The sequence below is a fragment of the Malania oleifera genome, chromosome 1 (genome assembly GCF_029873635.1).
Source record: "Malania oleifera isolate guangnan ecotype guangnan chromosome 1, ASM2987363v1, whole genome shotgun sequence".
Classification (NCBI taxonomy): Eukaryota; Viridiplantae; Streptophyta; class Magnoliopsida; order Santalales; family Ximeniaceae; genus Malania; species Malania oleifera.
Genome location: NC_080417.1, coordinates 151,472,525 through 151,544,613, shown reverse-complemented (window position 1 = coordinate 151,544,613; position 72,089 = coordinate 151,472,525). Strand labels below are relative to the sequence as shown.

At 37.2% G+C, this 72,089-nt stretch overlaps 3 protein-coding genes across 5 annotated transcripts; 1 reads left to right on the top strand and 2 right to left on the bottom strand.

Moving 5' to 3' along the window:
• The first annotated feature begins 36,585 nt into the window (after positions 1–36,585).
• On the top strand, positions 36,586–40,325 carry LOC131162825 (small ribosomal subunit protein eS8). The gene is made up of 5 exons (XM_058119422.1): positions 36,586–36,714; positions 36,837–36,909; positions 37,602–37,935; positions 38,985–39,166; positions 40,023–40,325. Exons 1-5 carry the CDS (start codon positions 36,711–36,713, stop codon positions 40,102–40,104), a joined length of 675 nt encoding a protein of 224 aa, XP_057975405.1. The 5' UTR covers positions 36,586–36,710; the 3' UTR covers positions 40,105–40,325.
• A 2,601-nt stretch (positions 40,326–42,926) lies between these two features.
• On the bottom strand, positions 42,927–52,435 carry LOC131162808 (putative MO25-like protein At5g47540). Of its 3 annotated transcripts, none has more exons than XM_058119408.1 (11): positions 51,972–52,435; positions 50,931–51,092; positions 50,692–50,810; positions 49,564–49,638; positions 47,212–47,305; positions 46,214–46,273; positions 44,944–45,012; positions 43,910–44,008; positions 43,406–43,450; positions 43,220–43,322; positions 42,927–43,115 (listed from the first exon to the last, which is right to left on the bottom strand). In XM_058119408.1, the coding sequence occupies exons 1-11, from the start codon at positions 52,080–52,082 to the stop codon at positions 43,039–43,041; spliced, it is 1,014 nt and encodes a 337-aa protein (XP_057975391.1). In that variant the 5' UTR covers positions 52,083–52,435; the 3' UTR covers positions 42,927–43,038. The 3 variants fall into 3 exon arrangements, with proteins under 3 accessions (XP_057975391.1, XP_057975402.1, XP_057975395.1); XM_058119419.1 differs by having other exon boundaries at positions 43,220–43,263; positions 51,972–52,427; XM_058119412.1 differs by having other exon boundaries at positions 50,692–50,771; positions 51,972–52,427.
• Positions 52,436–60,610: 8,175 nt separating this feature from the next.
• On the bottom strand, positions 60,611–63,839 carry LOC131165612 (beta-1,2-xylosyltransferase). Its single transcript, XM_058123559.1, has 3 exons — positions 62,965–63,839; positions 62,656–62,805; positions 60,611–61,968 (listed from the first exon to the last, which is right to left on the bottom strand). Exons 1-3 carry the CDS (start codon positions 63,670–63,672, stop codon positions 61,243–61,245), a joined length of 1,584 nt encoding a protein of 527 aa, XP_057979542.1. The 5' UTR covers positions 63,673–63,839; the 3' UTR covers positions 60,611–61,242.
• Between the last annotated feature and the right edge of the window lie 8,250 nt (positions 63,840–72,089).

Here is a 72,089-nt window from a genome sequence, read left to right as displayed (position 1 = left end):
TGAGAGGAGAGAGAATGAGAGGAGAGAGAGAGAGAGAGTGTCTGCAACAGAAGAAGAAGAAGAAAAGAACAAAAGGAAAACCAAAGTAAAAAATGAATCTCCTAAAGCTTCTATCTTTAGGAGACTAATAATAATAATAATCTATTTAATTAATATTAATAATAATATATTTAAATAATATTAATAATAATATATTTTATTAATAAAAATAAAAATAAATTTTATTTATTTTTTAAAATCTGATTAATTAATTAATTAATTAAATTTTATTTTTTTTTTGAATCACTCTACTAATCTTCTATAACCCTTTTTTGGGGTTATTACAGGTCCCAAATACTCCAATTTAATAATAAAACCAATATTTAACACCATATAACAGATGATCAAGGAGTTACAAAGCAAACATTAAAAGATGAAGTCGGTGGCATCATCTACTTTTTAAAATATATATATATAAAGGACGCAGTAGAACTCTTTATGAAATATTTTTATTGTTTAACCCTACTAAAATGAAGCCATGCCTTTGGACAATGAATTGGGAAAAAATTTCAAGATATATTTTTATTGTTTGCTGAAGGATTTTATTTGAAAAAAAAAAGGAAAATAAAATAGACATATATTTTCATCATATTTTATCTCTACATTAAACAGTATTAAAGATAAAGATGCATTCCAACATGATTAAGAATTAAAAAATAAATAAATGTTAATCATGTATCAAATTAAAATTTTATTCATGATTTATTATATATCTTTTTCCTTCTCAATTTCTTCCATAACCAAATATGAAAAAGTAAATTAAATTTAAAAACCATACTTGACTTAGGAGAGCGCAGCCGAGGTTGGGAGGCAGAGGACTCGACGACGTCCTAAGTGGGTAGCGGTGGCTGCGGCTTCGGCTCCGAGGGCAAGGAGACAAGCGCAGGAGCGGGAAGAAGGAAGGTGTAGGCGGTGAAGAAGGACGGAGGGAAAGGAGGAAAGAAGGGAGGAGGGAAAGGAGGGGGATCGGGGAGGGAGGTTCGGGAGAGCAGGGAGACAAGCACAGAGCGAGGAGTAGGAAAAGATCAGGAAAGGAGGGAAGAGAATGAAGATTGGGGCAAAAGTTATAAAAGAAGTATTAGTAACGAATCCAAATCCGTCATTGATAGAGGGCTAATAGTGACAAATTTTAAGATTCGTCACTAATACTCTGAACTAATTTTTTTTTAATTTTTTTAAATAAAGGAAGTATTAGTGACGATTCCCAAATCCATCACTAATAAAGGGCTACTAGTGATGAATTTTAAATTCGTCACTAATACTTTGAACTAAATTTTTTTTTTTTTTTTAAATAAAGGAAGTATTAGTGACGGAAGTATTAGTGACGAATCCAAATCCGTCACTAATGAAGGGCTAATAGTGACGAATCTTCAAATTTGTCACTAATACTCAAAACTAAATTTTTATTTTTTTTAAAATAAAAAAAGCATTAGTAACGGTTCCCAAATCTATCACTAATAAAAGGCTAATAGTGACGAATTTCAAGATCTATCACTAATACTCTCAACTAATTTTTTTTTTATTTTTTTAAATAAAGGAAGTATTTATAACGGTTCCTAAATCAGTTACTAATAAAGGGCTAATAGTGACGAATCTTCAAATTCATCACTAATACTCTGAACTAAATTTTTTTTATTTTTTTTTAAATAAAAGAAATATTAATGATAGTTTCCAAATTCGTCACTAATACAAGGCTAATAGTGACGAATCTTCAAATTCATCACTAATATTCTGAACTATTTTTTTTTTATTTTTAAATAAAGGAAGCATTAATGACGGTTCCCAAATCTGTCACTAATAATAGGCTAATAGTGATGATTCTCCAAATTCATAACTAATATTCTCAACTAATTTTTTCTTACTTTTTATAAATAAAGGAAGCATTAGTGAAGGTTCCCAAATCTGTCACTAATAAAGAGCTAATAGTGACGAATCCTTAAATTCGTCAGTAATACTTTGAACTATTTTTTTTTTTATTTTTTTAAATAATATTAGTGACGATTATTTAACCATCACTAATAAGTTTCTTTTAGTGACGAATTTAATTCATCACTAATGCCACACAAATCGTCACTAATATTTTTCGAGGATAAATTTTGCGGGAAAAATGTTTTCCCGCTATATTTTTTGATTTTTAATGACGAAACTATTAGTGACGATTTCATATCTGTCACTAATAGTGTTGTATTAGTGAAGGTTGTTGAAACCGTCACTAATACCACACTTTTAGTGACGAAATTGAATCCGTCACTAAGAATTTCGTTACTAAAAACTAGTTTTTTTGTAGTGCCGGGTGACCGAACACTTGAGTTCGATTAACCGAACTTAGCTTCGGGCACCCGAACCGCAGACATAAAGTTTCTGACTTTTGTTCAGCCAATCGAGCTTGAACTCGGGCACCCATACATTTTAAAATGGCTTTTCGAGCTGAGTCTTTTCGGGCTACCGAACTAAAGTTCAGCCACCTGAAGCCTCTCAGATTGCAAATTATTTATCGAGGTTAAAATGTTTTAAAAAGGATTAATTTTTCTAATGTGTTTTAAAACATTCCTAATAATACCCTACATATCCTAAACAGTTATATTTTGGCCTTTGTCTATATATAGGGCCTCATTTGGGTAGATTAGTAATAAGATTAACAAAATCATTAGGGCAAAATCCTCTCTATTGCCAAAAGTTCATATTGCCCATTTTACTTCAAAACACTCTCAAATCTTTATTCCCTTGATACATCTTAGCTTTGTGAGAGTTCTTTATTGGGTTATTAATTAGTATAGATTGATCATACTCCCATTTGCTTGGCTTAATTGTTTGATATTATTTTGGGGAGTTTAGCAAAGTTTATCCCACAAATTTGAATATAGTAAATCTTGTGTTGGGATAAACTCATAGGCTTGAGGATCTTGCATTGTCATTGCAAGATTCCTATAGCTTTATTTTTGTTGTGCAAATATTCTTTTTAGATATAACATTTTCAAACTAGTCTTGTGCTTATTTCATTGAAGGAAAATATTTTAAGTTACTTTGAATATTTGATTAGCATCTTTGAAACTCTAATTTGTTATTGAGATTTGATATAACTTGTTTCAAAGATATAACTTGATTAGAACACTCTTGAGCATATTTGTGATTATACCTTACTGAGTGTTGCTTGCACAAAAATTACATCACAGAGCTTACAATTTCCTATATTATTGATGTGCATTGACTGATTTGTATTGGTACATATCTGCTTATCGGAGAAGCATTATATTGTACACAGTTTGTATTATAATTTGATTGTATTCAAGGCTTAGCCTGAGAGGGTTTGATCTAACCTGGAAGAATCAGGTTGGGGTCAGCCTTGTGAATTTGACCTAGGGGCTTCTCCGCCTCGTAAGGAGAATTTGTAAAGGTTGAGGTTAGCCCTGTGTTAATTTGACCTAGTTGTAATTGGTGTCACTCCACCCGTTAAGTGAGCATTAGTGGAATCCTCGAACTTGCGAGCTAGAGGCAGGGACATAAGCAGTATTGGCCAAACCCCAATAACATATCTTGTGTTAGCTCTTTCTTTCCCTATACTCTTTATATTTTTGCAATTTAGTTTATGCACGTGTATGTTTATATTTGAATTGTTATATGAATATTGTGCATGTTTTAAATTTGTGAATGATTGGGAAATACTGATTCTGCTACATCTATTTTATATATCTACTCAGCATTATTTTGTTAGGGTATTGGTATGTGCTTAGACAAACCCTAGGTTGGGAATTACAAACTGTGGAATCTGGTTTAACCTATGAAGAAATTTTAAATACCCAATTCACCCCCCCTCTTGGGAATACTCCAAAGCTAACAGGTTGAAATGAGTTAAGGATAGGAATGAGTAGGTTAGGTCGGGTTTTGGTCTGGAAGCTTGGAGTCAAAGATCCTTGACGGTTTTCTATGCTTTTCCTAGAATGATGATTTTAGGAAAATCATGGTAAATCCATCAATGGTTTTGATTTGAGGTTGAGGGACTGGAACTTGGAACTTAAGCAGGAGCATTAGGTTAGTTAAGTATGTGTGAAATGTTGGGGTTGTGATTAGAGGTCGACACTTGGAAATGACTTAGTATATATAAATGAGGGTAGTATGGTTTGCAGGAGACAAACCGTCGACGGTTTTTCTGGGCGAAGCATAAAATTGTCGACTATTTTGGGGCAGGACATCTGGCGCGGGACTGCCATGAGATGTTAAGCTACACTCCTGCACAACCTTAGTATCGAGGAGGTAACCAGGCACCCTAAGGTGGTCACCAGAGGGGCACCTCTCAGGTGTGGATATACTCGCTTACGCTGGAAGATGCAGAGAACGCCAGCAATGTGGTGATAGGTACTATTTTCATTTTATCAAATAGTGCAGTGGTATTGTTTGATTCAGGTGCTACGCACTCTTTTGTGTCTCGGGGATTCATTAGATTGTGTGGGGTAGAGACTCAGTTGTTAGAGGCCAAGTTAGCAGTAGTCACGCCGATGAGGTCAGTTGTTGTATGTAGTAGGGTGATCAAAAACTACCCAATAGAGATTCAAGAAAGAAAGTTGCCTGCGAGTTTAATCATTTTTTACATGCATGGTTTCGACGTCATTTTGGAGATGGATTGGCTAGCATCTAGCTACACGAGCATTGATTGTCACAAGAAGGAGGTAGTGTTCAAACCTCCTAAGGAGGAGGAGTTTAAATTCATTGGGTCATGTGTGTGTTTTGCACCACAGATTCTTTCGGCGATTCAAACTAGGAGACTACTTCTGGAATGTTGCTAGGGGTACCTGGCATTTTTGGAAGAAGCACCGAAGGAGGGACTTAAGGATATCCCAGCGATAAGGGAGTTTTCATATGTTTTTCCAGAGGACTTACCGGGATTACCTCTTGATTATGGGATAGAGTTTGCTATCAACCTATCTCTTGGAACAGTGCCAATTTCTAAAATGTCATACAGAAGGGCACCGATGGAGTTAGAAGAGTTGGAAGAACGGTTACAGGAATTGTTAGATAAGAGGTTTATCAAGCCCAGCATGTCACCTTAGGGAGCATCAGTATTGTTTGTGAAAAAGAAAGATGGATTGATGAGAATGCGTATCGACTACATATTTTCATATTTCCATAAATCGGTCAAAAAAATGGGAACAGTTTAGTCCAAAAATTAATATGCCCATAAGAATTTAAGATACTAAGTAGGCAACAATTGGACTCTTATGTTTTATGGAAATTCTTTATTCCCTAGGGAATGATGTTATCACCATAACCTGGAAACAAACATGAGAATAAGATGTCATGGGCATCCCAGTGCTAAGTATTCCGAAGGATCCTATAAACCAAATAACACCTAATAGAATCATCCTTAGCAACCCACCTAGAAAAAATATCATAATGGTACTCAAATATTTAACAACCTGCTATCTGGAAGGAAAACCATACATGCTAGGACTAGGAACTTTATCTTTTCACTCTATTCTGTGTGAATCCTACTTGGCAATGGGACACCAATTTAACTGCTTAGGCATTGGCTTGGTTGGGATTTGATTTGTATACATACTAATGTGAAATTTTCAATTGTTGTCTGCAATCAATTGTGGCTTTTGAAACATCTTTAGAATCCAATCTTTCTACCATTAGCAACTCTCTAGTACAAATAAATATCACCCTTCCCTTCTTAGTCCATTTCACACAAGATTTATGCTGCCAAATAATGTCCAATCATTGATCATAACTAAACAACTTCATTAGTATTTTATTTTGTACAAGAAACCAAGACACGTGTTTATTGATATTTGTTCAGCCACTGGAGCAAGATCAAGGTTGACTTGAGTCAATATAGTAGGACTTAGACTTGCCATAATTGCAGTCCATGTTTTCTTTGAGGATTTTTTTCGATTGTGCTTTGATATTCAACGTTTGCCAACATAGGTTAGAAGTGAAATCTTAAAACTGTCGGAAGTAAGAAAAATCTTGAAACCCATTTGGTAAGAAAATGATACCTTACCTTGATTTAAAAGTGTAAGCATGTGCATTAGTTTAGCATTGAAAAGAAATTGAGTGATTAGAATTTCAGAGAATGTTTAGAAGCTTATATATTTTTTATTCAAATGAATTACAAAGTTATAATGAGAGTTTGAAGTGCCTTTTATACATTTGATCTGATAGGCTAATGATTACACATTATGGTGTGAGATGTCTCAGCGGGCATGGTCCTTGATGAGTATGAATCATCATTGCAGGTTCTCTATTTAAAGATGAGGCTAACCTGTGATACCCCATGGAAGAATGACTTAAAAAGGATTAGATGTTACTACATATCAATAAGGTTCACCTTTCTTTTCGGCAGCCTTCTCATAAAAACTCTATAATTAAGAGTGTTTGACTTGGAGTAATCTTGGGATGAGTGACCTTCTGGGAAGTTTTCTCAGAAAGTGTGTGAGTGAGTACAAATATATTGAAAAGGACACGTATTGGTTTGTGGGGCCAGTCATTAGTCTGATAAAGCCCACCCTCTGTTGTCTGGTCCAGGTGGAGAAGGAGAGACGCAGTGCTCCTTGGCAAACCTAGGTTGAAGCATTACAAAATGGTATCAGAGCCATTACCCAGCTGAAAGTGTGATGAGATTCACATTACCTGGGTTTGGAAATGTGGGTTCGCAACAAGGACGTTGCGTTCTGTAAGTGGGGGAGAATGTGATACCTCGTGGAAGAATGGCTTAAAAAGGATTAGATGTTACTACCCATCTAAACAAGGAGCAACTTTCTTTTTGGGAGCCTTCCAATAAGAACTCCATGGTTAAGCGTGCTTAACTTGGAGTAATCTTGGGATGGGTGACATTTTAGAAAATTTTCTTAGAAAGTGTGTGAGTGAGGACAAAACACATTGAAAAGGACACGTGTTAGTTTGTTGGGTTAGTCATTAGTACGATAAGGCTTTTCCCCTGTTGTCTGGCCCAGGTGGAGGAGGAGAGACGCAGTGCTCCCTGGTAGACCCAAGTTGGGGCGTACAAAATGGTATCAAGGTGCCCCTTCCTTTTCGGGAGCCTTCCCATAAGAACTCAATGATTAAGCATGCTCGACTTGGAGTTATCTTGGGATGGGTGAATTTCTGAGAATTTTTCTCAAAAAGTGTGTGAGTGAGTACAAAATACACTGAAAAGGATACGTGTTGGTTTGTGGGGCCAGTCATTAGTCTGATATGGCCCGACCCCCTGTTGTCTGGTCCAGGTGGAGGAGAAGAGACGTAGTGCTTCCTGACAAACCCAGGTTAGGGCGTTACATAACCATTGGTGGGGATCTATGTAATGGGTAAAAGATGTTGAGGGTTGAGGCTATGAGCTAGGATTGATTTTAAAAGAGTCTTCAATGGGAAATGATTTTCCAATTGACTTATTAGCATGGATATTGTGGATTGTGATGTAATCCTATAAATGGAGTGGTTATCTATTTATCATACACCTAGTTGATCATTTTTAAAAGGAAATAGTACTCAAAGATCCAAATGGAGTGAGGATTTTCTTTCTAACTAACGAGCTCTTACACTTGACATCTTAAGTGCTTAGGAAAGGATAGAATTTGGGCACATGTCTGGGGTTTGTAGGAGCAATGACAAAAATATACGAGTTAATGAATCCAAACTTCTTTACCCATAGGTGATGAATATTTAGATATTCTTTCCAGATGATTTATTAGGGCTATCTCCAAGAGGAGATTGAATTTAATATTAATTTGGTGCTAGGAACAGAGCCTATGTCAACTGCTTCATATAGAATGACACTAATTGAACAAAGGCAACCTAGGGTGCAACTAGAAGACTTCCTTAACAAGGAATTTGGTCAACCTAGTATATCATTATATGTTGCACCTTTGTTATTCACTAAGCAACATAATGAGACCTTGAGGTTATGCATTAATCATTGGAAGTTGAATCATGTTACATTAAGAATTGGCATCAACTTCTAGGGATTGGTGGATTATTAGATTAATTGGTAAATCCAAAAATTTTGAAGATTAATTTACAATTAAATTATCACTAATTAAGATTTGGGACTTACACATCCCAAAGACAGAGATGAGTACACAGTAAGATCACTATCAGTTTCTGGTGTTACCAATTGTGGTTACCAATGTACCTTACATTTTCATGGATAAGATGAATCAAGTTATTTAACCATACTTGGATCAATTTATTATAATTTTTATGGATGATTTCTGGAGTATTTAACGACTCAAGAAGAACATGAACAATATTTATGGTTAATTTTACAAACATTATGTGAGCATCTGTTATATATTAAACGGGAAATGTAAAGTATGAATAGGTAATATGAAAATTTTTGGGTCATGTCATAATCAAAGGATAATTATCTATTGATTCTTCTAAAGTTATGTTAGTGTTAGATCTTTGCAAGACTCGAGGTAAAAATTGAAGTTGTTGAGTGTTGGTGCTGAAGCAAGGTGTATTAGGATAAGATGTATAATCCATCAATTTATGTTAGTTACCAATTCTAATAGGGTGGTTTACAAGATTAACTCAAAACTTGTTAGGTTAACAATGGATTTTACTGGGGTTGTATTCAATAAATTTCGAGGAAATATAAGGGAGAATGTAACGTGTAACGACTCGGCCCTTCATGCGGACCCAAGTGTCACTCATTCATACATAATACCTTTACCTGTTCAAGATACATAAACAACCCGCCCTAACCAGGGACATACGGGTATAAATCATACATAATTTCGATGTAAATGTCACTGTCGACACCCCAATTTTAACCAGGCCTTTCCGAGGAGACCTCATGTCAAAACCTTTCCACACTGGTTGTGGACCCCACATATTCTAGTAGGTCCCACATTGGTTGTGGACCCCACACACCCTTGTAGGTCCCACACTGCTTGTGGACCCCACACATTCTAGTAGGTCCCACATTGGTTGTGGACCCCACACACCCTTGTAGGTCCCACACTGCTTGTGGACCCCACACATTCTTATAGGTCCCATGGTGTTCGTGGACCCCGCACATCCTTTTAGGTCCCACATGGCTTGTGGGCCCCACATATCTCAATTGGGCCCCACATGGTTTGTGGACCCCACTTCTCCTGGTACGCTAGCTCGGATTCCTACATCCGATGCACGTTACCTCTTTTTGCATGCTTGTGCCTGTTGGCTCGGGTTCCTATAACCCTTAAACGGCTTGTGGACCCCACATAGTTTGTAGGCCTCACTTCTCCTGGTACGCTAGCTTGGATTCCTACATCCGATGCACGTTACCATCTTTGGTACGATTCCTACTCCGGTACACGTTACCCCCTTTGGTACGTTTGGTACGTACGCTCGGGCCCCACACGGTTACCTACGCTAGCTTGGATTCCGATGCACGGTTACCCCCTTTGTACGCTAGCCTACTAGGTACGCTACCTCGGATTCCTACATCCGATGCACGTTACCTCTTTTGGCATGCTTGTGCCTGCTAGCTCGGGTCCCTATAACCCTTAAATGGCTTGTGGACCCCACACATCTTTTTAGGTCCCACATGGCTTGTGGGCCCCACATATCTCAAATTGGGCCCCACACGGTTTGTGGACCTCACTTCTCCTGGTACGCTAGCTTGGATTCCTACATCCGATGCACGTTACCATCTTTGGTACGATTCCTACATCCGGTACACGTTACCCCCTTTGGTACGCTAGCTCGGATTCCTACATCCGATGCACGTTACCCGCTCTAGTACGCTAGCTCGGATTCCTACATCCGATGCACGTTACCTCTTTTGGCATGCTTGTGCCTGCTAGCTCGGGTCCCTATAACCCTTAAATGGCTTGTGGACCCCACACATCTTTTTAGGTCCCACATGGCTTGTGGGCCCCACATATCTCAAATTGGGCCCCACACGGTTTGTGGACCCCACTTCTCCTGGTACGCTAGCTTGGATTCCTACATCCGATGCACGTTACCCTCTTTGGTACGCTAGCTCGGATTCCTACATCCGGTGCACGTTACCCCCTCTGGTACGCTAGCTCGGATTCCTACATCCGATGCACGTTACCTGCTCACGTACGCTAGCTCGGATTCCTACATCCGATGCACGTTACCTCTTTTGGCATGCTTGTGTCTACTGGCTCGGGTTCCTATAACCCTTAAATGGCTTGTGGACCCCACACATCTTTTTAGGTCCCACATGGCTTGTGGGCCCCACATATCTCAATTGGGCCCCACACGGTTTGTGGGCCCCACTTCTCCTGGTACGCTAGCTCGGATTCCTACATCCGGTGCACGTTACCCCCTCTGGTATGCTAGTTCGGATCCACATATCCGGTGCCTTGCTAGCTCGGGCTTTTGTAACCCTCAAACGGCTTGTGGACCCCACATGGCGCGTGGGACCCACACATCTCCGATGGGCTCCACACAGCTTCTAGAACCCTCATATTATTATTATTATTATTATTATTATTATTATTATTATTATTATTATTATTATTATTATTATTTATTTATTTATTTATTTATTTATTTTAATTTGTCAAATGCAAGCATACTTTGTTCCCCCATCATCACTCACCACATGTCATGTTTCTTCCCTTTACCAATCTTCCCATACTATATTCCCTTCATAATTCTTCATCCCATACTTTGTTCCCCCATCATCACTCACCACATGTCATGTTTCTTCCTTTACCAATCTTCCCATACTATATTCCCTTCATAATTCTTCATCCCATACTTTGTTCCCCCATCATCACTCACCACATGTCATGTTTCTTCCCTTTACCAATCTTCCCATACTATATTCCCTTCATAATTCTTCATCCCATACTTTGTCCCCCCATCATCACTCACCACATGTCATGTTTCCTCCCTTTATCAATCTTCCCATGCTATATTCTCTTCATTATTCTTTATCCCATACTTTGTTCCCTCCATCATCACTCACCACATGTCATGTTTCTTCCCTTTACCAATCTTCCCATACTATATTCCCTTCATTATTCTTCATCCCATACTTTGTTCCCTCCATCATCACTCACCACATGTCATGTTTTCTCCTTTTATCATTCTTCCCATGCTAATTTCCCTTCATCATTCTTCCTCCCATACTTGGTTCCCCTCATCATGACTCCCCTATGTCTTCTTTCCTATGCTTGCCCCAAGCTAAGCCTATAAATAGCCCTCTCATTTCAAGCACAAGGGGGAGAGCTCTTAGTGGTGGTAAGGAGAAGATTTCAAATATTGAAGTTTTCTATCACGAGTTTGTGAAGTTAGTCTTTTTTTTGAGTAAAAATCAAGAGGTCGACTAATCCCGTTTCCTATCGGTGTTGAGTCACCCCATTTGAAGAAGGCACCCCGTAGTGCCTCAAATCAGAGCTCAAGAACAACTCTCGGGAAGACGTTGTAGAGCGGCCCTAGTAGACTCATCAGCAGGAAAAGAAGACTGGAGTAGAGGAAAACGAAAGAAGATCAAGCGATCGATTGATCCCTTTTCCTACCGGTACCGGGTCACTCCATTTGAAGAAGGTACTCCCTAGTGCCTCAAATCAGAACTCAAGAACAACCCTCGGGAAGGCGCTGTAGACTAACCTTGCGGATTCACAGACAGGAGAAGAAGACCGAAGGAGAAAAAGACGATAGGTAAGACCAATGAACTTTCTCTTCCTATGTTACATTTCCGTCCCCCTTTCCCTAATTGGCCTCTGTTGGTTTATTTGACTTTATTTCACTTTTCTTTACTTTAAATAGCTTCCTTTTAACTCATAAAAAAACAAAAAACAAAAAAAATTTCATAAAAGACACAAAAATTCAAAAAAAAAATTTCAAAGAAAATTCAAAAATTTTTAAAGCTTTGAAACTTATTTACCTTTGAAAATTTTTGAAGAAAATCCAAGAAAGTTTCTAACATGTTTGGCAAAGGTTAGATTTGTTTCCCTACATTCAAGATTTTCAAAAATACATTCTAAAGGCATATCTTTAAAACCATGACTTTCGTGATTGTTGTCTAAAATTCTGTTGTATTCGGAAGGACATTGGAAAATTCCGGAAAATCATTGGTCTCGACCAAGACCTTAAACTGGTTTTTCCCCCCCACACTGGTCAACGTTTGACCGGCTCACCATTCCCAAACTGGTTCACCCCAGTTTTCTCCATTTCGCTTGTATATTATTGTTGTATCCATAAAATTCACAAAAATCATGAAATTTTCAAAAATTCCAAAAGTATTTTCACATTTTGGTTTCAATTGATTTCATTTGTGTTATTTTGAAAGTTCGGGAAAAATATCAAAAATCATTTTCACACTTAGGAAAAATCACAAAAATATCTTTTTAGGCACAAGAAAAATTCATTCCAATCCCGAACCAATCTCAAAAACCTCCCAAAATAGTATTTTTGATACTTAAAAAAAAAACCTATAGATTTCAAAATCCTCGGGAGCGTATTTTGTATCCTATTTTCGATTTTCCTTCCCGATGATTGCAAACGAGAACATTGACTCTTCGGAGTACTAGATTGCCCCGGTTCTGAGGGAATACCTATATAGTATTTTCATTTTGTTTTTGACTTTTGAAAGGGAGTGATCTTTAAAGGCTTATTACATTTATTTCGGGAAAACTCTTTATTAATCTGGTACCATTCGTAAGAACGGGCGTGTAGGGGGTGCTAATACCTTCCCCTTGCGTAACCATACTCCCGAGCCTAACTTTGTTGACGTAGACCGATTCTACCCCTAACGGGGTAGTAATCAAGTGTTCTAACCACACTTCAAAAGGTTAGTGGCGACTCCACCACACATCGTTTTTCACGAAAATTCACATTTTCAAAATACACATTCATTTTTCCCAGTTCGCAAGCCGAACCCATTTTTAAACCAGAGATTGGTTCTCTGGGCCGGGTCCGGGACGTCGCGACAGTCACGAAAAAACATAAACATCCATTGGTATTTCTATTAGTCTTATACCAGAGTTTACTAATACATCCACAATTATATAAAACCAGACATAGAATAAATCCTGTTATTACAACCCTCCAAAAAGGACTTTTATCTAGGTTTAATACAAGATCCAAATGCTTACGTAAGCTAACCAAAAATAATCTCCTTAGTCCCTTTAGTTACTAGGACCGACGTACTGATGGACCTGAAAACAAAGGTTGTATAATAGGGTGAGACACCTCTCAGTAAGGAAGAAAGTGTTACAACAGTGTGTGACTATATATATGTACATTTTCATACAAACTCATACATTTGAAACATTTGTTTATAATACTGTATCGTATAACATTTATCTACACATCAAGTATTTAAATCTTGCATATGAATATTAGAACAACGACTAGCTTGTCATACATGTATTGCCTATTTACCCCGTGGCACGGGTTGTGCACTGATATCTCCAACAATGCCTTGTTCGTGCAGGCATATGCCAACTATCTATATATAGTCCAACTACCCCCATCTGGTTTATTATTTCACTAGTAGTTTCATTACTCCTGCTAGTCGACTATCTATGTACCCACACCGATTTTAAACATGTATGGTTGCACTGTACCTTTCCAGCTGAGGAATATTCCCTGTCATTAGGAGTATCTTTCAACTCCATTCATGAAGCTTTTTCAACTTCTTACATTGGAGTATCTTTCAACTCCTATTACTGGAGTATCTTTCAACTCCTTTGGTAGCAAGCTATGGTTCTATTTATCATATATACAATTTATAGCAAAATATAGTAACCTGTGCAATTCCAGTATTTTCACAAATTCAAATAATCACATCGGGTTCAAACCATCGCCTATCCACTCGGTTTACCCTTTTTACATATATATAGCTCGGTGTATAATCGGCCTCTATTTTCCACATTTTCAGTATAACAAATTGGAACTCTGTTCCTATAATCTATATCAATAGTATAGAAATTCATACATTTCCATTTCAACATATATCACACGAGTTTAATCCAAAAATCTGCTAAACGATAAAAATCCAGTAACCATCATTTAAATGAAAAGGTAAAGGATTCAAGCATCTCCTATTACAATATAAATGCAAATAAGTAGTTTTCATAAGATTTGGAGATTATATGCCAAAATTCTCATTTTCACAAAAAAAAAAATCGTAAAATTGGCATTTCTACCCTATAGAATTTAGCAAATAAGTAGTTAAATCATACATATAAGTATAAACTAGCTTTTTAGTGGAATAGTTCTTCCAAAAATAACTGTTGTAATCTAATTTCCCTTACCTTAAACTCGAAACGAAATTACGTTCGGAAACGATCCAAATCGACAACCCGGAATCCCGAAAACCTAAAACCACAGAACATAATCTTACTATATTTTCTACTACTATCCAAATATCCAATTAAAACTAAGATCGGATCCCTACCTTGATTTTCGGTAAAGACACAAAATTTTTCAAAATGACGGTTCGATCCGCTAAAATTGTAGAGTTTCCTCTTCTGATCCACACAGTACCCTCTGTTTTTGGAAACGGACAACAAATGGCAAAGAATCGTAGAGAGAGAGAGAGAGAGAGCTTTTAGGAGAAACTTAGTTCTTAAGCAACTCAAAATGGATATTTATAGGGCCTTTGACCAAGTCCAACTCGTCGACGAGGCGGCGTCTTCGTCGACGAATCCACCACACAGCTCGTCAACGAGGCCATCCCTTCGTCGCCGAGGTTAAGTTTCAAATATTTCTCTAATCGACTCGGTATTTGCTCGTCGACGAGGCTCTGAATTTCGTCAATGAGTATCTGAAGAACTTCGTCGATGAATGTGACCCTTCGTCGACAAACCCAACTTATACAGGTTTGGATCTCTACATAACGCCCCCCACCCTTTAGCACCGTCTGTCTCTCTCTTCATTCTCTCTTCCACTCTCCTCAATTTTTCGGCTAATATTCAACCGATTGAAAATCAAAAAATACAACTGGGCTCCATTCTCCACCACCGACATTTCTACCAGAGTGGATTTGTTGTAGGAGCGACATAGGCATATCTCCTAGGGTAAGGTATGTAACAACCTCAATTTCTTTAATATACAATGAAACATTATAAATAAATGATCAACCCGAACCCGTGGGTAATGGAGACACCTGTCAATCACAATGGAAACCTAAGCAGCAGCAAGCATAAAATTTAAATCATTCATCCATAAGCATAATACCAGAGTTTACTACAACATCATAATACTATAATTTATATACATCCTCATAAACATCAAAATAACGCTAGGATCAAATACAAAATAATTTTGACCCTAGAACAAAATCTCACCCTCCTAGCGGGGTAATACCACTGACTCCACGGTGGCTACCACCCGCCGGTTACTCAGGGTCTCTTGAAAAGTATATTTAGTTCAAGGGTAAGACACTTTTCAGTAAGGGAAAATAAACTAAATACAGTTGTGTGGCAACATGAACATTTAATGCAATTATACATATACATTACATTTCATATATTTGTAGACATTTATCATAACATACTGAATAATCATATACTTTCATACTTTCTAATGAGTCATATCGTACATAAAACATCTGTTATAACTGATAATACTGAAAACATACCCAAGATGAATAACTAGGTAATGTCATGTATTACCCCCCATAACGGGTTATGCAGCCCAAAGGCGGGACCCGACAATGGCTGGCTGACCACTGCTGAGTCAAAAATGTCTATAAGTACGATGGGTCCATCACACCTTGGTCCGAACTGCCAGGTGGACGTCTACAACTCTACACTGAAAGCCACACCAACTATCCATCTCCCATCCCCTCGTGGGGTGGTTAGCATAAGTCTAAACATAGATATCTGATCTATAAATAGCTACGGTACCGAGCTCCTGAACTGAACTGAACTAACATCCGAGTTCTGATAACATATATTACATAATCATATAACATCTTTCATAATTGCATAAATATGGCCTTGCGCCAAATATTTCATATATCACGGCCTTGCACCGAACATTTCATAAATAACAGCCTTGCGCCAAACATTTCATAAATTACGGTCTTGCACCGAACATATCATAAATTACAACCTTGCGCTAAACATATCATAATATCATTCTGAAAATAAATCATTTATCATGTATTTCAACATTGTAATGTACTGTACTCTTTCATAATTTCTCAATACATATCCTATTTGTATATTTATCATATCATGATATTTGCCATGTAAAATAATATTCATGCCACACATTTGTTGTATAAAAACCATACATTAATTTCCAAAATCATAATTTCTAGCATCTCATACATATATATATATATATATATATATATATATATATATATATACATTTCAACATACTAACAGTATTTTTCTCAAACGTACATTTCCTTCGTAATATACAGATATAATATATGCTTTTCCTGAAAATAACTTTTCTCATAAATAACAATAATTTATAAGAAAGTAACTACTTTAATTTATTCCCTTACCTGGCTACTGAGAAATCCCCTAAAATATCCTGGTCTAACCCTCGTAGGATTTCCTGATTAATACCCTGAAACTGAAAACTCCTAGTATTAAACTTCAATATTTCTACGTGTATATCATTTTCTATAACTGTCGTAAGACCAAATTTGACTTAAAAGGTCTTACCTCAACTCAAGAATGATTTCCAACTTGCTTTCACCAATGATCTACTCCGGCAGATTTGGAGAGAACTTCCCTAGGAGGGTCGTGGTGACATCGGATTGTTGATCCAGCATAAATCCAGCCCAAAAGCGAAGAGAGAGAGAGAGAGAGAGAGAGAGAGAGAGAGAGAGAGAGAGAGAGAACCGAATGGAAGAGATAGGAGAGAAATGTTTGCTTAACAATGAAGTAAAATCCATATTTTTCTATATTTATAGAACTGGATTCGTCGACGAGCCATGTCATTCGTCGACGAATCCTTTAATAATTTCGTCGACATAATTCAGTCCTCGTCGACGAAATTTAGTCGGCTTAAAACCTCTCTCGGTATTTATTCGTCGACGAAATTCAATCTTCATCGACGAATTCTCTTAAACCCTCATCGACGAATCCGTTGTATTCGTTGACGAAACCCTGATGTTTCCCCTCGGTTATTCCTTCCAAAGTGCAATGCATTCGTTGACGAAGTCGACTTCCTCCTTCTGTTACTGTTTCCATTTCCCTTCCTCTTTATTATTTAAATTCCATTATTAGTCGGGTTTTCACAAGGTAAATTCTCATTCTTCCCTCAATTTTTCTTAAATCATAAGTCAAATTGACAACATGACACAACCACGAGAATCTAGGGATGATTCTCTACAAGTAAAGTGGAGCGAATTTCTCGTGGAATCGTCGTAGGCATAGCCCCAAAATTAGGATAAGGGGATTTTTTGATGATTAATTTTTATTTAATTAATGTGGATTTGGAAAAGTTTAAATATTGGGAATCTGGGGTTGAATTGAGTAAGTAGGGTTTTTTGGAATTTAGGGCTTGAGTGAGGGCCGCGAATATAATTTCGGGATCCCTACAAGCGTAATTTAAGAAACCAAGTAAGAGGATTGAGTTAAATAAGGAATTTTGTTACATTTGAACCAATTAAATTGCTATATATGTATATATTTATTTAATTAAAAATTCAAATGTTATTTTGAAAACCAACCATTCAATAAGGATTTACAAACCTAGGATATACGATACAGTATTTTTGAATAAAATGAACAGTGGAAAGCTTGATTGTTTATTTGGTTATATTAAAATGTGGAAATCGTGTGGTAGATGATTTAATTGGTATGGATTATTGTATATCTGGATTTGAGATTTTGAAATATTGAACTGTTTGTGAAATACTGAAATTTTTTGCGAAATACTGGAACTATTTGTGAATAATGAAGGGATTTGATATGATGGCCGAGGGCTGGAGTTTTGTTTAAATAGCTATAGTCGGGTTGTATTTGACGGTGGAGGGTTGAATTTTATAAAATGATAGGTTTTACATGAAATGATTTAAACTAGGTTTTTTTATCACTTAAATTGCATGATATGCTTTAGGAATCCTGAGGACCAGTGTATTGTGGGCACGATACCGTTGCTAGTGATTTGATTATTAGACCATGTGCACCCACACTGTTTTGGATAGAAATGTATGGGGTCTCAGTCGGTTGCCTGTGTGAGGTTGAAGTAAGGACCTCGGACCTGCAGCTTGGCTGTGGATACCTGCAGACGTACTTATAAAGGATGATTGTTGGTCTAATTAGGCTTTTCAATCTTGTTTTGATGATAACAAATGAAGAATATTTTAACATGTGTTTTTGAGTGACTTTATTTCAGGATTAAGTAAAACAACACTCATGATCATAGAAGTAAGCTGGAAATCAAAGTCAATCAAGTGAAAGCTTCTTAGAATATTGAAGTAATAAAAGATAAATGAAGAACTTAAAGGCTAAGTAGGACTTGAAGTAAAGCTAAACCTTAAGAGACTTGAAGACTTAGAACTAAATGAGTTCATGCTTAGAAAGATATTTGTAAGTACTTCATTCCAATACTATTTAGATATATGAAGCTCTTTAAGATAAGAAGACTTAGAAACCATTTCTTCTAAAACCCTTGAAAATGATTTTGAAAAAGTGGTACTTGAACTTTTCAAAATGAACTAGAGTTTAAAAATAAAAAATGAAAAAGAGAGGATTAGTCAGTCGACTGACCATTTTTGAACTGGGATCAGTCAGTTGACCGACTCCCTGGTCTGTCTAGCCAACTGACTATTTTGAACATAGTTGAGTCAGCCAACTGGCAATTTATCAGAATTAATTTTTTGAGAGACAGAATGTTATCAGCTGCCTTTCCAGCTGACTGACTAGTACAAAAATGACCTAGTTGAGTAAGATAGCTAACTGACTCTACGAAGATTTTGAATTTTGAACTATACGGGGAGTTTTTCAAAATTAATTCTATGATTTAATATCTTTTGAAAAGTTACCTAAATACTCTATGTCAACTTATTAAATGAGGAAACTTTTCTTTAAGAAGTCTATAAATACCTCCCTTGCTTAATGAAAATACACACTCAAGCAATACAAGCATTCAACATTTATACTCTCCTAAATCCATACGTGCTCACACTTTTGTTGGGAGAACTCTACGAAATTGCTGGTTGATCAAAAGCCTTAATTCTGATTTGCAACTACATTTTTCTCTATTTATAATAAAGAACCTTGGTGACATTTAAATCTTGAGCTTCGTATTTTCTATTTAGTATTTTCCTTGAAGTATATTAAGTGCTCGAACTTGTACAAATTTGCTCTGTTTTAAGAGTGTTCTTGTACGTAGAGTTTATCTTGTATTCTTGTAGATTGTGACGATTCCAGGATTGTTGGATCGTTGGCTATGCGAGGGGATATCGCTTAGAGAGGTGCTGCTCTAGCCTACTTGAAGGAGTGACTGAGTGAGGGGATATCACTTGGAGAGGCGGGTTCTAGCCTACTGAAGGAGTGTGTAAACGGTGTTGTTCCGCTCGGTAAAGGATCTGGTTTTAGTGAATCCTTTGGTGGTTTTCCAAAGGCGAGGACGTAGGTTGGGTATAAGTCGAACCTCGTAAAAACCGTGGTCTCACGATCTCTTTCTATTGCTCTTTATTTTCAGCATATATATAAACTACGTGGATTTGATATTAAGTAAACTTAAGCTTAATTTGTTTTTGGGATTGTAGAAACCGAAAAGGAGTATATTGGTTGATCCATTCTTTGCGAAAACTATAAAGGAGTACGTTGATTAGTGAAACACTCAAAGATTCTTTAAACTGAAAGTTTATTTAACGTCTAAGCTTTTGGAAAGAGTATTGGATTGCACCTCATTTTAAGAAAATATCACTTGGAGAGGCGGGTTCTAGCCTGCTAAAGGAGTGTGTAAATGGTGTTGTTCCGCTCGGCAAAAGAGCTAGTTTTAGTGAATCCTTGGGTGGTTTGCCAAAGGCGAGGATGTAGGTTGGGTATAAGCCAAAGCTTGTAAAAACCGTGGTCTTACTCTCTCTTTCCTTTGCTCTTTACTATTTATTTTTAGTATATATGTAAGAACCTGAACCGTGATATATGGATTTATTATGTAAAAGAAGGATAAAATGGTAAATTGACCGGGGTTCATCGACGAGACCAGGGTTCGTCGACGAACGTTGAAGGCTCCTCGTCGATGAGGGAATGTCGAGAGGTCCGAAGGAATTGAAATATCCGGCTCATCGACGAGGGCACCAACTCGTTGACGAAGCTAATGGCGAACTCGTCGATGAGGACGCCAATTTGTCGACAAATCCACCCGAGTCAAAGGTTTTATAAATGATATTTTTGGTTGCTTTGGGACTAAGTTTCCCTAAATTCTCTCTCTCTCTCTCTCTAGAACTCGAAGGAACTCTCTCTCTCTTTTCGATTTCTTCGTCGTTCGTCGCCTGATTCATAAATCAGACATTACCGCGAGGATTAGAGAAGGATTCTCTACATTTCTAACAGATCAGAATCTCGTTTTGAGCATTTTTGGGTTTCGGGCTAAAATCGAGGTCAGGCTCGGTTTTCGTTTATGATTCAGTATGTGTATAGTAGTACGAATTGTAAGTAGGTATTGTACTGTGGTTTGTAGGTTTTGGAGTTCCGGTTCATAGCTTTGGGGACCGTAGAGTTCGTAGTTGGAATTTGGGTTAAGGTAAAGGGATTCAATTTATATCAGTTATTTTTCAAAATCAGGATCGGTAAGTTTATAGACTACGATCGTATGTATGTTTTGGTAACTTATTTGGGGAAATCTATTGAGTGAAAATACGAGATTTTTGGGTTACAGTTTTCTGGAAATTGTGGGGATTTCGGGTATCATCTCTACCTTGTTTGGAAAATCGTTCGTTTTGTTTAAACTATTATTGAGATGACTATTATCCATATTTGCATAAATTGTATACTTGAAATGGAAAATGATATGATTTGCTGTAAACCAAATAAGTCTAGTATGTATGGTTATACGTAATTGTTCCAGGTACTTTGTAAAATAGCTATGTGGCGGCTAATTATCGTACGCTGAAATGTATAGGAATGTGAGTTCCAAAATGATTCCACGTTTTGTCAAATCGGGTAGGGGCGGCTAATTACCGTACGTCGAAACAGCTATGTGATGGCTAATTACCGTACACTGCACCATATACCGGTTAACTATCGTGGGCGAGAGTCGTCGGCTCTAAATTCGGGGTGTGAAATATCACTAGTATGTTTCGGCTGGTCACCGATGGGTGTGTTCTACACTGTATGGAGCAATGTAATCACTTTAGGCATCGGTCATCACAGCATAGTTGCGTATGTCGCAATGTAATCATCGTGAGACTTAGGTGACCTTGTGTAGTTGTGTATGGAGCAATGTAATCACTGTGGGCCTCGATCGTTGCAGCATAGTTGCGTATGTAGCAATGTAATCGCTGTGAGACTTAGGTGACCTTGTGTAGTTGCGTACTAGTGTGACGACAATGACCGTATGTTTTGGGTATTGTATGTACTGGAATGGTTTTGTGAAATACTGGAACTGTATGTAACTGTATGAAACTGTATTTAAATGTTTCAAACTGTATCATATTTTATCGTGTTATGAAGTATGTAAAATAACACTGGTATGCCACACACTGATATAACCTGTTTTCTTCCTTACTGAGAGGTGTCTCACCTCGAACGTACGTACAATGTTTTTCAGGACCTTTAGGTAACCGTATTTAGCATCCTAGCATCTAGAAGTGGGGGTGCCATTAGCTACTGCTGATACCGTTAGGTACGAGTTTTTGTGTATCTGGGTTGTTGGGATGGTTTCACTCGGAGTATGTTGTAATTATGGGAGTGTATATTCTAGTTCTATATAGACTCTGTTATGATACTATATGTGTACAAAAAGACCATTTTTCGCTGCGTATTTTGATGAGTATGGATGTTTATGTATATGTATATAGGGTATCCGTTCACCCCACGGGGTCAGACCCTCTTTTTGTGTTGTATCATGTATGTTTTAATTGATATAGAGACAGATTAGATTACTATATTCACACCTAAGACTCACTACAAGTACGGGGCGTCACAGCTTGGTATCAGAGCTAACTAGGTTACTAGGTCTTGTAGACTTGGTTAGGAGTATTGATGTGTACATACTAGAGTATAGGATGTAGGAAATGGGTAGTGTTGGTCGAGGGTTGTTCTGTTGTTAGATCAAGATTTGTCGGCGGCATTCCGTGTTTTTCCTGGAATGACGATTCCAGTAAAGGCAGGGCAGACCATTGATGGATTCGTGTCAGTGTGACGGGACAGGCTTAGACCTGTGTGAGTAATAGTTGACATGATTGGGTCTATGATTGTGTTAACTACATACGATATAGGAATTCTAATCGATTCCTATTCTATTTTCAGAATGGAGCCCAAGGATAATAACTTGGAGAGTGGCTCCGAGGAGATGGCAAGTGATGAGTCTCTTTCTATGTCTTCTGGTTTGGCAAGACAAGTGATCCAAGAGATTGGACGGAGTGTTAAGAGACATGAAAGCCTTCCTACTGATGCGGGATGTACCATTGAGAGGTTCACACGCATGCACCCTCCGACATTTATGGGAGGACTTGATCCGATAGTGGTGGAGGACTAGGTCGAGAAGACCAAGCGGATTTTGGAAGTCCTCCACTGCACTGAGAAGCAAAAGGTTTTGTACGCTACCTTTCAACTTACAAGAGAGGCAGGGCGATGGTGGTCGACGGTAAGTCTGCTTGAGAGGCAGAGAGTCCATTTGGTATGACATGGGGCCGCTTCAATTAGGTATTTTTTGAGAGATACTTTTTAGTCTCCACTTGGGATGCGAAGGCTGATGAATTTTTGAGTCTGACGCAGGGAACTTTGACGGTGCAGAGGTATGCTGCCAGACATATCGAGTTATCTCGATTTGCGCCGTACTTGGTTTCGAATGAGCACGAGAAGGCTTGGAGGTTCGAGAGGGGTCTGAGGAAAGACATCCACTATCTTATGGGGATGTTGCAGATCCGTGAGTTCTTTGTTCTGGTGGATAAAGCCACCATAGTTGAGATCGACCTTCAGGGAGATGAAGGAGTGCAGGATCAGGGTAAGAGACCAGTATCTTCTAGTCCTCAGAATGGTCCTCAGCAAGGTCAGTGGAAGAAGAAGAAGAACTACAGCTCTAGTTATCAGCGGAACATCGAGTGGCCGAGTTCTCAAGGGGATCCATCCTCCGCACCATGCACTACGTGCCGTAAATGGCATGATGGAGAATTTTAGCCATTCTGGGGTGTCTGCTACAATTGTGGCAAGTCGGGCCATGTAAGAGCTGTCAGGAACAAAGGAGCATTATGCCTGCATAGAGTCAGAACTGTGCGAGTAATCAGATGCCTCGGGAGAACCACCAAGCACCCATGGCTCCAACGAGAATATATTCCCTTACTCCAGCAGATGCAAAACACGCTAGGAATGTGGTGATAGGTACCATGTTACTGCTTTCGAATAGAGCTGTTGTTTTATTTGATTCAGGGGCAACCCATTTGTTCATATATGCTAGTTTTATGAAGTTGTGTGAGGCGAAAACCTGTGTGATGAATGAGATGTTGTCTATGACTACGCCGACTGGGAGTGTAACGATTTGTAGTAAGATGTTAGGAAACTGCCCAGTTGCGATTCAGGAGAGACTGCTACCGAAAAATCTTGTAGTATACGACATGTCAGGTTTCGACGTCATACTGGGAATGGATTGGTTGTTCTCCAACTATGTGGTGATTGATCATCGTAAGAAAGTAGTAGTGTTCAGACCTCCTGGGAAGCAGGAGTATGAGTTTGCGGGATCGTGTGTGCATTCGACGCCACAGATTTTATTGGCATTACAGGGGAGGAGGTTACTCTTGAATGGTTGTTAGACGTACCTAACTTGCATGAAGGAACTGCCGCGGGATGAGTTGAGACTCGAGGATATTTGGGTGGTCAACGAGTTTCTGGATGTGTTTCCAGATGACTTACCCGGTTTACCTCCGGATTGTGAGGTGGATTTTGCGATAGAGTTGCTGCACGGCAAGGCACCGATCTTTAAAACTCCCTACTAGATGGCTCCCATAGAACTTCGAGAGTTAAAGGAGCAGTTGCAGGAACTATTAGACCAAGGTTTTATTCGACTAAGTGTTTCGACCTGGGGAGCTTCAGTATTATTTGTGAAGAAGAAGGACGGGTCGATGCGTATGTGCATTGACTACCGTGAGATCAACAAAGTGACGGTGAAGAATTGTTACCCTTTACCTCGTAAAGATGATCTCTTTGACTAGCTGTAGGGAACGCAGGTCTTTTTGAAGATCGACCTACGGTCAGGGTATCATCAGGTGAGGGTTTGGTATGAGGATATAGAGAAGATTGCTTTTAGAACCAGATACGACCACTATAAATTTTTGGTTATGTTGTTTGGGTTGACCAATACGTCGGCAGTGTTCATGGATCTGATGAACCGGATTTTCCATGAGTACTTGGACTAGTTTGTATTGGTGTTCATCGATGACATTCTGGTATACTCGAGGACTTCGGAAGAGCATGAAAACCATTTGAGGTTGGTGCTATAGACTCTGCGAGAGAAGAAGTTGTATGCCAAGCTGAAGAAGTGTGAGTTCTGGTTGAATCAGGTCGCGTTCTTAGGCCATGTGGTGTCTATGGGCGGTATCTCCATTGATCCTAGCAAGATTGAAGTTGTGGCCGACTGGGCTCAACTAAAGAGTGTGCAGGAGGTTTGGAGTTTTCTGGGATTGGTGGGTTATTGTCGTCGGTTCATGGAGGGTTTCTCTAAATTGTCTAGACCTCTGACAAGATTGACTAAGAAGGGGGTGAAGTTTGATTGGACTAGTGATTACGAGCAATGCTTTCTCGAGTTGAAGCACCTGCTGATTACTGCTTTAGTATTGACCATTCCTTTGGGGGATGGGGGTTTTGTGATCTATAACGACGCGTCCCTAAAGGGTTTGGGATGTGTGCTTATGCAACAGGGTAAGGTGATAGCTTATGCTTTTCGGCAACTTAAGGAGTATGAGAAGAATTACCCTACACATGATCTGGAATTAGCTGTTGTTGTTTATGCCTTGAAGATCTGGCGACACTACCTGTATGCTGTTCAGTGTGAGATTTTCACTGACCACAAAAGCCTCAGGTATTTTTTCACGGAGAAAAAGCTGAATATGAGGCAAAGGCGGTGGCTAGAGTTGATTAAGGACTACGATTGCACGATCAGTTATCACCTGGGAAAGGCTAACGTGGTAGCAGATGTGTTGAGTCGGAAGTCAGAGCATGCAGCAGTAATTGTAGTTGTAGCTCAGCATCATATCAGATGGGGTCTGGAAAGCCTTAGTATGGAGTTGGTGTCTGGTGATCATCGGGCTTTTGTTGCTAGCTTGGTAATCCAGTCAACCTTATTTGAGCGTATTAAATCTGTGTAGGCTAGTGATGCGGAGTTAGCTAAGATTGTGGAGAAAGTGCAGTAGGGTTTGGTTGCGGATTTTAACATCTCTGATAGAGGTGTGTTAAGATTTGGGACCAAGCTATGCATTCCAAGCAATGAAAAGATCAAAAGGAGGATTCTGGAAGAAGCGCATCGTTCTTTGTATACGGTACATCCAAGTAGTATGAAGATGTATCGAGATTTGCACGAGTCCTTCTGGTGGAGTGGTATGAAGAGGGATATTGCCCGATTCGTGGAACATTGTCTGACGTGTCAGCAGGTCAAAACTAAACATCAGAGGTTGGCAGTGCCGTTGCAGCCTTTGCGCATTCCAGTGTGGAAATGGGAGCACATTTCTATGGACTTTGTTAGTAGATTGCCGCCAGCACGTCATGGGCAGAATGCTATTTGGGTAATCGTGGATAGGTTGACAAAATCTGCTCACTTTGTACCGACGAAGGCCAGTTAACCTTTAGGTAGGCTAGTGGACCTGTATGTTCATGAGATTGTGAGAATGCACAGGGTATCGGTGTCCATTATTTCATATCGGTATCCGAGGTTTACTTCTCGATTTTGGAAGAGCTTGCAAGAAACATTGGGAACGAAACTTAATTTCAGTACAACGTTCCACCCCCAGACTGATGGATAGTCAAAGAGGACATTACAAATCTTGGAGGATATGTTACGGGCTTGTGTATTGAACTTCGGTGGTAGTTGGATTCAATTTCTTCCACTAGTGGAGTTTGCCTATAACAATAGCTTCCAGGCTAGTATAGGGATGGCACCGTTCAAGGCTTTGTATGGTCGAAGGTATCGATCTCCCTTGTATTGAGATAAGGTCGGTGAACACCAGGTTTTAGGACCTGAACTCGTGCACCAGGCGACTGAGAAGGTAGGTTTGATCTGGGAGAGGATTAGATCGGCTCAGAGCCGGTAGAAGAGTTACATGGATGTTCACCGCCCTGAGTTGGAGTTCGAGGTAGAGGGTAAAGTATTCCTTAGAATCACTCCGATGAAGGGAGTGATGAGATTTGGAAGGAAGGGCAAGTTGAGCCCGAGGTAAATTGGGCCATTCAAAGTTATTGAGCGAGTGGGTCCGGTAGCTTACAGAGTTGCACTACCCCCAGCACTTTCGAAGGTCCACGATGTGTTTCACATATCCATGCTGAGAAGGTACGTATTGGATCCATCACATGTTATTAGTTATAATGAGTTGGAAATTGAGGATACTTTAGCATATGAGGAAATACCAATCCAGGTTTTGGACAGTAAAGTTCAGAAGCTTCGTACCAAAGAAATACTGTTAATGAAGGTATTGTAGCGAAACTACGTGATCGAGGAAGCTTCTTGGGAACTAGAAACGGAAATACGCCGGAAGTATCCGCAGTTGTTTTAAGTAGTATTTGGATAGCAGGGTGGTATAAGTATGTATGTAATACTCTGTTATCATATTAGTATTGTGTGGTTAGTCTCTGGGAGAGTCTTGTAGTATTGTGAGCTTCTGAGACCGTGTATGTATGTAACCACGGTATTCCTTCGCCATAAGTGAGGGAATGTATGTATGTATGTATCGTAACAGGGTTGCATATAAATGGCCACCTTATTCTCTAGAGTATGTATGTATGTATTGTAATGAGGCTGCGTATAAATGGTCGTCGTATTCTCTAGAGTATGTATGTATGTATCGTAGGGGGACTGCGTATAAATGGTCGCCGCTTCACCTGAGTGTATGTATGTAGTAGTATGAATGTGTTCATAGTGAGAGATTGCAAATTTCGAGGACAAAATTTTTGTAAGGAGGGGAGGTTGTAAGAACCCAAAACGTGATATATGGATTTATTATGTAAAAGAAGGATAAAATGGTAAATTGTGCAGGGTTCGTTGACGAGACTAGGGTTTGTTGATGAGACCAGGGTTCATCGACGAGACCATGGTTCGTCGACAAAGGTTGAAGGCTCCTCGTCGACGAAATTTAGAGACTTGTCGACAAGGGAATGCCAAAATGTCTGGAGGAATTGAAATATCTGGCTCATCGACGAGTTGGTGCTAATGGCGGACTCATCGACGAGGACGCCAATTCGTCGACGAATCCACCTGGGTCAAAGGTTTTATAAATGATATTTTTGGTTGCTTTGGAACTAAGTTTCCCTAAATTCTCTCTCTCTTTCTCTTGAACTCGAAGGAACTCTCTCTCTCTCTCTCTCTTCGAATTCTTCGCTGTTCGTCACCTGATTCATAAATTGGACATTATCGTGAGGATTAGAGAAGGATTCTCTACATTTCTAATGGATTAGAATCTCGTTTTGAGCGTTTTTGGGTTTCAGGCTAAAATTGAGGTAAGGATCAATTTTTGTTTATGATTCAGTATGTGTATAGTAGTACGAATTGTAAGTAGGTATTGTACTGTGGTTTATAGATTTTGGAGTCTAGGTTCGTAGTTTTGGGGACCGTAGAGTTCGTAGTTGGAATTCGGGTTAAGGTAAGGGGATTCAGTTTATATCAGTTATTTTTCGAAATCAGGATCGGTAAGTTTATAGGCTACGATCATATGTATGTTTTGTTAACTTATTTGGGGAAATCTATCGAGTGAAAATATGGGATTTTTGGGTTACAATTTTTGGGAAAATGTGGGGATTTCGGGTATCATCTCTACTTTGTTTCAAAAATCGTTCATTTTGTTTAAACTATATTATTGAGATGACTGTTATCCATATTTGCATAAACTGTATACTTGAAATGGAAAATGATATGATTTACTGTAAACCAAATAAGTGTGGTATGTATGGTTGTATGAGATTGTTCCAGGTACTTTGTAAAACAGTTATGTGGTGACTAATTACTGTATGCTGAAATGTATAGAAACACGAGTTCCAAAATGATTCCAGGTTTTGTGAAATCGACTAGGGGCGACAAATTACCGTACGTCGAAATAGCTATGTGGCAGCTAATTACCGTACGTTGCGCCATGTACCGGTTAACTACCTTGGGCGAGTGTGGCCGGCTCTATATCCGGGGTGTGAAATATCACTAGTATGTTCCGGCTAGTCACCGATGGGTGTGTTTTACACCGTATGGAGCAATGTAATCACTTTAGGCCTCGGTTGTCGCAGCGTAGTTGCGTATGTAGCAATGTAATCATTGTGAGACTTAGGTGGCCTTGTGTAGTTGCGTATGGAGCAATGTAATCACTATGGGCCTCGGTCGTCGCGGCGTAGTTGCGTATGTAGCAATGTAATCACTGAGAGACTTAGGTGACCTTGTGTAGTGTCGTACTACTGTGACGACACTGACCGTATGTTTTTGGTACTGTATGTACTGGAATGGTTTTGTGAAATACTGGAACTGTATGTAATTGTATGAAACTATATGGAAACGTTTCAAACTGTATCGTAATTTATCGTGTTATGAAGTATGTAAAATAACACTGGTATGCCACACACTGATATAATTTGTTTTTTTCCTTACTAAGAGGTGTCTCACCTCGAACGTACATACAATGTTTTTCAGGTCCTTCAGGTAGCCGTATTTAGCATCCTAGCGTCTGGAAGGGGGGGTGCCATTAGCTACTGCTGATACAGTTAGGTATGGGTTTTTGTGTATCCGGGTTGTTGGGATGGTTTCACCTGGAATATGTTGTAATTATGGGAGTGTATATTCTAGTTCTATATAGACTCTGGTATGATATTGTATATGTATAAAAAGACCATATTCCGCTGCGTATTTTGATGAGTATGGATGTTTATGTGTATGTATATAGGGTATCTGTTCATCCCACGAGGTTGAACCCTCTTTTTGTGTTGTATCATGTATGTTTTAATTGATACAGAGACGAGTTAGATTACTATATTCACACCTAGGACCCACTCGCAGGTACGGGGCGTGACAATATATATAAACTACATGGATGTTTTAAATTCCTTAATCATAAACACTACGTGGATTTTATATTAAGTAAACTTAAGCTTAATTTGTTTTTGGGATTGCAGAAACCGAAAGGGAGTACGTTGGTTGATCCATTCTTTGCGGAAACAGTAAAGGGATACGTTGATTGGTGAAACACTCAAAGATCCTGTAAACTGAAAGTTTATTTAACGTCTAAGCTTTTGGAAAGAGTATTGGATTGCACCACATTTTAAGAAAGCAAATTCATTAACTATAGGGTTGTAAACAAACACAAGTTGAATCTTCTATCTTAGTTTGGGTATTGTGGTTGATTGGAAAATTGATTGGTTTGATTGATTGATTGATTGGTAACTTGTTTATTTAAATACTTGTGTTGTGGTTGTGGATTGAAAGTATTTGTTATCTATCTGAATAAATCAACAAGAAGTAAAGAATTCATTAAAAGAAGAAAAAGAAGTTAAAGATTCTTGAAAAGAATTAAAAGAAATTTTTTAAATCCAATTCACCCCCCTCTTGGGACTACACCTTAGTTTTCAATGATGTTTTGACTTTGTTTTGGACTGATTACCCAGGCTTAGTCCAACCCTCAGGCTGCACACCCCGTGCCATGGAGGAAGTATATGACGTTAGTCATAGGGAGTTGTCTTATATGCATATTTGTTAATTTATGTAAATGAGGTTAATTATTAACATAACCCCGTGGGCTTGCTGAGTAAGGTGAGTGTCCTGGTAGTTGTAATGGTACTAGAGCAAAGGGAAAGTATATGTATGAGCGTGTAATCTTCCCTATCCTCAGAAACTTTTACTTATAAATAATTTTTTGTGTGTGTATGTGTGTGCGCGCGCGCGCGTGTGAGTATAGGCTAAGAATGATTTTATAATTGTGGTTAATTATTCATTGAGCTAATTTATATTGTGGGAAGGAAAAAAAAGGTATTTTCAACTTTGTAGAATAATTATACATTTAAATGCTATTTTCGATTAAATGAAGAACGAGTTATTTTTTGTATACAATAAAATTCATGTTGGCCATACACTGATATTAACTTAGTCTTCCTTACTGAGAAGTGCCTCACCCCAATATACAAATTATCTTTTCAGGAAACCCTAAGGATCATGTTTAGCTGGCTAGAGGGGCCGAGCTTGTCATATAGTTGATGCATGTAAAGTGTATAGACTGAGTTTCCTTTTTGGTTGAGTATTTTGAGTTGTAATATGGATATTTAGAGACATTTATGTATAATAGTAATTAAAGCTTTGGTAATGTGTTTGGAGAATATATTATTTAATTCCGCTGCAATTATATCATGATATGGTATTAGGTATATAGATGTCACTAAGTAGCACCTTAAGCCCCGCGTGGCGGGTCGTGGCATTACGTTAGCAGCTGCAATACTTCTTGAATTCGCGCTCTCGATCTCAAAACAGTATTCCAAAGTAACTTTAATTTATATTTAAATTTTTAATCAATTATTAATTCGATTAATTCAATTAACCAAATACATTAAAATTTCTATTAACCGAATCGATAATCGATTAACTGAAGATTGATAAAATTGTAATCGAATGGAACCAACCCTATTTCTTGACCGAACCGAACCAACCGAAATTGGTTGCTTAATTCGGTGAATTCGAGTTTCCCTAAATTATACTCCCCCCTAATTGGTGCAACATTTTTAAGTTTGATTTTAAATGGTAGACTATTAGTGACAGTTATTAAATTCGTCACTAATACTTGCACTTTAGTGACGAGTTTGAGCCAATGATATGCATAATTTATAGTGATGGAGCAAAACCGTTACTGATACTCCACTATTAGTGACTCTTGAAATAATTCATCATTCATCATTAATAAATATTAGTATCCACAAATATGGTGACTAAGTTAAAACTGTCACTAATACTGATCAAAACGTGACTAATACTATTAGTGACAGCTTTGAACCGTCACTAATAAGCTTATTTCTTGCCTAGCTAGGAGGTTTTGTAGAACGATCAACAAACTGAAGGGTTATGCACGTGGGTTGAAACTTACCTAATCCCATTTGCAAGTAAACTGAATAGGGCATTAAGTTTTCACTTGTGCCTAAATCTACCAAGGCCGCTCTATGAGATGGTCCCCAATCATGACACAAATGGTGGGACAATCGAGGTCTTTGTACTTGGGAGGGGTTTTGAGTTGCACAATGGAACTAGCTTGTTCTATTAAGAAGACCATCTTTTGTACACTCAAGCACCATTTGAATGTGCAAAGGTCCTTCAGGAACTTGGCATAAGAAGGTGTCTGATGTATGGCATCAAGAAAAGGAATATTGATTCGCACAGATTTAAATACTTCTCTTATCACATTATAGTTGTTCATCTTAGTTAAGTTCAATCTCTAAAGAAAAGGAGCCCTAGGAGTTAAATCTCTAACAGGTGGAGTATTAGCCTGAGGGGGCTGTGTAGAAGGTGGACTATTACTATGAGGTGTGTCCTTCTAGGGAGTATCATCAGGGAGCTGCACATGGTTGTCAACTCGCTTCTCGCTCCTTAAGGGTAATAATGGATTTGACATGACCTGGCTCCTAGAAGTATGAAGGAGATGTCTCAATCATGTACTGCCCCTTTGGGTTGGGAATGAGTTGACTAGGAAATTTACCCAACTCCCTCTCACAAACTTGCATGGCCAACTTTCCAACTCGATGCTCAAATTGTGTAATGGAATGAGAATGTAGTTGGATTGATGCCTTCACCTCTTGTATAGCTTGCTTATTCTCATTTATAGCTTGAGAGGTGGCTTGCATGAACTGTTGTGTGGTTTGTTGGAACTTCTCTAATGCCTTTTCCCAATGAGCCTTCACATGAATAGGCGGGGGAGGAGTAATATATTGTGTAGGTGGAAATTGAGATGTAGGTGTTTCTAGACGCCCATCGACACTGATCTGAGACTGCACGGGAGGTCTCCAAGAGAAATTTGGGTCATTTCTCAACCCAAGATGATAAGTGTTCCCCATAAAATTTCCATAAGTGTTTCCACCCTGTCCATGAAAGTTGTGCACAACGTTGGCCTATGCATCATATGCCTGGTAAGCATAGGGGCAGTAATGAGAATCATGGGAAGGATCAGAACAAACGGAACAAACATCCTGAGTAGAAAGAGGAGTGACACCTTGCCTCGCAAAATTGGATTCCATGGATTTGCTAAGAGATAAGGTCGCAAACTTTCGGTCTAGGGCATCATGCTTCACTCACATGTCCACTTCCTCTAAGACATGATAAATACCACCCTTTTTAGGGGTGGCAGAACAAGAATAACTAGAGAAATCCCACTGTTGATAGCCTCGTCTAGGGACTCTAAGAAGTCATAAGCATCAGTGTCACTCAACTAAAGAAAACACCATTTGTTCATGGATTTAGTGATACTCATGTTTGCTTGCGTGAGTCCATTGTAGAAATATTAAACTAATTTCCAAACTTCAAAACCATGATGAGGACATTTGATAAGGAGATTTTTAAAGCGGTCTCGGCTCTCATAAAACTGTTCATTCTCCTCTTAGGAGAAATAAGCAATTTCCCTATGAAGAGCATTAGTCCTAGCCATTGGGAAAAAAATATTTAGGAATTTAGAAACCATGATTTCCCAAGAGGTTATGGATTGAGTAGGAAGAGAGTTTAGCCAAGCCTTGGTCATTTCCTTTTCCTTTAGTGAAAAGGGAAAGAGCCTAGGCCTAACTGATTCATCAATGATGTTTTGAAATTTGAATGTCGAGCATATGTCTAGGAATTTCTTTACATGCAAGTAAGGGTCTTCTCGCTTGAGCCCATAGGAAGTTGGTAAAAGAGTGATGATTTGGGGATTTAGTCCAAAGTGGGTTGTCATAGTGTTAGGCAACACAATGAAGGATGGCAGATTGGTGGTGATGAGAGAAAAAATCCTTAAGGGGCTTCGGTTCTTCATTGTGGTTGGCCATAATGAATATGGTGGGTTCACTATAGCGAAGGGGACTTGAATCTCTACTAGAGATTTTAAGAGGAGACAAAGAGTTCCTAATGGTGGGAGAAGGATAATTCCTATGAGGTGACTCTTTAGAACAAAGACGCTTTGTATGATCCCGAAAACTATGTGACCAATTGGGCATAAACTCAAGAAAGAATTATGAAAACTAAGGAAACTAAACAAGACTCAACCTAGAAAAGATAAAAATCTTTTTGGGTTTTTAAATTTTATGGAAATCAATTTAAAGAGGCTAGTCAAAGGTAAAAGACTCCTAAGAAATTGTTAGATCTTGAATTATCTTGAACAAATCCCCGACAATGATGCCAAAAACTTATTATTGAATTTTAAATGTATTTTGACTCACAAGTGCACGAATCTAGAGTATACTAGTGATTACGGGGTCAATCCCACAAAGACTTGACAGAAAATTCAAGAGGACAATTTTTATGGGCTAATAACTTAATGCTAGTTTAAGAATTTTAAACTTTTCCTGAATTTAAAGTAAGCGGTAAATAATGAAAGCAAGTAGAATTAATAACAAATAATATATAAATGTGCACTCAAATCCTAGAATCGACCTAATTAGTCAATCCCAACAGTTTACCTATTCAATAATCTAACACATAATACCTAGAGGCTAATATAGTATTATGGAATATATGACATTAAAGTTCCTTCAAGATACTAAAAGCATGAATATCTAGGCATTATGTTATGAATTGCAATGATTATTTATTAGACCTCTCAGTAAATATAAAGAATAGAACAACATAATTAGTTCATAATGCTTATTTGTTAAACTTCTGGTAAACACAAAGAATAAAATAACCTAACTAGTCAAGAAATCAAAGTCATGCCAAGATATTCAATTTAAACAATAAATACATCAATTTTTATTAAATGGAGAAACAATTTAGGATTGAACCAATTTAGGTTTCATCTGGATTCGGGTACCATGAAATTAGCTGTTCATCATGAGGTTAAACATCACATATTTGGGAAGGAAAAACATTAAGAAAAGGGAGAAAAAAAATCCTGATGTGCAACTCTCTCTATTTCGTGCAGTGCTTTGTGTGGCCGCCCCTTTGCTCCTCTCTTTTTCCTAGCTTCGAAGCCCCTCCTTTTATAAAGTTCTAGTTGTCCTCCCTTCTTATCTCCCCAAAACAAGATCATCCAAATCTTCTCCTTTTCTGTCGCCGTCTTAATATGCTATTTTCTCTATTAAGATCCTTCCATCTTCGAAAATCTTCAACATGAAAGTTCTGAGATTTTTTTCTTAACTTTCTCTAGATACCAAGATCGCCCTATTTGGAGTTTTTTTTAGCAAAAGTTATGCTCCAAATACTGAAGGATGTTTCAGGAAATTCGGGAAAGAAATTTGAGTTTGAAAAGAACTCTTGATGAAGGGAATTTGAATTTGAAAATGAAAGTCTTGTCCTTATCCCATGACTCCTTTATTTTATTTATTCATTTGCACTCATCTCGAACAACACTATCCAACGAGCCCAATATTGAATATTTTTGTAGCAACTTTTTTATACCCAATTATTCAATTTAAGCTCCAAAATATCTAAAATATAAGATAAATCAAATGTAACTCAAAATATAATAAATATGCATTAATAGACCATAAAACGCATCCTAACAAACTAAGTTAGCAGGCCTAAATATATATATTTAGACGCACATTAAACCCAACTCGTTTAAATCGATTCATAATCAATCCACACATTAAATAAGTTAGATATGATTTAATTTTTTTTATTTGCTCCTAAACAAGTCAATTGGCAGATTTCTAGTATATGACAATATCTATTAATCCATTAACAACAAAAGCTCAAAACTATAAATAATTAGGGAAAAGACACTGAACTCCATTGAAGTTTGATAAAAAAAAAAAATTAATAATGAGCTTTCTTGAGATTTCAAAAATTCGAAGGACCTCCTGTAAAGTTTCTAGAATTTTAGGAATTTCTCTTGAGGTTTGTCAAAAGTACAAAAATCTTTCCTTATATTTTATAAAAAGATATATATTTTTTTAAAAGAGACATGTCTTTTTGTTATCTTAGGGAAGGTTTGTGACATTTATGAAACTTAAAGAGAAGTCTATGATATTTTGAATCCTCAAGGCAAACCTTTGTCTTTTTTATCAAACCTCGAGAGATGGGAATATCTTTTACCCTAAATTATTCCATGTGCTCATACTTATTTGGCATGCATTAGCACAAATGCAACCCAAGTCTTGCACTACTACATGTGTCTCTGAATTTGTTTCAAGCCTTTATTCAAATTCAAGTCCAAATATCATAATTCTCATGATCAAAACAAAAATCCTAAATTCATGATATGAATATATATATATATATATATATATATAAAATTTTGTGGCTGGTTAATAAATGTTTAATAACTTACCAAATTTTAATTTTAGAAATAACTTTGGTTACTATGCACGAAATAAATAGTTCATTGAATGGTTAAAAAAACATGTACTTGGGATATGAATAATGCATTATCTGATTTGAATTACCGTAAATTTGTCATTTAATTGGGTTGAATGTAGATTGTAATTTCCTTATCAAATAGTATGTCTAATCCGTCATGAATTATTTGACCCAATTCGTTTCACTAGGTTAAGGCTCGGAGGTCACTAAGCCTCCCAAGAGCCCATTTTCATCTTAGAGATCTTAAAGGTGATGACAAGTTCTTCTCAACCTTCTTTTTTGTCCACGTCTAAGTAATGGTCTATTTCTAAACATATTAAAAAAATATTTGATTATAATTTGAAGTAATTAGTAACATATTTGAAATAATTGAATGGTATTATAAATTTTATATTGTATAAGGCATATTCTAAGATAATAATTGGAAGCATATATTCCGAGATATGAATTTGAATTTATATAAATTTAAAAGAAATTTAATAAAAATTTATATTATATTTTGTAATTTTTATTCAAGCTTACACAAATTTAAATTCATGCATGGTTGTTATGTTTTAAAATTTATAAATTTAAATTCATGCCTCGTTTTGCTGCTATGTTTTATTCTTCTTACTTTTTTTTTTTCTTTTTAAAATTCGTGGCATTTGATATTTCATTATTTCTTATCTAGGAAAATGGTTGGTCCCAAAAATAATAAAACGACAGCGTTGAACTCCGCAGCACAAGAAGACGACGACGTTTAGCTGTGTTAGCACTTGGCAGCTCATTCCACATAATATAATTCCCGGCGATATTACAAAAAGCCCTGAGGGCATCTTAGTAACTTTAAAAACTTTAGGGTTTTAAGTACCAAGCTCGTTCCTTTTTTTTCCTTCTCTCACAAGCCCTAGTTGCGCCGAACCAGAGCAGGTCCAGGAACCTCACCTGCAACAATGGGTATTTTTCAGAATCACTCTAAATCATCATTATTTATTTATTTATTTATTTTTACTGAGTTCTATCCTAATATCATTTTCGCGATGCTAATCTTGATTAAACTTTTTGGTTTCGTTTTACAGGTATTTCTCGTGATTCGATGCACAAGAGGCGTGCCACTGGCGGCAAGAAGAAGGCTTGGAGGAAGAAGCGAAAGTAAGTTTACACCCAATTTTTTTTATTCAATTTATCTGTGTGAGTAACGGGATGATCTCGACTTTAAACTGTAGTGGCGTTAATAGTCGCAATTTTGAAACTTTTATGGATATGCATTTTAAAATTTTAGAGATATAGCCCTAAATGTTTCGTGATTTTAAGATTCCCAAAATGGTTTAGATCGTTCTTGTATATGAATAATGGGTCTGCCTTGTTTGCAACCCGCATGTTGATGAGGAAAAAAAGCATGAGTTGCATTAATTCTATTAGTGTAGATCTAACTAGATGTGGTTGTTTTGATCGAATAGTGGCTAGGAAGATGATGCCTTTACTCTTTAATGCTTCATTTATCCCGAAAAAATACGGTGAAGATTGGATAATACTTATATTATGTTACTCCAGTTGGCTTTAAGAAGAAACATAATCTTCCTGCTTTAAATTTAGTGTTGCCCTTCTACAAATGAAATCTTTCAGTTAAAGGACACTGAATTTGTTTCTCTTTGAAGGAAATAACTCCAATTGTATACAGCTTTCACATACGTCTCTTATTAATGTGATTGTATATTTTTTGAAAGAGCGCAAACTCAAAATTGAAATCTCCTAAACCTAATTTTGTAAAATCAAAATCTCATAACCTGAACAGTTTTGATTCTGTTTATGCTTCTGAGTAATGGGAGTTTGATTTTATGAAGGTATGAGCTTGGGAGGCAACCCGCAAACACAAAGCTATCTAATGACAAAACTGTGAGGAGGATTAGGGTTAGAGGTGGTAATGTGAAATGGCGTGCGCTGAGGCTCGACACAGGGAACTACTCTTGGGGTAGTGAGGCTGTGACCAGGAAAACAAGAATTCTGGATGTGGTCTACAATGCATCTAACAATGAGTTGGTTCGCACCCAGACTTTGGTGAAGAGTGCTATTGTTCAGGTTGATGCAGCCCCCTTCAAGCAGTGGTATCTCCAGCACTATGGTGTTGACATTGGCCGCAAGAAGAAAGCCTCTGCAGTTGCTAAGAAAGAAGTAGAGGTAGTTTATTCATTTATTGGATCTTTCTTAGTGAGTTGAGGTAGTTTATTTCCCTTGTTCAATCTTAAATCCCTTCCAGTTGCGACTTTCTATTCATTTATCATTTTATCTGGTGGATCTTGCTTAGTGAGTTGTGGTTGTCCTTTAATGCAATTAATCATGATGTATAAGTTTTTTTTTTTTTCCAAAAAATAACCAAGATGATATTCTTGCTAGAACTAGTAACGAGATGGCTTTTATGCATTCAAGAATTGGAAATCAAAGAAACTGTTTGCTGTTTAGTTTGGATGTTTAAATCTCATGTTATGAACTACTTTCCCCTACTAGGTAGATCCATTGCACCATATTTGTCTGGATCACTTTTTTGGTTGTAACATATTGAGAGCGTACTTTGTGTGAGTTATTTGTATTGTTTTCAATCATTTAAATTTTGAATGCTTACATTATTTTTTCTACTGCAAGCCCATCTTTTTCTAATTTAGGAATAATGTAAGCATTTTTTTATCTTTTCAGTTAACCTTTTTATGGCATGTGCTAAGGGTCCCATACTCCCATTTTTTTCTAAACCACAAATTGAAGACCCCAAGTTTAGGAGTAGTGCACAAAATTAGTTGTGAGTGAAATGCCCAATAATTTGATAGAGGCTTAAAAGCATACCCCACCTCTTCCCCTCCATTTTTTTGTGGGGGAATGAAGGTTTGTTCCTTTGATGGTATGCATTGATTAGACTTGATTTTTTGTGCTGATGTTGTCTTGGTCACAAGGGATTTGCTTGCCACGTGATTTCAGGTTTTGGGAGATTGGAATATATTGTCAAATGTTTTCATTATTCATTTTGTTTTATCACTTGTATTTGCATTTATAAAATGCACTTAACGTTAGGGAAGAAGAATAATTTTGGCAAGCATTTTGCAATGAGTGGAATGAGGAACAGCGCAGTTAGTTGGGTCTTACATCCTAGAAAATAAATTTTAATAATTATCTATGTATAGTAGCTCTGTACTGTCATCTTTACAACATTTTTATCCTTTCTTTTGATTGCTTGGTAGGAAGGTGATTCCACTGCTGCTGCTGGTGCTGAGGAGGCCAAGAAGAGTAACCATGTTCAAAGAAAACTGGAGAAGCGTCAACAAGGTCGCAAGATTGACCCACATATTGAGGAGCAATTTGGCAGTGGCCGCTTATTGGCTGCAATTTCTTCACGGCCTGGTCAGTGTGGCCGTGCAGACGGGTATGTGGTTTTCTCTCTAGGTGTTTTGTGTTAGTTGTAATAAAAAATTGCCATGATCCTGGTGGCCTTTCAGCTGTTGAGTGAACACTATAAATCCCTTGGACTATCTTTGGTTTGCAGAACGCGTATTCCTAGGAATAGAGATAGTTGTAATAGAAGAACTAGATAATTTGTATTAAAAACGTATTATAATGCACAAGTGAAAATTTATAATTTCTTATCAATCATAGTAAAGAGTAGACAAGGAATGGCTATAATTTCATCATAGATATACCTTCCATATTCCATGTTGAGCGGAAGAATGATGAATAAATATGAAATGACTATTATCTCTATTCCTAGATATCTTCTTGTATTCTATCCTATTCGTAGGAATAGCTATTCAGTGAACCAATAAAACCTCGATGTATAAAGTGAACTTTTACGAAGCATTCCACTCATCATCTGATGTCATTTGTTCTCATGTGGTGAGGTGCTCTATTTTTGTTAGTTGTTTGTGGTTAGCTTGCGAAAATAGCTTGGACTTGTTTAGTTGTCAAAAACAAATTTTCATTTTTCATTTCTAGATTTAAAATGACCAAAATATAATCTTGTTTTGAATTAATATAGATGTCTTCAAAATATGGAAATGTGTTGACATTATTTATTTCATTATATTTTGAAAATAGAAAAAAAAAATTATTTTCCAATACTAAACTAGCTATTACATTTTCTGATACTCAACGGTAATGGTGTGTCTTTTGCATGGAAAATTTGTCAAGCATCAATTTATGCTACTGAATATTGTTGTATTTGTTTTGATTTTTCATTTATGTTGGGCATCTCGGCTAAATGCAATGGTTAAATGGTTTTGCAGATATATTTTGGAGGGGAAAGAGTTGGAGTTCTACATGAAGAAGATCCAGAGGAAGAAGGGAAAGGGAGCAGGTGCTGCCTAAAGTTTTGTTGCCTAAAGATCATTTTCATTTTTCTCAATCTCAATCTCATTTTAGGCATTGGACTTTCAAAAGATTTCCAGATGAATTTGTTTGTTTATCTGAACTTTGTTTTTTGTGTTACTGTTCAATGCCTCATTAGAATATATCGGACAACATTGTCTCGTAAGATTGATAAATGTTTGCTCTTGCTTTTATAAGGTAACCCCTTCATTTTGCACTTACAGTTGTGTGTTTTTTTGGCCACCAGCATGATTTATGTATAAGGATTATGAGTGGGATTAATTAATTAATTTATTTTCCGCATCATGGTAGAACCCATCTCCCTGGACTTGCCCTTTTCACCTATAGTTGATGTCATAGTGGTAAATATTTTTTATTAAGATTCTAGGGTCTGTAGAACCCATCTCCCTGGTTCTCCTAGTTGATGTCATAGTGTTAAATATTTTTTATTAAGATTAGATTCTAGGGTCTGTGCAGGCCAGATGAGGATGATATGTCACACTCAAATTAGATCACAAGTTAAGTCTCGAAAACAACTTTTGTGATTTTAAAGTATATTCGTGATATTGCATGGAAGGATTTTATTTTATTTTATTTTTTTGACATTTTCCTGAAATTCTTAAAATAGAAGTTCAAATTACCAAGTTTCTTTCAGGTGAAGATTTTGTGTCTTGCTATTTTTATATCATAAGTTTGGTAGTCTTATTCATCAGGTTTTCTTGATATCAAAATATATAGTGATGCATGGTTAAGGTGGGCGGAATATATGCTTTTGGATGCTCAGGATCTTGTTCAGTTTTATATTTCTTCGTTTTTGCTGGTTTGCAAGACAAATAATAATAATAATAATAATAATTTAAGAGTACTTGTTTTTGTTTAATACGATTTTCCAATTGTTTAATAATAATAATAAAAGAGTATTTGTTTTAGTTTAATATTCGGTAAGGATTCATATGATAGTGATCTAATATAACTAGGTAAAGTAATTCATTCATCCTTATATTTGATATGTATCTTGGTTGAAAATGTTATTTTGAATAAACCTTTTATGGACTTCCCCATATAGTGGGTATTTCTCAAATCTTACAATTTTCCTGCCACCAGTTGCAGGTTGGAAGAACTCCCTTGAGAGCAGTTTTATGTTTCTACTAAATAAGTTTCTATATTTCTCAAAATTGAGGAGTTGGCCAAATTTGCAATAATATAGTTATTTGAGATCTGGAAAGTGTTCAAAACAAGCCTTTCCTTGACCTTGATTAATAGGTTAACAGTCAATCTACAAAGAAAGATGAGATATTGTCTAGAGCTATTCTAGCCAACTAGATACTATTGGCCAAGCCACTATTAGCAACTTCTATGATTGCTAAAGACAACTTCATACAATTGAAGAAAGTATGGAAACATATGGACATAAAAAGATCATCTCGTCTCAGGTCCCTGTGCAATATGAAAGTTGGGGATGAAGCACATGTTTTCAAGATTGCAGAAAGTGATTCTGGTTAAGACTGGCCATAACCCATTTGATAAAACCATTAGAAATCCCAATATTTTTTCTCCAACACCCTCCACATGAAAATCCTTCCATTGTCGCATCGTGTCGGTGCTAACTTGCACTTCCTCGTCTTGTCCACTTCCCTTCTTATACGGATAATCCCATTTGCCAATCTTGAAAAATTTTCTTATTTTCAATTTATCTTCCTCTCACAAACGGCGAGCATCAAGTGAGTGCTAAATTGCACTTCCTCTTCGTGTCCAGTCTTATTATTGACAATCCCATTTGCCAATCTTGACTTATATACGTATTTACAATTCATCTTCTTTTCACAACGGCGAGGATTGTGTACTCTTAAGCTGCACTTCCTCTTCTTATCCAGTTCATATTATGGATAATCCCACTTGCCAATCTTCAGTTATTTAGTCATTTGCAATTTATCTTCCTTTCACAACAGCAATTCTGCACAACCTCACAACGGCCTAGTATCATGATGGTCAATCTGACTATAATTTTCTATGTTATTTAATAATTTAATTATACGAGCATAAATTTTTGCATTAAAAAAATAGCAGTTTGAATATTGGGTATTAATTCTCTTTGGATTGAAGTAACACCAGTAATTATTAACTAATAATTTTTGGCATCAAAATATTTTTTGAAGCTAGATTACAGAATTAGTATCCAATTAGTATTCAAAATGCGTATGCACTCGCTGTCGCTTTATCTGGTGGGCTTTTTTCAAAAGGGAATTTACTATTTTAAGATCAAATAGAACATTTGCATTAACTGCATTTGGCCAAACCTTTAATAATAAATGATTTTTATATTAATAATAGTATTCATCATGTAAAGATAAGATCAAGTTGATGTAAAACATTAGCCTTAACTATATTTTGGCCATGGCCAAACAAACCTCTTGTTATCAATGGTTTTTATATTAGTAATAGTTTTCGTATATCTTGGTAAAGGGACCAAAAATGTTTAGAAAATCAAATAACTTTATGAAATATTTTTTTAAAAAAATTCACTGTTTGCCAGCATAAAAAATTTGAAAATCAATTTTTTTTTTAAAAAAAAAATAATTGTTTTTCAAGTTCTCTATTTAAATGTTAAAAAAATAAATATATGGTCATATTTTTACCCATATATATATTTTAAAAAAAATATTAGTCTAAAAAAATAAAAATTTGTTCCCACAATTTTACCAGTCCCAAGGAATTTCTTCATTGCAACCATTCGAGCATGAGACAGCTCTTCATCCCATTAAAAATTTATATAAACTTATTTATTTATCCTTTTTTTTTTTTTTCCAGATAAGCATGCCAAATTATCAGAAACCATATAATTATATAATTGATTATTAGAAACCATATAATATCAGATCAAACAGCAAATTATATTCAAAACTATTAAGAGGCAATAGATCCATCCAAAACTGTTCACCGCTGATCTCTAGGCTCCAATTCAGCAATTTCTTTTACTACTTGAGCTTTATCTGCTTCAAACTGCTCATCCTCTGCAAGAAAATCATAGGCAAATCAAAATCTCCAAGCCTTTAGAAAAAAAAAAAACAGTTTTTAGTAAAATTTCAGTTTTTCTTCCAAAAAACAAAAGGATTGCCTTTATCAATCTTGAAGCCACCAAACAAACGGAGAAGCTTGCTTCTGTTAGCAATGAGTATGCCGACAATATCAGGGGGCTTATTTTGATTAGCAGCAAAGAGCTGCCAGTAATGAAATATAAGAGAAGATTAAAAATTTTCGTTATGAAGAGTACAGAACTGGTATCAAGTATCTACGATCGAACCTTGAACACATGAAATGCTTCTATCTGGATGCCCTTGCTCGACTCCTGTAATCAAGGAATCCATGTATCTTAATATATGAAACTGGAATTTGGAATCTTTTAGCACTTGTCAAGAACTGAATTAAAAAACAAAAGAAAAAAGAATATTTATTATCAGTTTTGCTTAAGAGCAATGCAAGGTTTCCCATGCTCTTTCTATCATTTCTAGGGTTTCTCATCAACTAGACAGGAATAAACAACCTCTGTACCATAATTAGAAAGTGGGTGGTCCAACCAAATGATTTTTGCCTTCAACAAATATTTTAATAATAAAGGAAGTTGTTATCCCTTAGTAGTTTCCTGCCATATAATTGATATCATAAGAACTCTTTCTGGGTTCTGATGAACAGTAAACATGTTTAAAGGACCCTTCATGTTAAAGTGGCACTATTGATCTCACTGATGTTACAAGAAAAGTAATCTGCTACTAACTCAAGTCGTATTAAACAGAAAAACTAATCATACCCTAAGAAGATTCATCAGAATCCTCAAGTTGTCTTTTGAGCTCACATAGCGCACCATCACTGCAGAATTTGAACGATCAAGTAACATGTCTCCAAGCAGCTGCAACAGATTCAAAGGCTGTTGGCATAAGAACTGTTGTAATAGGATTTCAAAGAAGTGAACCCACAGACAAAAAAATGATACTGTGCAAATAAGCACAGATTTCTACCAGGCCACAACTTGAAATTTGCTTATGGAAACCATTCACAAGATAGCAATAACTCTTAGGCTTAGTTTGACCTCTATGAAAAAAACTTCTTACAAAATAATTGATGAAAATGAACAGATTTAGGTGGTTGAAAAAGCTGTTTGCCACCTCAGGAGTTCTTAGAAACAAATAAATAACTGATGCTGAGTGTTTGGTAAAAACAAATTGTAAGGTGATTCAGAACATTCAAAATGACCAAAATGAAAATTGATGTGTTTTTAAGAAATGTAATTAATGCATGGATAATTTGACAACATTGGGGGAAAAAAAGAAAAAAAGAAAAGTGCATCTATAAAATAAATTAATCTGTTAAGAAAAGCTATATTTTTTATTTTTTACAAGCTTCAAATTTTAATTTTAGAAGTTCCCCTATAAAACCTAAAAGCTTGTTTTTCAAAAGCTAACAAAACTGTTTACCGAACATGTTATACCCGACTTCTACTTTCTAAAAGGAGTTCATCCAAAGGAGTGCCGAATTCACCAGTAGGCCATATCAGGACTGTTGACCTCTCCAGGATATTTCATTATGTTCCAGTGTACTCATTTTCTAGTAACTGCAGTAGCAAGACCAAAGACATTGGATATAGGAGGAAAGGTTCCATTAGAGGACACCTGATATACAGCTCCTTTCTCTCAAATTCACCACACTTTTAACAAAGCAAGAGATTATTGATGGAAATCTAGTCTAGTGACGTAACTTCTTCTGTGTGCCCACAGCAGGTGGAAGGGGTGGTCCTTATTCAGTTAAAATGGAAAAGCCTAATCTCAAAAGTTTAATATGCCATACCTTGACGCCTTGTCGTCTGGTGATGTAGTTCTCAGATTCCAGCAGCTTTGAATTATATTCCTCAAAAAACTAGAGCCACAGAAAAAATTGGATAGACGCTACTTTACAATCAATTGGGGAAAATAACAGAATGTAATTCAGAAAATACATATTCAAGTAAAAAATCTCCAAGATCTAAAACATCAAAAGCAATATATGTTTGCTGGAATATCAAGAAAGGATTCTGCCACGAGTATAAAACATATATGATGCCTAAAGCATCAGAGAACATATGAATTCCATGGATTCAATTCGTGTTAAGTACATGCCACATTCCACATGGAAGAAACCCAGTTACAATATCTTAGGAGTGCATTGTGGCTACACTCTACATCAGAAAGTGCACATAAAAAATGAACTGAAGACTCAACAAAACTAGAACACAATGTACCAATTATTAATCAGGGTTATGTGTGACGCGGTATCTTTCAGATTTTTCCATGCTTAGAAGAAAAAAAAATTATCATACCAAGTTTTTGCTATACTGTTAAACTAAATACAATTTCGGAATCATACACAGAGCTGAACAGTAATAAATTAGACGAGGCTACTAAATTACAAATTTACAACAACACTAGCATTTTTGAAAAAAATTGTAAGACAATGGCTCCAATAAATTTAATACAATGGTAAAATAAGGCAGTGGAAACAACTGCCACAGGTAACCAGATCATATTCTCAATTTTCCAACCTTCACACCTTGCACATGATGTCATATTCCCAGAACTCAATACTATGGGCATGCATGACTGACAGCCAACATGTCACCACATTATGGTGTGGTCTTGGTGGTTTCACACTCCTCAAATCAAAAGCAAGGGGAGAGAAGGTAAATTTCTCACAAAAGAAACACAAAGGGCCCAAAGCACCGCCGATGCTTGCAATTCATCTACAATGATATATCATATATGAACTCCATTTAATACTAGTCAGAATCCCTAACCAATACAAGTTATTCCCAGTCCAAATATAAATAAGTCAAACCACATTCATGTGTGCATAAAAGTGAGTTCATTTATGTTTGGAGGAAGCCACATGTTATACCCTATTCCACACTTCTACTATTCTATAATTAGTTAGAATTCAAGAACCCAAATCTAAATCTTTACCAAAAGAGAAAAAAAAGACTGAAATTTAGTCCTACCGGTCTACACAATCTTGTTTATAGGAACATGAAGAAAAAAAAAAGCAAAAAATTAAAATTAAATATTGAAACAAAATAAGAACTAACCCAATCATAGTTTTTAGAAAGAAATTCGGCTACAGTGGATTTATGTCTTGTCAATAGCTCCTGCAGCAAACTGAAATTGATCAGCATTCTTGAGCTATGCAAGCAGAAAAATACATTGAGCAGGCAAAATAAATAGAATCATTACAAATTACTTAATAGATGTCATTAAATTTTCATGCGCATAATGGTCTTCTCTTGGTTGCCTAATCAACACAAGCCTCATCTATTCTGTGGATTTTGAACTGCCTCTTGAGGTAAAATACTCAAAAAAAAAAAAAAGGGCAGAGGGGAGTTCCCAAAGTCCAAAATGCAAATTGATATGGAATTTACTGAGAACAGATTTCATGCTTCACCATCATCCAAAAGGAATTGTTCACTAAGTATAGTTCACTAATTATAAAGCACCAATAGGAAGTTTCTGCATCATGTGTAATAGTCCTCTGCAGACGAGCAGGATTACAAGCACTGACGGACTCAAGACCTTTGATAAATGAGGGAGATAACTTGTATCATAAGATGATAGCTTGTATCATAAGATTTGTATTTTACAAAGCATTCCTTATTTTCACCGTTGTAGCAACAAAATTATCCATAATAGTAATCAAAACTTAAAATTGATTTTTGGATAAAAATATTTTCACTAATTCAATAAAAATCATTCCAAAATAAATAGATATGCTAGAAGGTTTCAAATTAATTTTTTTCTGGTTGATTGGAGGCCCTAGGATACACAACGGGAGCTAGCCCATCTCTCATCCCATATCCCTTGCCATCCCTCTAAAGGTTTGAGCCCAAATACCTACAACATAGAATTCCCAAGTTTTAATAATAGGCAAGTACAAACATGTTTTGCAAACTTGGTGGGGAACTAAAAATAATTAATGACAAAATCTAACAAGCTTAAGCACTATCTTCACTCACACAAACACATAGAGAGAGAGAGAGAGAGAGAAAGCGAGAGTGAGAGAGAGAGGTCAATGACTAGCAGCCATTTCAACCTTAAACGTTGCCGCAGCATCTGCTGCAACATCAAAATGTGGAAGTTGTATATAGTCAAAAAATTTCTTCAAGTGCTCTGATTCCAAGACATGCCTGTAAAATAAACCCGGAGCATTAAAAGTTGTTCCAATTAAAATAAAATGCATTAGAGGAATTTGAACTGAACAGCTACCTAGTATTCAATCTCACTAACTCAGGAACATCAATACAGGTAGAAATGGAAAAAAGGTTTTCCAGAAAGACAGTTCTCTGTCTGTGTAGGTGGGTATTAACATTCTGTTTGTACCTTTGTTAAATGCCAAAACGGCTATTTCCTTATTAAACTTGATTCTTTTTGGCAATTTGGTGCAACATGCATATTGCATACCCTGCTTATGCATACATAGTCCTTGAACAACCTTCATACAACATACAGAAATATACACATCCTATATACTTCAGGATCACCCAAGAGGACATCCGACAGACAACCTATAAAACATAGACACAATTTCAGACATGGGTGAACCCTGTTTCCCATCTTTGTGTCTCTATTCAAATGCTTGAATTGTAATTGGAGTCTCACCATATGAAGGAACATAAGAATGGAATTGAGTAAAGTATTTTTTTTTTTTTTCTCCTTTTTTTCTAGATTAAGAAGAAATTATATTAAGACAGAAAAGTACAACACTTGGAGGACAACGAATACTCCAACGGCAAAATGAAAGAAGAAGTATTAAAATAAAAAAACTACTACTACTAATGTAGCAAAGGCCTCCAATCTTGTTTCATACCAACAAGCTGCAGTCCTCTAAACAATCCCAAGGCAGAGCACCACAACAGTGCAAAAAAACAGATCACTATTCCAAAACAAATTGGAAGCCATCAGTCACGTCACGCTCCTGTTGATGATTCTAGAGTTCTGTTCCTACCAAATACACCACAGCAGAGCAAGAGTACCACAAAAGTACTGCATTCCAAAGAACCTTCTCCTTCCCACCATCAAAGCCCTCAAACTTCTAAAGAAAAAATACAATTCAAGAAAGAAGGGCACATTTGATGCACCCAGAACACGAAAAAAAACCTTCCAAATGCAGCAGGAAAAGGAACAACCAAAAAAAAAAATGTTATGTGCATTTAAATGCCCCACATTGGAAAATAAAAAATCACACATCTAGGGACAAAGCTTTAAAGGGCATGCTAGCATGAAGCCTATCACTTGAAGTATTCCTATTATCACACACCAAATGAAGACACTAATTTTGGAAGGGTAGCTTTCCAAATAAGAGATTGCAGGGACTAGTATCAAATTCACTGGTAAGAATCAAAGAAAATTTACAAGAAAACTTCCTCCGAAGCATTTAAACTCCAAACCCTACAATCATATTTGATAGAAGGATGAACTGAATTGAGCATTTCTACTTGTTGGATGAGATCATAATGTCCTCTCTCAGTCAGATTGTTTTTGAAAATGAAATTCGGAGTTCTAACACAATATCCCTCTTAGGAACCAAGAAAAGAGAAATAAAACATTATGCCAACTCAAGAGATCATAAAGACTAGGATCCAATACAAAACAGAGTATCCCCAATCTGCTCCTCAGACAAGGGAATTCTCTCCCTACTTCCAATACCAAGCCTCACCCAAGGAAGAAAGAGATGGAAAATCTAAGAAATAAATTTCCAAGGGCTTGCATGAGTGGCATAAACGACTCCATATTTGCAAAAGGGATTAGGGTTCTAAATTTCTAAAGGAAAGCTCCATAACCATGAGTAATTTTATCACCAGTTTTAGCGGGTAAATGAGTAAACCCTTTTGCACAATGGAATTCTATCAAAAAATACAGAGCCACTTAACTACTTATTCTTTAGTGCATGAGAAGAAAGTACATATACTATATAAAAATGGACAAAAACAATCCAGTTTAAAGAGTACAAAACCTTTCAAACAATAATTTCTTGGGCAAAAGACACTCGCTTCTCTTGGAGTTTGGAGCAAAGATGCGAGTCTTCCTCGAGTTTTCAAAAGTTTTAGAATTCTCCCCTGAGGTTTGGGGAAAAGATGTGGACCCCCTTGACATTAAAAAAATCCCATTGACCTTCCCTTATATTTAACAAAAAGAAAGCACAGGGAGGGGGTATTAAGTGCCGTAAAAAATCAAATGTCACAACAGTTCTATGGAATTTTCAGAGCCTCGGGTGAAGGTCTTCTCGTTTTGCCAAATCTCAGGGTAGCAAGTTTCTTTTGCCCTAAATTCTTAAATGAACAATGACAATTGGAAAACTCTGTTAGGTAAAACATGAATGGTGAGCAATGAGCTTATGACTCAACAATCGAAGAATGTAGCAATGGAGTTCTTCAAGATCACTTACTTGGCAATGCTTTGATGACGTATGCATTCCCTCAACATTCCACCATAATGTAAAGCAATATCTAGATCTTCATACCTAAACAAACATTAGTATAGTCACTATAGTTTATGATTAACAAACTAATAAAGTTTCTGATAACCTTAGAAGGAGTAAGACAAAGGTCTCATTAAACACAATGAAAATCAGTTCAAAGCCAAACTTTCAACCTGTATAAAGCCCTAACAGAGCTGGCAAAGACCAACCCACCATGCCTAGATGAAGTTCCAACTCCTCGTTGAATGTCCAATCCAATCAAATCATTAATTTGTGAAAAAATTTAAGAATGCTACAAAGTATAAACAATTTTTTTGTTCTTCTGCCACCCCTCCATACACCTAGAAAGACTGATCCAACAAACACCTAGATTAAGATCTCAACACCATAAACATCCAATCCATTCCAATCATTCCTAGGGTGTTTTTAAGGCTAACCGCACAACTCAACAAGGTGTAATCCATCAATTCTTATAAGCTATGGTAGAAGGGGATGGAAAGTTTTTTTGTTTGAACCCTATCCTTATGGCAGTTGACTCCCCCCCCCCCCCCCGCGGGAAAGCAAATGAATAATTGCTTTACTTTTTATAGTGACACTACCAAAAAAAAAAAAGGGGAAAAAAAAGATCAACATATTTGCATCATTTACAATTTCCTTGATATTCTCTAGCAGAAGCCAAAATATTTATGGAATTCCTTTATAATTTACCAAGCAATCTACAGCAAACTTAGGTTCTCCTTTTGCTATTGTTGACCCCACCAAACACAGTTACAGCCAACTCTAATCCTAAAAGCTTTCATAAAGCACGACATCAGCACAGCTCAATTGTGAGAGGGTGAAACATTGCGCTGGCTAGCTATGGAATTCCTTTATAATTTACCAAGTAATCTGCAGCTAACTTAGGCTCTCTTTTTGCTACTGTTGACCCCACCAAAAACAGGTACTGCCAACTTTAATCCTAAAAGCTTTCATAAAGCACAACATCAACTCAGCTCAATTGTGAGATGGTGAAACATTGCGCTGGCTAGCAAGATAAGTGCTAGAATAAACAACAACAAAATCAACATTTCAATACCTCAAAAAGCAATAGCTTACCCTGATATTAAAAGATCCATGAGATCTAGGTTAGCTTCCAAGTAATCGGAAGCAATAAGCCGTGAATGAACCTGTTGCCTCTGCAAATTTGCAACCACTTGGGTCACATCTTTACGGGCCTATGAAAAGTAAGCTTCGTGATAAGCACCATCAGGAGGACATAGATGAGTGAAAGTTTAAAATGAATGCAAGTATAGGTAATTTTTATATTGCCAACTTATACAAGTTATCATGCTCACCTCCAAGTTTAATTTTGGAAGACAAATAATGAGGAGGCGGAAAGTGTTTGCCCTGAAGATCTCCTGGGTCAATTGTGCACAAGCTTCAGGAACTGGCTCAGATTCACTGTTACCATACAGAACTGACTTTAATTCCCTGACGAGCTTGTTCAATTCTGCCAACTGGACACAAGTGAGAAGAAATCAATGCAGCACAATCTAAAAAACAAATAATATAGCAAACATGCACATGCAAGTAAAATTTGGATAAACTAATTCATAAAATTGCACTGTTTGCATGTCAAATTAGGCCCAATGATACTCTACTCGGCAGCAGGTGTAGAGGAATGATAAGTGGCTGCCATGACTGATCAAACTGTCGAAAATAAATTCTACAATGCTGCATCGATTTCAAATCTTGGATTAGAATCTAGGTGGATTTAGACAAATTTCAATATAATTTTATATTTCATCTTATCCAAATCCCCGGTCTCTCCAAACATAGGGCAATAGTATAGTGACGTTGATTTGGTTTATTACTAGCCGCTCAATCACTCTGTCAAGGAGAGAATCCTTAATACAAGGCGCAAAAAACTTGATAACTTGATATTTATTATATTCATTCACTATGCAAATGAAGACAAGATTGAAAAATAGAAACACAGAACAGGGGGAGGACCTCTAGTACATAATTCATTATTCATGCTTACTCATAGTAATCCGAACCATTTCCAATTTGTGTATAAAAGAGCATTCTTCATCACATTATGTCACAAGAAACAGTTCAATCAATCCGCATCACAGCATATCAATCCCAATATCAAATCGATCCCCCAACCCGAAAAAAAGCACACAATTTTTACAGTACAGTGAGAAAGAAAATAAAATCTAAAACAAAAAACCCGTCAAAAACTATTCGCCCAAAAAATAAATAAATAGAGTAGTGAGAAAGGACTTGAAAACTGAAAAAACTAAAAACAGAAAAACTCATCAGAATCTCTTTCCAGTCCAAAAAGCATTACTGCATAAGCATCAAACACAAAATGTTGGATCAAATCGAACCTTGTCATCGCGCTTGGGGCCTGCGGTGTCGAGATATACGAGGACGTCGCGGGTTTGCCGGACGAGGTCGGCCGGCGTCTTGGGTTTGGACTTGAAGAGGCCTTTCCGCATGTTTCCAAGCAGCGCCCGCTGGAGGAGCTTCTTCAGCACAGGGGGACGTTGCCGAATTCCGCTAGAGCCCTCTATTTTCTCTCACCTTCTCGCAATTTCTCGGGGATATGCATCACTAGCTACCACCGACGCGATTCTGCGCTTTGATATGATGATAATTGATCATTCTTCTTCCTTCCTTTTTAGGCGCACAGCAATTCTTGTGCAGTTGGTGGTTTTGTTCTGTGTGTTTGAAATGGACGAATGGTAGGTACGAGGATTGTGGGTTTTGAGGGGGTTTTTGTGATGAAACGATCATAGCCGTTCGAAGTTCAAGCTTTTCAACCCTAGGTCCCAGACTCCCAATATCCCATGTTTCTCTCTCATAATTCTATGTTAGAGCATGATCAAGGGGTATTTTAGGAATTTTGAAAATGAGATCATTTTTGCAGTTTTAAATATCATAAAAAAGATAATTGTCAATTTTAAAAAGATTATTGGCTCAATTGTGTCTGTTTCCATAAAATTAATTATATGAATTGGATTCATTAAAGTTGTGCATAATCCACATTATTAATATTTTATTAAAGTGGACATAGGGTTTAATTATTATAATTTTTATATATTTCAAAAAAAAATTAAAAGTGTCAATTTATAAGTAATAAGTATTTTGACAAATTAATTTCACCATTGAATTTTCAAAATATCTCCATTGCCCGTTATCATTTTTTAAGAAAATAAAATTCAATTTTGAATCTCTAAAATATCTTTATGATTTTTTTTTTTTCAAACAACTATTGTTATGAAATTTGTACAACTCTCTCTTGTTGTTTCTCTCCACGCACAACACCAATAATCATCGATCATTTTCTCACAAGTTCGTTGAAGCTTAAACTTTATTTATTTTAATCTTATCCTCAATCTTTGTCCTTCTGTCTTCAATTGTACACTTCTATTGCTTTTTTATTTTATTTGGATTTAGGATAAATTTATGCTTAAATTCTCAATTTCTTTAGAAATTTTCAAAAAAAATTTTGAATTTAGGAAATAATCTCTCTACATAAAAGTAGGAGTAAGACTGCATACACGACCCTCTCCTTTCCCTTGCAAAGCAAGGAGCCTTATGGCTCGGGAATGCCCTTTCTTTTTTTTATGTTTAAATTCTCAATTTCTTTTGAAGTCTTTAAAGATTTTTTCCCCACTTGGTTTATGATTTGTCTATATCCACTCTCAATTTTTTGTAGATCCTCTATATGTAATCATCATCGATTATGTCCCTATAATAAGTTCATTCTATTATTTTTAACGGAAGTATAAATTAGTTAGTTTTTTTTTCCCCTTTGATCTTTCCTACAAGATTTATTCTCTTATCTATAGCTGTATAGTGTTTTTTTTTTTTTTTTTTTGTCCTTGACATATTTGTATATTAACTCACACATAACACCCAATATCTTCAACTACATTTATTTTATACATATTAATTAGCACATCAAATTTTTACTTAATATGCCAATCAATATGTGTAAAGAGAAAGACTATTTATAAGAGCTAGTCAGTAATTTTGTGCAATTATTTTAAAAAGTCGTAATCTCATTTGATTATGACCATTAATTGATTTGCACATGTAATTAAGCACATGAAAGAAATGTGTTAAAAGAAAAGAAAAGAAAAGAATGTAGATGCATCCATACCTTAAATAATAGTGGACACTGTGGATGGGCAATGGCAAGGACTTCCATAAAATTGTTATTTGTAAGAGGCTGGTGCATGTGGGTGTGGCCCCTCGGCCTTAGGATCATCATGATTACCTCCCATTGTCCATACGAGCTTTTAATTAGGCCAAGCATGCGCTATTATACATATAAATAACTAATAATTAAGATTCCCCCAAAAAAAATACACTCTGGATGGGCAAAAATGTGTGTGTATATATATATATATATAGTCTTTATTAGAGGGGTTTTTTTTTTTTTTTTTTTTTGAGATACAAGTAATCTTTTCTAAGATTTAGGAGAAAGATACTGACCTCCCCAAGGATCATTGTTAAAGTTTCAAGAATTGCATAGATCCCGCTTGCTTGATTGAGGTTTAACAAAAAAATCTAATCCTTTTATTTTATTTTATGTTTTGTGAAAAAGTAAGAGTTTTAAGTAAATATTCCAAAAATCAAATGTTAAGAGAAGATTGTAGGAGTTATAAAATCTCAAATGAGATTCATAACCTTAGGAGAATGTCGGTGTTTTTTTGTCAAACCTAAAGTGAGGTTAATGTCTTTAGTCTTTTTAGTTTTTTAGAACCCCATCCTAGGGCCAAGGAGGAAACTGACACAAGTGTTGCATAAGAGCAAGAGCATGCTCGAGGCTTCCCCTTCCATCATGAGAAAACTTCATTCAAAATTGAGAACAATATTGGAAGATCCAATTAGCAAGTTTCATATTAACCACTTTTTCTTTACCTATTGGAATTCAATATTGGACTCAACTTTGATATGTAATTTGAGACTTGGCTCCTCTGCTATGCTATGTGTCACGATCATACATCAGATGTGTACTAGGGAAATATTTTGAACTTACAAGGATGGTTTGAATTATGCCTATGTGAGATGTCTTTTATAAAACAACATGTCACGTTAATGGGTTAAAGCGAACAATATCTCATCAAAGTTGGACCCAAGAGTGTTACATTTGGTATCAAAACCACCTTGAGGGTACTATTAGGTGGGTGGATCCTATACAAAGGTGTAAGTCACTCTGATGCTAAATGAGAGAGTTTGTCATAATCCCACATCTAATGTATACTAGGGAGATCTTGGGCTTATAAGAATGATTTGGATTCTGACTATGTGAAGTGCCTTTTATAAGATAAATCTATGAGACTAGTAAGTCAAAACAGATAATATCTCACCTAAGATATGCCCAATCCAGTAACACTATGCGCTATTGCATGTTGATAAATAGCATTCCTATTTGGTATTGTCTTAAGACTTTAATATCTATATGTAAATAGTATGTGGCCAAGTGATGTTAAAATCTTAATACGTAGAACACTGATGCTATGCACCAATTCATGGAAGAGGTGTAAAGCCCATCTCTCATGGTTCCTTTTGTTGGGATTGTCCGACATCAGTTGTGGAAGGGGCTTAGTGATCAAGTATTAAGTGCGAGGGAAAGCCTCACCTCATGAACTAGCTTTTGAAGTTGAGAAGGTCCAAAACAACCCAACCCTGGTGTCGACACCCCAATTTTAACCAGGCCTTTCCGAGGAGACCTCATGTCAAAACCTTTCCACATGGTTTGTGGACCCCACTTCTCCTGGTACGCTAGCTCGGATTCCTACATCTGATGCACGTTACCTCTTTTGGCATGCTTGTGCATGCTAGCTCGGGTCCCTATAACCCTTAAATGGCTTGTGGACCCCACACATCTTTTTAGGTCCCACATGGCTTGTGGGCCCCACATATCTCAAATTGGGCCCCACACGGTTTGTGGACCTCACTTCTCCTGGTACGCTAGCTTGGATTCCTACATCCGATGCACGTTACCATCTTTGGTACGATTCCTACATCCGGTACACGTTACCCCCTTTGGTACGCTAGCTCGGATTCCTACATCCGATGCACGTTACCCGCTCTGGTACGCTAGCTCGGATTCCTACATCCGATGCACGTTACCTCTTTTGGCATGCTTGTGCCTGCTAGCTCGGGTCCCTATAACCCTTAAATGGCTTGTGGACCCCACACATCTTTTTAGGTCCCACATGGCTTGTGGGCCCCACATATCTCAAATTGGGCCCCACACGGTTTGTGGACCTCACTTCTCCTGGTACGCTAGCTTGGATTCCTACATCCGATGCACGTTACCATCTTTGGTACGCTAGCTCGGATTCCTACATCCGGTGCACGTTACCCCCTTTTGGTACGCTAGCTCGGATTCCTACATCCGATGCACGTTACCCGCTCTAGTACGCTAGCTCGGATTCCTACATCCGATGCACGTTACCTCTTTTGGCATGCTTGTGCCTGCTAGCTCGGGTCCCTATAACCCTTAAATGGCTTGTGGACCCCACACATCTTTTTAGGTCCCACATGGCTTGTGGGCCCCACATATCTCAAATTGGGCCCCACACGGTTTGTGGACCTCACTTCTCCTGGTACGCTAGCTTGGATTCCTACATCCGATGCACGTTACCATCTTTGGTACGATTCCTACATCCGGTACACGTTACCCCCTTTGGTACGCTAGCTCGGATTCCTACATCCGATGCACGTTACCTCTTTTGGCATGCTTGTGCCTGCTAGCTCGGGTCCCTATAGCCCTTAAATGGCTTGTGGACCCCACACATCTTTTTAGGTCCCACATGGCTTGTGGGCCCCACATATCTCAAATTGGGCCCCACACGGTTTGTGGACCCCACTTCTCCTGGTACGCTAGCTTGGATTCCTACATCCGATGCACATTACCCTCTTTGGTACCCTAGCTCGGATTCCTACATCCGGTGCACGTTACCCCCTCTGGTACGCTAGCTCGGATTCCTACATCCGATGCACGTTACCTGCTCTGGTACACTAGCTCGGATTCCTACATCCGATGCACGTTACCTCTTTTGGCATGCTTGTGTCTACTGGCTCGGGTTCCTATAACCCTTAAATGGCTTGTGGACCCCACACATCTTTTTAGGTCCCACATGGTTTGTGGGCCCCACACATCTTTTTAGGTCCCACATGGCTTGTGGGCCCCACATATCTCAATTGGGCCCCACTTCTCCTGGTACGCTAGCTCGGATTCCTACATCCGGTGCACGTTACCCCCTCTAGTATGCTAGTTCGGATCCACATATCCGGTGCCTTGCTAGCTCGGGCTTTTGTAACCCTCAAACGGCTTGTGGACCCCACATGGCGCGTGGGACCCACACATCTCCGATGGGCTCCACACAGCTTCTAGAACCCTCATATTATTATTATTATTATTATTATTATTATTATTATTTATTTATTTATTTATTTTAATTTGTCAAATGCAAGCATACTTTGTTCCCTTCATCATCACTCACCACATGTCATGTTTCTTCCCTTTACCAATCTTCCCATACTATATTCCCTTCATAATTCTTCATCCCATACTTTGTTCCCCCATCATCACTCACCACATGTCATGTTTCTTCCCTTTACCAATCTTCCCATACTATATTCCCTTCATAATTCTTCATCCCATACTTTGTCCCCCCATCATCACTCACCACATGTCATGTTTCCTCCCTTTATCAATCTTCCCATACTATATTCCCTTCATAATTCTTCATCCCATACTTTGTTCCCCCATCATCACTCACCACATGTCATGTTTCTTCCCTTTATCAATCTTCCCATACTATATTCCCTTCATAATTCTTCATCCCATACTTTGTTCCAACCATCATCACTCACCACATGTCATGTTTCTTCTTCCCTTTACCAATCTTCCCAGACTATATTCCCTTCATAATTCTTCATCCCATACTTTGTCCCCACATCATCACTCACCACATGTCATGTTTCCTCCCTTTATCAATCTTCCCATGCTATATTCTCTTCATTATTCTTTATCCCATACTTTGTTCCCTCCATCATCACTCACCACATGTCATGTTTCTTCCCTTTACCAATCTTCCCATACTATATTCCCTTCATTATTCTTCATCCCATACTTTGTTCCCTCCATCATCACTCACCACATGTCATGTTTTCTCCTTTTATCATTCTTCCCATGCTAATTTCCCTTCATCATTCTTCCTCCCATACTTGGTTTCCCCCATCATGACTCCCCTATGTCTTCTTTCCTATGCTTGCTCCAAGCTAAGCCTATAAATAGCCCTCTCATTTCAAGCACAAGGGGGAGAGCTCTTAGTGGCGGTAAGGAGAAGATTTCAAATATTGAAGTTTTCTATCACGAGTTTGTGAAGTTAGTCTTTTTTTTTTTGAGTAAAAATCAAGAGGTCGACTAATCCCGTTTCCTATCGGTGTTGAGTCACCCCATTTGAAGAAGGCACCCCGTAGTGCCTCAGATCAGAGCTCAAGAACAACTCTCGGGAAGACGTTGTAGAGCGGCCCTAGTAGACTCATCAGCAGGAAAAGAAGACCGGAGCAGAGGAAAACGAAAGAAGATCAAGCGATCGATTGATCCCTTTTCCTACCGGTACCGGGTCACTCCATTTGAAGAAGGTACTCCCTAGTGCCTCGAGTCGGAACTCAAGAACAACCCTCGGGAAGGCGCTGTAGACTAACCTTGCGGATTCACAGACAGGAGAAGAAGACCGAAGGAGAAAAAGACGATAGGTAAGACCAATGAACTTTCTCTTCCTATGTTACATTTCCGTCCCCCTTTCCCTAATCGGCCTCTGTTGGTTTATTTGACTTTATTTCACTTTTCTTTACTTTAAATAGTTTCCTTTTAACTCATAAAAAAACAAAAAACAAAAAAATTTCATAAAAGACACAAAAATTCAAAAAAAAAATTTCAAAGAAAATTCAAAAATTTTTAAAGCTTTGAAACCTATTTACCTTTGAAAATTTTTGAAGAAAATCCAAGAAAGTTTCTAACATGTTTGGCAAAGGTTAGATTTGTTTCCCTACATTCAAGATTTTCAAAAATACATTCTAAAGGCATATCTTTAAAACCATGACTTTCGTGATTGTTGTCTAAAATTCTGTTGTATTCGGAAGGACATTGGAAAATTTTGGAAAATCATTGGTCTCGACCAAGACCTTAAACTGGTTTTTCCCCCCCACACTGGTCAACGTTTGACCGGCTCACCATTCCCAAACTGGTTCACCCCAGTTTTCTCCATTTCGCTTGTATATTATTGTTGTATCCATAAAATTCACAAAAATCATGAAATTTTCAAAAATTCCAAAAGTATTTTCACATTTTGGTTTCAATTGATTTCATTTGTGTTATTTTGAAAGTTCGGGAAAAATATCAAAAATCATTTTCACACTTAGGAAAAATCACAAAAATATCTTTTTAGGCACAAGAAAAATTCATTCCAATCCCGAACCAATCTCAAAAACCTCCCGAAATAGTATTTTTGATACTTAAAAAAAAAACCTATAGATTTCAAAATCCTCGGGAGCGTATTTTGTACCCTATTTTCGATTTTCCTTCCCGATGATTGCAAACGAGAACATTGACTCTTCGGAGTACTAGATTGCCCCGGTTCTGAGGGAATACCTATATAGTATTTTCATTTTGTTTTTGACTTTTGAAAGGGAGTGATCTTTAAAGGCTTATTACATTTATTTCGGGAAAACTCTTTATTAATCTGGTACCATTCGTAAGAACGGGCGTGTAGGGGGTGCTAATACCTTCCCCTTGCGTAACCATACTCCCGAGCCTAACTTTGGTGACGTAGACCGATTCTACCCCTAACGGGGTAGTAATCAAGTGTACTAACCACACTTCAAAAGGTTAGTGGCGACTCCACCACACATCGTTTTTCACGAAAATTCACATTTTCAAAATACACGTTCATTTTTCCCAGTTCGCAAGCCGAACCCATTTTTAAACCAGAGATTGGTTCTCTGGGCCGGGTCCGGGACGTCACGACACCTGGTATCAAAGCCCATGGTTTCTCCTTGGGATGTCCGGCATGTGGTGCTGCTGATTTGGTGAGCCCAATTCGTGAGAAGTTTGGAGTCCAATGTGTGAGGGGAAAGATTATTGGGGTTGTCTCACATCGGTTGTGGAAAGGGCTTGGTGGTCACTTATTAAGTGTGAGGGAAAGTCTCACTCCATAAGCTAACTTTTGGAGTTGAAAAGGCCCAAGACCACCCAACACCTTTGTCATGCATTGATGCATAGTTTGGTGTTTTGCATATACGTTGCCAATATTTTGTATGTTAAAATATTTGCTACTTAATAACAAGACATGATGCATCAAGTAACGTGGGACTCCTTTTAATGAAATCTTTTAATTTATAATGTACCTGAATATTAATATGCAAAACAAAATAACTAAAGCATTTTTTTTCTCTATTTGTAGTCTCTAACAATCCATGACAAAACATAGAAGTAATTTTTATGCAATCATACATCTGTTTGCTAAATTGCAGTGAACTATATATTTTCTAAATTAAATGATTTTGTTTAGGATAGCCACAGTTTTATCAATTAAAATGGTTTGATTCAATCTAAATTTTCAACAAATTAAAATGTTTGTATGGTTAATCTTAAGAACATGGTTATAATTAGGGTTCATCTATCCTGCCACTTATTTTTGCAACAAAGCTTCTAATTTAGTACTCGATGGCGAGTTTTCTCCCCCCTTATGGGTAGAATTCTTATTAATAGAGAGAGAGAGAGAGAGAGAGAGAGAGAGGGATTCCAAGGAAATGACTGCATCTCCAATCACGCTTCAGTGTCAAGTTTCTGTTTAATGATTTTTATGCTTTATATTGCTTTCCCATAATCAACCTCTTCCTGCTTCATTTTCTCATTTCCAATTAACTGCAGCAATGTAAGACAAAAGGAAAAGAACAAAACATGGTATGTATGAATCAAGAAAGGCAGGTAAGGTTTCATCAAGTACCTAAGATTCATATTGATTCAAGTAGTTGAACAAGGAGTAATGGGAAAACCCAGCTTAAAATAGTACAGGAAGTATACATTGTACAAAAATCATGTATCAGACCAGTTGTAGGTTTAGAACCTTAAGTTCAATTGTATGGCCCAAATGCAGTTCTTCCCGAGGAGCATCAATCGATTTGTAAGATCAACAATATTAAGTGTTAACCCAATGCATTGGGGTGCCAAGTGTTTAATCACTTTTCAAATTTCACCTCTCACAGAGAACAGACAACAGTATGCTATAACTGCCAAAATGCCCACAGCTCCACAGCAAAGCAAAGCCAATCCCTTTTATCTTCTGTATTACTTTACCATCCTGTCTTCAACCATCAGTTGGATCAAATCCTAAAGCTACAATTGCTGCTAAGGCAGCTAGTTTTTTTCTCATCAACCTTCTACTGGTCTTCTAAAGAAGCAGCATATATTCAAAACTGGGTCGAAAGAGAATGAAAAGATGTTATTGGAAGAACCATACTCAGAAAAGTAAGATACTGCAAGCTGAGTAGACATCACATGACTAGCGCTCAATCCCTTGCAAATAAAAGAGTAATCAATAAATTTCAGCTTAAACATTGAACTTTTCAGCATCTAAGACTGCTCATGATGTTGCTAAGCCTCCGAACAACCACAGCAGGATCAGCCCGTGAACCGTGAAGGTTAATGGCATGGTACTCCAATCCCTTCCACTGAGCAATCAATGCAAAATGTGGACGCCTGAATTGGCTACTAATAATCTCAAGAACCACTGTTTTGGGTGTTGCAGATATTATGTGGGTGAGACCTGCTCCATGAGCACCTACAATGACAGAGGCATCCTGAATGGCTCGGAGCTGCTCTTTCATGGTCATGTGGGCAAACAATCCATTAACCAGGTTTACCTTACATTTTGAATGATCAGAGGCCCACCTCTTCAAAGATTCAAATACTTCCTGCTCATTGCTAAGCCTTGATTCAACTTTACCACCATGACGCGGATGAGCTAAATAGTCTTCCCGCCTAACAAAGAGGACATTATGACCTGAGACTGGCTTCTGAACACGTTGTCTATCTACAGGAAACCCAAAAGCAGCTCGGATCATTTCCCCAAACTCAGACAATCTTGCAGTTTTCTGGTTATCAGGATTTTGCCATAGATCATGTGCTGATGCTCCTTGACAATTTATGTTTTCCGTAAGCCCCTTAAACAAAGCAGTCTCATAACCCAATGGTGAGAGAATAACATGGCGAAAACAAACTGGTCCAGTAAAATTTTTAGCAAATCTCGGGCTAGCAAACAAAGCTGTCCATGTCTCTTCCATCAATGGTGCCTGACAATTTGTGCCAAATGGAAAGAAAACAGGCAAAACAAAACCATGCATGAGCTATGGTTCTAATTAGTTTTCCAGAAGAACAAACAGAGCAACTTCGGTTAAGCAATTATAGAAAAAAAAAATAACCAAAAACGAAAAGAACAGCCTGAAAGAATATGCAGTTCATTGCAATCAATGCAACCTTGACTCAATCAAGTAATTAGCTCAAACATCATCCACAAATATGCACACACAAAGAAGAAACAAGTAAAAGCATCAAATTTAATTGAAAAGTAGCTAGTGAAGATATGAAAGACACTGGAGTACTGCATTTCAAGTGTATAAACAGCACAGCAAGAGTCGATCATTTCCCGAAGGACAACAACATTCAAGCTGGAAACTGGATTGGAATGCCTGGGTTAATTAAAGAAATCAAAAGAGGGGAGAGAGAAAAGCAGATTCAAGTGAATTAGGGTAAGGATAGCTCGTTGAAGAATTCAATCCAATTCCCTACAAAAAATGAATGTCTATATGTTTTTGTTCTTGTTCTCAGTCTTCAGTTTCGTTTGTCGCTCACACAGCACACAAAAAAGGTAGCAAAGCTGAATTAAAAGTTTTCATCAAAGTTATCATATCAACATAAACGACAACAGTCAAGAGCAGCCTGAAATAAGAAAAGCGCAGGGCGAGAATAGGAATACACACCTTACAATGGCCATCTACAAAAACCAAATGAGGTCGATTAGGGAGGCCTGTAACTCTAGAAGACACATAAGCGCTGTACCAATCGGTAATCGTATGAAAAAGATTTGCGTACTCATAACGCGTGACCAGAAGAGTTGGCTCCTCAACCCACTGCAAGTTGAGATATTCAGGTCAGAAACATCAAAAGAACACAAGAACAATTAATCAAAACCGCATACTTGGAAGGAGAAATTATACATTTTTGGCTCACAATAAAATAATTAAGTTTTAGATCGAACACTTTCACAATGTGAAATCAGAAATCCTAACCTCCGAGCACTGGAACTCACTCGCTCCAACGACCCTAACTGAATCGAGCAACCCGCGTATCGCGTGTCTCAAAACCGCCCCTTCCGGCACAACCTCGTTCAGAACCTCCTCACTCGCGAGCTTCCGCACGGCACCGTCCCCATCTCTGCCGCCGTCCACGTCGAACGCACCGTACTCAAAAACCGGCAGCTCCTCGTCATCCGTCCGTCCCATCACCGCCTCCAATCTTTCTCCTCCGCTTGACATACGAATCTTCTCCGGCAGCATCCGGACCCTCCCGCCCTCGCAAATCGAGCTCCGTAGAGTCTCGCTGTACAAACACTTGAACCATCCTCCGCCGCCGGCAGTGCTGGAGACGCCCGATCGGCGGCGGAATTCCGGCGATTGGCGCAGGAGGTCGAGCCGGCGAGTGAATCCATTGCCGAAATAGGCCTCGCAGGAGCGGGGAGGAACATTAGGGTTCTGGGACCAGGGAAGGTAGGAGTCCAGTATGGGCCAGGGCTTGGCGCGGGAGACTGCCGGCGCTGAGAATCGCGGATAGTTTTCCGCCAAAGAGTGGCGGTTCTCCGTCGGATAATGGCGGGCTTCCGGTCGGGGCTTGCGATGGAAGTAGTCTGGGTGAGAGGAGAAGTAGAGGTAGAGAGAGATCGAATTGAGGGCGAAGAGAGCGAGAAGTATTTTGAGGAGAGAAGCTTTCCTTTTGTTCATGCTCTCTCTCTTCTCCTCTCTTTTCTCTTTCTCTGTCTACTCTAACGAGGAGCTGCGCCGTGAAGTCTCTGTAACTAGAAGGTGGAAGGTCTTACTTTCTTTCAACAGGGAAGGAGGTTGCTTTTCACGTATTCAGATGAATTCGACCAATAGCTTAGTGACGCGTTGACAGTCCACGCTGTTTTCATCCTTGCTTCGTTGATTTTACTTCGAAGAAATATTATTGACGTTTTATTATTTTTGCTACATAATGAAATGATTAATTTGTTTTGTAATATTTTTATTTCAAAAAAATTAAGAAATAAAAACTTATCATTAATAATTTAGTATATTAAAAATGATTTTTTTGTATAATTTATTAGGAAAAATCTGAAAACTTTTAGTATAGTAAAAGTGTTTTTTATTTGAAAATATAAAATGAAATTTTCAAATGAAAATTCAGTTGAATTTCTTTATTAAATGAATTTATTAGAAAATTTTAAAAAGTTTGATTTTTTTATCTTAATAAAATAATTTTAAAAAATGTGATCATAAAATTACATTTTAAAAGTTATTAGTGTATAAAATATTTGATAAAATCCAACTGAATTTTCATTTAAAATTTTCATTTTATATTTTCAAATAAAAAACACTTTTACTATACTAAAAGTTTTCAAAATTTTGCTGTGCTTGGATGACGAGCTCCACCCGTACCGGTCTCGTTCGCCGAAAAGACATCTCTGGTAAAGGTGTCATTTTTTTTTTTTTTTTTGGAGAAACGCACGAAGGATAGCATAAAACGACGATTTGCGACGGAATTGCAAGTCGTCGCCATCGAGGACGGACCACGAAAATTGCACGTCGTCGCTGCTCAGAGAGTCGCCGTTGATTTTCTGCAAAAAGCTCATTCTTTTTCGAGGAGACGCACAAGGGGTTTCACCGCTCCATAGCTTGGCATCACCGCTGCCCTCACCCAGAGAGGGACAAAGAGAAGGAGGGCCAAACAACATGCAGGTCAGTCTCTTTCCCATCTAGAAAATTCTATTGGAGTTCAATCTCGTTGGCGTCGGCTCGCCGGCACCTAGGGTGGTTGGGAAGGTGGCCGTCGGGGGGGGGGGAATGTCGTCGAGGCTAGTTCCGAGGTGCAGTTGTATGCGCAAGTCGTGAATAAAAAAATGGAGGTACTTGCATTCAAAATTCATATGAGATTGTCAGTTAATATCAATGGTGAATTGAGATTTATTTTCTCAGAAGCGGAAATCGTTAAGGTTAAGAAAAAGTTTCGTTTTGCATTAGTGATGAAATTTTTAAGGAATCGGTCATCTATTGATAAAATTTGGTTATCGATTTTGAAAACATATGGCTTAACGAAAATTCCAACTATCAGTGTTATAGATGATTACCATGTGCTAATTCACATGAAAAGCAAATGTGATTTTTTGCATGGTTGGGTAAGGGAAGGTAGAACTATGGAAGGCAGTTCATTCCGACTGTTCAAATGGACAAAAGATTTTGATGTCAAAAAAGAATCTTCATTGGTTCCTCAATGGATTTTTTTACCGGAATTACCAATGAATCTTTACCGAATAGATTTTCTACAAATTATAACGACTCGTTTTGGTCGTTACCTTGGAACCGATAATGCAACAATCAACCATACGAGAGCCTCGGGGGCACGTATTTGCACGGAAGTCGACCTAATGATGGAGTTGGTAAAGAAGTTTCCTCTTATTTATCTCCGAAACAATGTATTTGGCAAGAGGCCATATATGAAAAGATGATTTTTTTTTTTTTTTTATTGCTCTAAATGTTGCCGACAAGGAAATACCTCGATTGTTTGTAGGGTGGGAGAGAAGTGAAGGGATGATGGAAAATATAAAGAAAAAAAGATTTGGAAACCAAAGACTAATGATGGTGTAATTGTTATTACCCATTAATCCATTTCATTTATTATCTTTCTTAATTATTTTAATAATTTTAATTTTCGGGTCATTACATTCTCCCCTCTTTAAGAATTTTTGTCATTGAAATTCATTATCTAATTATTCATTTTCATAATTTTACGATTTACTATACCTCACCATTCAGTAAACACATCACCAAATACACTTTTGCATCATTTATAATTAAATAAAACCATTTTATCTTAAACATGAATTCATACCTGCCCACTTGACTTTATCTGCCTCATCCAGGATCAAGAATGGAGCAAAATGCGACAATTCCATGAATTTAGCTGCATACTCCGCAATCGTCATATTCCCAACAATACAATTATATAATTTAAATCTAATATACATCCAAGTTCTCCATATAAGGACCAGATGCACAGCTCAGAAACGAAATCATCTAAGGTTTATCGTGGCTTTTCTGAGGCCATCAACTGCTTCAGAAAAATCATAGGAAATTGTCGACTTATTTCTGCCTCTAAACTACAAAACAAAATCCTATACTTCCTTACACCAAACCTACTTCTCAACACCTAACCTAACATATCCATCTAACATCTTTATCCTAATTGTTTCATATACTCTAGTATAAATCATCTCCTAAGTTCTCAAAATCCCAAAATTTTTGCTCTGATACCAAAATGTAACGCCCCAACCCTTAAACCCGGGTCCGGTGCATTATACTTGATAAAATCTTAATAAACCATATATCAATATATACGCAACGGAAAACATAAACATAATTTCCATAAATATAATACCAGAGTTTATTATTTCTATTTATAATCCAATTAATCATTCATCCACCTATATTCACAAATCTACATACCTCCAAACAAAAAACTCAATCCACAAACCAGTATTCACAATCATTCCTTCTTCAATAGACTTAAAACATAAAAACATAAACTTAAACTTTATACAACCCGATAGTATTATCATAATATACCCTTTCTCTTTATAATCTTAAAAAATGCTATAAACCCTCGAGCTCTCTAAGCCAAACCACGAGGATGTCATGAAAAAGAAATATTCATATTCGAGTGAGACATGTCTCAGTAAGGGAAAAAATAATACATTAAAATAGCATGTGGCTAACATAAGGTTTATAAATATTATTTTAATAACATTTGCAAAACGTTATCATGAACACTGAAATCATACTCTGGGCCTAACCAAATACATGCAAAATATTTAACCCACGAGATTAACAAGGATAGGGGTGATTACCCGCCCATACAAGTAGTACCCCTCTGCTCTGATACTTTTGGCAACCCGAAGGTCACTACTGAAGCAAATCAGAACACTCACCTTACTCAATAAGCCCTCTAGTGTGAGCTTGATTTCGTACTCACACATTTTAAACAAAAGTGTACGAGTGAAGGCCCCAAGGATAGGGAAATCTACCCTCTTATACAAGTAGGTTTTCTTTGCCCTAGTGCGTTATGCAGTTACTACTACATCTGATGCAACTAGCGCACTCGCCTTTCTCAGCAAGCTCTCGGGCAAAGAGTTTGCCCCGCCCTAGCAACAAGTTCTATTAGCGTAAATACTTCTAATATCATATTACATCATTCTTTTTGTCATTATTCAACCATTCACATTTGTTCATATTCATAACTTTAATATTTTATTTCACTTTAAATGACTCTTTCCCATTTACATCATTCACATTTCATATTTCATTTCAATGTCATTTCATTTCATTCATTCATACTACAGCTGCTCTTTAGATGTCATCAGTTAGTCCACATAGAAATGAGTTAGAATCTACTAACATAGCTCCTTTTAGTTGTCATCAGTTAGTCCACATAGAAATGCGCTAAAATCTGCTAACACGGCTCTTTTCAATTGTCTTACATTTACATGGTTGCATTAACATATACAAGTAGCATAGTTCATATCATATTTCATTCTCAATGCATTACTTACTTAACCTGTATCTCATACATTTAACAAATGTTTGTACAGAACTTACATGTACTCTTGCCACATAATTTAGCAGTAAAATTCAAACATATTCCTGTAAAATAGGCCAATCAACTTTTAATGTTCATATATTGAAAATATACCTTTAATTTCTTACATAATTATCTTGAAAATATTATTCACTTTCATTGGTTCATTTTCACATATACATAGCTTAAGTAGCTCTAAGCTCAGAAAACATAATTTACATGATTGACATTTTATACCCACATGAAAACTCATATACATATATAACATAATCCATTTTTATTTAATTTATAAAAACTGATTTAATGTATAATTTTCCCTTACCTAACTTCTGAACTATGCCATAGGATCCTCGAACCAATACCCGCGACGTTCATTTGGACCCTGAATCAAAACCCTAGTTTAATCAGATATTCCCCAAATAACCCATTATTTCAACAGTTTATCAACTTATAAATCTTAAATAAGCATTTCAAACCCCCAAAACTAAGAAACCCAGCCCTTACCTCAACTTGGGACTATTCCTGAATAGCCTAGTTTAAGAAACTGATCCTCTAGATATGTAGAGAATCTTCCCTATAACACCGTAACGGCTTCCATTTAGCGATTCAGGCTGAATCCGGGCCAGATTTGAAGAGAGAAGGGAAAGAGAACGACTTTCTAGAGAGAGAAACGAAGAAAATTTGTTTTTCTTCACAATGAAGCTTCCTCATCCCTTTTATACACGTTATTGCCACGTGGATTCGTCGACGAACCAATGAAGAGACTTCGTCGACAAGAAAATGCATTCATCGATGAAATTCAGAGTTTGAAATTACTCTCTCAGGATTTCTTCATCGACGAAGGACTAGACTTCATCAACAATCTCTAGAAGAACACTCGTCGACGAAAACAAAACATTCATCAATGAGGCCTACAATTCCTCCCTTAAAAATATTTCCTTTTCCTTAGTACCCATTAATCCATTTCATTTATTATCTTTCCTAATTATTTTAATAGTTTTAATTTCTAGGTCATTACAGTAATGGAAACCAATACCGATGTGGATAAGGAGACAAAAAACGTGGAGCAAGAAGCAGGGCCCAGTAATGTGTTGATGATGAAGATGACCATAGATAGGTGTCCTATATTAACGGAAATTCTTGTGACTCAAGAAAAAGGGAAACTTGCAAGGTAAAACTCTAATGTACCTCAAGGAGGCTTGGAAAATAAGGTAAATGAAGGTTCAACAAAGAGTGATGAAGAGGAGTGTGAGGAAGACTGGCGTGATGATGGTGCTCGAGTTCCATATGGTGAAACTATGTCTCAAGAGAAAGTGGATCATGTGGATAGTATTAAACTGACTGAAGGTGGGAACCAAGGTTTACATCAGGGAGAATTGGCTCTGGGTTATTTGTCAGAGAGGGATGAAGGTGAAATTTCAGCATTAAAGGGCAAAGAAAAAATGTATGAGTCTGATACAGGGCAGAGATGGACTCTTGAAAACACTAGAACCATAAAGGAAAAATCTGTGAGGAAATATCATAGGGTTCATATCCGACCACATAAATTAAATTTATGATTGATACAATTTTTTTTTGGAATATTAGAGGGTTGCGTAGGTCTAGAGGTAGGTTAAAGAAGCTCATTAATAAGTTTAATGTTGGTTTGTTTGCTATTTTAGAATCTTTCATGGCTGAGGAGATCCTGGTAATGCTGGGTAGTTTTCTGAACTGTCACCATTTTATATCGAATGAAAATTAGGGCAGTAAATTGTGGTTAATTTGGAAGGATATGAATGCATTTGAGGTAATTTCAATCACGACTCAGATGATTTCCAGGTGGTTTTTCAAGGAAGGCCAAAGGATGTTGGTGAGTTTTGTTTATGCCAAATGTTCTTATGTTGAAAGAAGAGAATTATGGCGGCAACTGGAGGAGTGCCAAATTTCGGATTTTCCTTGGTTGGTTCTGGGTGATTTTAATGTTATTCGAACTAGTGCCGAAAGAAATGGTAGAAATCCAAGACCACTCTTACCTATGACGGATTTTAATGAATGTTTACATCATTGTGGTCTTTTTGATTTATCAAACACAGGCCCTTGTATGTCATGGTACAATGACCATGAAGGGGTGGCTCGTAGCTGGGCTAAGCTTGATCGAGTTCTCATTAATAATGCTTTTTCCAACCTTTATGGTTCGACTCAATTCAAATATCTAAGTCAGAAATCCTTAGATCATAATCCCATGGTGGTTTATACCAATATGTTAGTCTCTTTGTATGACCCTACTCCATTTCGGTTCCTTAATATGTGGAACTCGCATTATTTATTTTTGTCGTGTGTTAAAGATGCCTGGATCAAGATTGACTCGACATTGGGTTTATTGAAACTTGCTATTCATCTTAAGAGAACTAAAGTTACTTTACGTGCATGGAATAAAAATGTCTTTGGGAGAGTGGGAGAAAACCTACAAGCTCTCGAGGAAAGGATGAAATCTCTAGAAAATCAGTTGCAATTAGGTTTTTCTAAGGAGGTCGAAGTTGATTACTTGACTACTAAGTTGGAGGTTCAGGTGTGGGAGAATAGGGAAGCATCTCGCCTAGGACAAATTTTGAAAAAAAAAAATGGTTAGTTAAGGGGAATCAAAACTCTAAATTCTTCCATTTAGTTATCAATCAGAGGTGGAATAAGGGTCGTATAGATCATATGGTTCTGAACGACGGGAGAATATTGGATGGTGCGGAAGTAATACATAATGAAGCCGCTGTTTTTTGTTTTTAAAGAATTTTCTCTAAGAGTCTTTAGTGGTTGAACCTTGTGATCTCTCCGAGTTAATTCAAAGGCAACTTTCAGATGCTAATAATAATTTTCTCTGCGCCGACCCGACGAAAGAAGAAGTTAAAAGAGCAGTGTTCTCTATTCGCAAAGAAAGCAGTCTAGGACTAGATGGATTTGGCTCTGAATTTTATATATCTTGCTAGGACATTGTGAAAAAAGATGTCTTAGATGCGGCAAAGAATTTTTTTCAGGGCACTCCTCTTTCCAGGTTCTTTTCCTCTTTGTTTATTGTTTTAATTTTGAAGGTGGACAATCCTTCTAACTTTAATAAATTCCAACCTATTAGTTTGTGCTCGGTATCTTACAAAATTTTTTCCAAGATTATTATTTTTAAGCTAACTGAGATTGTTGATAAGTTGGTCTCACATAAGTAAGGTGCTTTTATTCCTGGGCGTAGTATTTTTGAGAATATTACGCTTGCACAGGAAATGGTTCATTCTTTGCACAAAAAAAATTGCTGGCGGCAATGTGATGGTAAAATTGGATTTGGCTAAGGCTTATGACAGAGTGAATTGAAATTTTCTTTTGGAGGTTCATAAGGTTTTTGGCTTTTCTGAGAGGTTTTGCAAGCTCATAAAAAATTGTGTGGAGTCCCCATGGTTTTTCGTTATGATGAACGAAACCTTTAAAGGGTTTTTTCAATCGACTAGAGGCTTGAGGTAAGGGGATCCACTTTCTCCTTATTTATTCATCATAATGGAGGAGGTTTTGACAAGGTTGCGTAAGAAAAACTATGAGACGGGTCGTATTAAACAATTTAATCATCGGATTAGGGTCCTTTTTGTTTCGCATTTGCTTTATACAAATGATATTTTTATTTTTGCAAATGGTGGGAAAATGTCTATTAAAAATTTGGTTTACACTTTGGAGATGCATGAGAAGTGGTTGGGTCAAAAAATCAGCAAGACAAAGTTTGCGTTATTCCTTTCGAAATACATTACTCCTGCTCGGAAATGTGGTTTATTGAGAATCACGGGTTTCACGGAAGGTAAATTGTAGTAACCGGGAAAAAAAAAAATTTTTTTTTAAATATATAATAATAAAATAATAAAATAAAATAAATTAATTAAATTAACAAGTAAAATGAATAGTATGATAAGGAATATATATATATATATATATATATATATATATATTGAAGCATGTATATATATATATGTGTGTGTGTGTGTGTGTGTGTGTGTATATATATATATATATAAGTAAGTTATTATGATATGTATTTAATATAAAGGTTAAAGGTATATATATATAGAAAGTGGAAAGCTTCTTCAAGAAGCTTACTTGGATTTTTTTTGGAAGTGCTCTCTCTCTCTCTCTCTCTCTCTCTCTCTCTCTCTCTCTCTCTCTCTCTCCTACGACTCTCTCTCTTTAATTCAGGGCTAGTTTTACGCCGGATCGACAAACCGAAACCACCACGACGCTCCTGGCGAAATTCTCTACAAGTCTGCCAGAACAGATCGTCAGGAAAACGAAGTTGGATTTCATCCTAAATCCAAGGTAAGATTTTATATTCAATATTTGGATTTTTGACAGTTGAAGAAAGTAATATACGCGTAAAAATACTGAACTTTAATACTGAAAATTTTTAGTTCCAAGGTGTTGATTGGGAACGTTGGGAATCATCCCTAAGTTGAGGTAAGACTTTTTAAGTCGAATTTGACTTAATGGTAGTTATAGAAAATGTTGTACGTACAAAAATACTAAACTTTAATTC

Bases quoted from the DNA above. Each gene is read 5' to 3' on its own strand.
- LOC131162825 (XM_058119422.1), top strand. The intron at 36,910-37,601 runs GTAAGTTTACAC...GATTTTATGAAG, and splicing joins GCTTGGAGGAAGAAGCGAAA to GTATGAGCTTGGGAGGCAAC. The intron at 39,167-40,022 runs GTATGTGGTTTT...ATGGTTTTGCAG, and splicing joins CAGTGTGGCCGTGCAGACGG to ATATATTTTGGAGGGGAAAG.
- LOC131165612 (XM_058123559.1), bottom strand. From the start codon at position 63,672: ATGAACAAAAGGAAAGCTTCTCTCCTCAAAATACTTCTCGCTCTCTTC. The intron at 62,806-62,964 runs GTTAGGATTTCT...CTCAACTTGCAG, and splicing joins GTGAGTTCCAGTGCTCGGAG to TGGGTTGAGGAGCCAACTCT. The intron at 61,969-62,655 runs GTGTGTATTCCT...ACAAATTGTCAG, and splicing joins TTGTAGATGGCCATTGTAAG to GCACCATTGATGGAAGAGAC.
- LOC131162808 (XM_058119408.1), bottom strand. From the start codon at position 52,082: ATGCGGAAAGGCCTCTTCAAGTCCAAACCCAAGACGCCGGCCGACCTC. The intron at 47,306-49,563 runs GTAAGTGATCTT...TTTATTTTACAG, and splicing joins CGTCATCAAAGCATTGCCAA to GCATGTCTTGGAATCAGAGC. The intron at 46,274-47,211 runs GTTGAAATGGCT...AGTTTGCTGCAG, and splicing joins ATGCTGCGGCAACGTTTAAG to GAGCTATTGACAAGACATAA.